A 60,948-nucleotide genomic window follows, 5' to 3' on the forward strand; every position below is an offset into this window, starting at 1 on the left:
TGTTTGTAGTAATGCTTCCTAAGGCACACTTGACTTTATATTCCAGGATGTCTGGCTATAGCTGAGTGACCACACCATCGTGGTTATCCAGGTGATCAAGACCTTTTTTGTATAGTTTTATGGGTAGCTATAAAAGAATAAAAAAGAAAAAGATGGATTTTTTCCCATATGAGAGTATAATATTTCTTTATGTTAAAGCTCACATTATTTTAATTTGGGTATGAAAATGTGTAATATATTTATATGTATGAAGAGAAAAAAATTTAAAAAGTTAAATAACACCAAGAAAAAGTATTTACACAATTTTTATGGACAGATGGAGTTAATATCCTTAGTAAGTGCGGAAGACAAACACATTATCAAAAGGAAGGAGGGATTTTAGGAAAACTCACAAAAGAATAGTGAATTCCAATGAACAGATGAAAGAAAAAGTTTAGTCTCATTAAAAATAAAAGAAATTCAAAAGCAAAATACTATTTTCACTTATAAACTGTCAGAGAAGAGATTTCAAGTAATGAAAATTTCCCTAGAGCTTCAGAAAGAATATTCAGGCATTGTTGATAGAGATGTAAATTGGTTGAAACAATTTGAAGTATACTTTGTCACTCTGTACAAAAAAAACCTTAAAAATATGCATAACTTTTGAATTGGGAAAATAATCATGAACAGGAGCAAATTCTTTTTTTACTTGCAATACTCTTTATAATACTAAAAACATAAACAAATAAACAATAAAACCTGGAAATCACCTAAATTGAGTACATCCATTATATAAACTCCATATATTGGGATGTATAATGAAATGCTGTTCATGCCATTCACATACTATTTACTTTTTAGGCAACTATTTCCGGTATAGTTGTTGTCCTAATAAAATTGTTTCAAGTTATTAGTTGGTTGGGATTTTTTCTCCCTAGTGCCTGCCTTTCCCAGGCTGCCCACAGCTGACCTTTTGAGCCTGTTTCCTTCTGTTCCTCATTGATGTTCTGTTCCTGCCTCTCTTCAGTTTTGTTTTGTTTTTTCCTTTGGCTGAGCCACATGACATGTGGGATTTTAGTTCCCAGACCAGAAATCAAACCCTCGCCCCCTGCCTTGGAAGCTGGAAGTCTGAACCTTTGGACCAGCAGGGAAGCGCCACTTCTCAGTTCTTGAAAGCTAGCCTTGCCTGTGACTGAAGCCTCACCTGTGCTGGGTTCTCTCTGGCTTCATCTCTCTTCTTCATCTGATAACCTCCATGTACCTGGCAACACCTGCATCAAGAGAAAGCCTTCCTGCCTCCCTCAGACACACTAGAGTTTTGAGCTCTGTGTCCCATAAGCACTTTTTCCTAGTTCTGTTATAATATTTGCACTCTTGTAATTTGTCTGTCTACACAGTTGGCTCCCCAAACAGACTACTAGTGCCTAACAGATAAAGCTGGATTTTATTTTTTTCTAAATTCCCAGTGCCTAGAAGGAAATGGTACCCCATTCTAGTATTCTTGCCTGGAGAATCCCAGGATGGAAGAGCCTGGTGGGCTGCCGTCTGTGGGGTCGCACAGAGTCGGACACGACTGAAGTGACTTAGCAGCAGCAGCAGCAGTCCAACTTTAAAAGAACTTAGCAGCAGCAAGTAAGAACTTTCCCAAGTAAGACAGTAGGTGTTGCGAGAGGGCATCAGAGGGCAGACACATGAAACCATAATCACAGAAAACTAGTCAATCTAATCATAGGGACCACAGCCTTGTCTAACTCAATGAAACTAAGCCATGCCATGTGGGGCCACCCAAGATGGGCAGGTCATGGTGGAGAGGTCTGACAGAACGTGGTCCACTGGCAAACCACTTCAGTATTCTTGCCTTGAGAACCCCATGAACAGTATGAAAAAAAGTACTTAGCAAAGCTTATGATTTAAAGAACCACAACTTGAAACAATTTTGAATCATAATCTATAACCAGAGATAGCTGACTGCATTGAAGTTCCACCAAACTGTGTGTGTGAAAGTGTGTGTGTGTGTATGTGTGTGTGTAAGGTATGTATGTGTCTTTGTACAAATAATTTTGAGAGACCATTATATCAAATATGAAGCAGAGAAACATAAGCACAGGACTTCCCAGGTGGTCCAGTGGTTCCGACTCTGAACTCCAGCGCTGGGGCCATGGGTTCTGTCCCTGGTTGGGGACCTAAGACCCTTCATGCTGCACAACAGTACTTTAAATAGAAAAAAAAAGAAACATGACCACATAATTCTTGATTTACAATCCTCAGAAAACAGCCAACACTTCTCAAAGGCGAATGCTTTGTTTCCTCTAAGGAAGGATTATAACTTCTTACAGACTAATTGAAATTTACACAGAAATTCATGATCTTGTGACTTTCTTAGAGTCACAAAACTCCCCCAATACTTTTATATGCATCATGAATACATAACATATTTTACAGATGCATTAATTAGCATTTCAAATCAAGCTTCTAGAAACACAGGGCCCCCAACCTTTCAAAGGTTTCTAATTAGCTTCTGTTTTCTGTTTCATAATGGCGACTTATTACTATCTTGCCAACATGCATACATATTTGTACAGGTCCAGAAAAATAAAAGTATGTTTTTTTGGTGTGACAAACTTGGCTTTGAGTTCGGATTCTGTCTCTTATAATCTGTTACATGAAGCAAGTTACTGCTCTAAACCTCATCAGTTGTTTTGTGTGTGTGTGTATGTCTCTAGATGGGGAAGAAGGTCTAATTGGGGTATAAAACTGAATCATTGTGTCTGGGAATTAAGTGAGTGTGAAACAATATTAGATATTATTTTTTCATTAATCTGAAGTTCCCATTAGAATTGCTCTTTCATTTGCAGGCTTTCTATCACAGATTTGGTCTTCACAGCTAATACATGGAGTAGCAGAAGAACATGACACTTACGTTACAGTTAAGGAAAATAAGGCCCAGAGAAGTCTCCTTCTATGACCCTAGTCACATGGCTAGTAAGCACTGTTTGCAGAACCCTTGTCAAATACTTTGTCAGTTTTACTACTGTGGAACTTTATTAAAATTCCCAGGTGTTTTCTGATTCTGACTAAAGAGCATTCTTTTCTTTCCTTTTCTAACTCTGGGCTTGATTTCCCTCCACCTGCTTTTACTTGTTTGCTCAGATGAGCTGAAGACCATGAATAACATGAAGTAAATGCTTCAATGTGTCCCCAGACTGTTCAGTTGCTTCAGTCGTGTCCGACTCTGTGCGACCCCATAGACGGCAGCCCACCAGACTCCCCCGTCCCTGGGATTCTCCAGGCAAGAACACTGGAGTGGGTTGCCATTTCCTTCTCCAATGCACCAGACTAGGTCACACAAAAAGTTGAATCAACTTCCTAAGAAGTTATGGGTCTGCCACTAACGTGCCATTACTCTACCCATTTTGGTGTTTCTCATGGGCTGCACGCCTGAGAATGAAATACCTGTGACAGCACACTGTACGTGATAAGGTGGGTATGGCATATGAATGTTGAGGATCATCACCTGCAGCACAGCACCTGGCAAGAGCTTTGTAGTCAGCTTGCGGGCATTTTCTCCTCTACTTCCATATATAACTGGAAAAGAATCTAAGGACCCATCTTATTCATAAGAGAAAATAGTTCTAATACAGTATAGTTGATATTTTAGCTGGGATTTGTAGTCTAAAACCCTAGTCCTTGCATTCCACAATATACCCTATTGTTGGGGTCACACAGAGTCGGACACAACTGAAGTGACTTAGCAGCAGCTGTTGTTGCTTAGTCCCTAAGTCATGTCTGATTCTTTGTGACCCCATGGACTATAGCCCGCCAGGTTCCTCTGTCCATGGGATTTCCCAGACAAGAATACTGGAGTGGGTTGCCATTTCCTCCTCTAGGGCATCTTCCCTACACAGAGATCAAACCCACATGCCCTGCATTAGCAGGCTGATTCTTTATCACTGTGCCACCAGGGAAGCCTAGCAAAGGTTAAAAAAGTCTTTCTCCAGCTTCCAGACAAATTTGAAAAGGGTAATAAATCTCTAAAGATAATTGGGCCCATTCCCAAATAAACACACTAAAACAATGTTCACTTTTCAAACCAATATGCATAAGCTCCAAAACAATCTTAAAACTAATCAACTGAAAGGACAGGAGTTTCTGTTACACAAAACAAACCAAGAGACTGAAATTCAGATATTCTAGCTTATATAGATCTTTTTTTTTGTACTTTTATTTTTTAAATTTATATTTAAATTGAAGGATAATTGCTTTACTTATATAGATCTTGATCCAAGTTTTATGTTCATATTAAATATAGACTGTTAGCAAACTGACATTGAAGACTACATGTCAGAACTGACCTACTGGTCTTCAATTTTATTTCGTATCTTTTCTCTACATAAATCTTTGTAGAGCTGAAACACTCATTCTTAGATAAATCCCCACATTTATTTTGGCCTGCTAGCAAAAGTATTATTGGATTTCCCTAAACTTCTGTAACTGCCTCATCCTCTTATAATTTATTACCACTTACTGTCTATAGCAACTGTATAATTCCGACTTTTTTTTAAGTATATATAATACTTATGTATAATGCTTATTGTACAGTATCTATATTTTATTTATATACTCTATTTCCCAGTAGCTATATCATCATCTTGAAGTCAAAGATTATGTCATATGCTTGCTCTTTTTTTTCTCAAAACCCAGCACAAATGCTACAAATAGACATGAAATAAAAATGATGTTTTTTTATTATTTGAGGGAGTTGCCAGAAAGAGAGGGAAGAAAACAATAAAAATGAACTTGATTTTACAAAGGAACTTTTTAAAAAAGTGTTATTTGGGGCCGCCCCAAAATGGGTCTGGTCGCAGCCGGGCCTCCGGGTCGGGATGCGCAGGGGCGACGCAGATGTGGAGGGGTTCTGGCTCACGAGGGAGTGGACCTAGAAACCCTATTTCAACGTTAGTTTCATGAGCTCAGGAACTTTCAGCTGGTTTCTCTTTCAGGATGCCAGAACTCTTCATTCTTGTCTCCAGGGCAGGCCTTCCTCTGAGACCACACACTCTCCAGGGCCCCGCAGGACGGGCTTGGCCACCTTGGATGAACTTGAGGTGGGCCTGGGAGCTTCTTGGGTCGCGGTGGCCGAGTAGAGGGCGGAAATGGAGAGCCTCCAGCGAGGAGAGTCTACTGGCTGGAGAAGCATGAACTAAAGACCCCAGCGGCCTGCAGCCGCTGCTCGCCGCCACCCCCCCAACCCCCCTACCCCCCTACCCCCTACCCCCCCACCCCCTACCCCCCCCTCCACCCCCCAACCCCCCTCCACCCCTCCACCCCTCCACCCCTCCACCCCTCCGCTCCACCCCTTCACCGCTCCACCCCTTCACCGCTCCACCCCTCCACCCTGCCGGTAGATTAAAAATCCTTACATGGGTTCCCAGTGCCCCCATCTCCCTCTCTGAATTAGCATGTCCCCCATCCCAGGGACTTGCCATGCAAGTCTCACGTCTGTGTTCCTGTGTCTTTCCTGTCCCTCCTTTCATCTTGCTCACCCCTTCGCAGACTGTTACGGTCTTCAACACCCAGCGCAGGTTGGATGTTCTCTGATCCTCCCAGGGCTTCCTGGTGGGCACCTCTCCTGAGCCGCTGTGTGCTTTGTCTCCATCTGACACAGCTGACCTTGACTTATTATCCTTCATCTCCACTGCACAGAAGCAGCATGACTGCACAAGCTCCTGTTGACGCTCTCCGTCCTCATTAAGACTATATACTTAATAAGTGAACGATAGACTTATACACCCATATAATATTTCAACTTCATTAATTTTAAAAATTCTTTTCAAGATTCCACATTGTATTTAGTTGCATTGAGCAGCTCCAGCTGCATGCAACGAATTCTGGTAAATTATCTTTTCATTTTTATTCTGTTACAAATATATTCTAATATAATTATATTATATATAAATTATATAATTTATAAATAATTCCTTGTTACAGCTTCTTGGTCTTGTATGTGCTCAGTTGTGTCTGACTGTTTGTGGCACGGTGGACTGTGGCCCACCAGGCTCCTCTGTCCATGGGATTTCCTAGGGAAGAACACTGGAGTGGATTGCTATTACCTCCTCCAGGGGATCTTCCCAACCCGGGGATCAAACCCGCATCTCCAGCATATTCTGCACTGGCAGGCAGGTTCTTTACCTCTGTGACACCTGGGAAGCCCATGGCTTCTTAAATACACCCATCATTGAACAGTGGACATTTAATTTCCAAATACGTGGGGTTTTTAAAGTTAAAAAATATATATAATTTTTCTCATTTTCAAGTCATTTTTGGTTTCATCAAAATAATAGGGAGTGTAGAGAGGCAACTTTTGACAAACACATTGGTTTTTAGTTGACAGCTTATTGATACCATACTACCTAAAGTTATTCCAGATATTTTTGACTCTCATATTTACAAACATATTTCAGTATTTCATAAATTTTATTAAGATTTAGAATAGTTATTAAGCTATAATCTTTTTTGTAAACTGTTAATTAAAAAGGTAAAGGTATGGGAGGTGGGAGGGGGGTTCATGTTTGGGAACTCATGTACACCCATGGTGGATTCATGTCAATGTATGGCAAAACCAATACAGTATTGTAAAGTAAAATAAAGTAAAAATAAAAAATTTTAAAAATTAAAAAAGAAAGAAAGAAAAAGTTCACTTAAAAAAAAAAGGTAAAGGTAATATCTGTTCATGGTAAACAACATATAAACTTTACAGGAGTATATAAAGTGAAAATTAAGAGTCCTCCATTCCCCATTATTCTAGTACCATGTCTCAGCAGCAGGCTACCAAAAACTGTCTCTTATTGTCCTTCCTAAATTCTTAGCATACATATTTGCAGAGATAATAAGCATAATTTGGTGATTGTGTTATACAGCCTATTTTTTTTTCACTGTACATTATAGCATGTTTCCATATCAGTACATATAAATCTACTTTTCAAAATTTTTAATACCTACAAATAACTTACATAACAAATTTATAATAATTAAAAAATATGAGCCTATATTGATATAATCAAACTATGGATTCTTCACATTACTCATTAAATTGTAGTTTTTATTAAGATAATTGTAGATTCACTTCCAGTTATGAAATAATATGCCAAGATTCCTTGTACAAGTTGTCCAGTTACCTGTCATGGTAACATTTTATGAAGAAATAATTTCACAACAAAGATATTGACTTTGATACAATCTACCTAGTAAAGTAATGCTCAAAATTCTCCAAGCCAGGCTTCAACAATATGTGAACCGTGAACTTCCAGATGTTCAAGCTGGTTTTAGAAAAGGCAGAGGAACCAGAGATCAAATTGCCAACATCCGCTGGATCATCGAAAAAGCAAGAGAGTTCCAGAAAATCATCTATTTCTGCTTTGTTGACTATGCCAAAGCCTTTGACTGTGTGGATCACAATAAACTGTGGAAAATTCTGAAAGAGATGGGAATACCAGACCACCTGACCTGCCTCTTGAGAAACCGATATGCAGGTCAGGAAGCAACAGTTAGAACTGGACATGGAACAACAGACTGGTTCCAAATAGGAAAAGGAGTCCGTCAAGGCTGTATATTGTCACCCTGCTTGTTTAACTTCTATGCAGAGTACATCATAAGAAATGCTGGGCTGGAAGAAGCACAAGCTGGAATCAAGATTGCCGGGAGAAATATCAATAACCTCAGATATGCAGATGACACCACCCTTATGGCAGAAAGTGAAGAGGTATTAAAAAGCCTCTTGATGAAAGTGAAAGAGGAGAGTGAAAAAGTTGGCTTAAAGCTCAACATTCAGAAAACGAAGATCATGGCATCTGGTCCCATCACTTCATGGGAAATTGATGGGGAAATAGTGGAAACAGTGTCTCACTTTATTTTGGGGGGCTCCAAAATCACTGCAGATGGTGACTGCAACCATGAAATTAAAAGACGCTTACTCCTTGGAAGGAAAGTTATGACCAACCTAGATAACATATTCAAAAGCAGAGACATTACTTTGCCAACAAAGGTCTGTCTAGTCAAGGCTATGGTTTTTCTAGTAGTCATGTATGGATGTGAGACTTGGACTGTGAAGAAGGCTGAGCGCCGAAGAATTGATGCTTTTGAACTGTGGTGTTGGAGAAGACTCTTGAGAGTCCCTTGGACTGCAAGGAGATCCAACCAGTCCATTCTAAAGGAGATCAGTTCTGGGTGTTCTTTGGAGGGAATGATGTTAAAGTTGAAACTCCAGTACTTTGGCCACCTCATGCGAAGAATTGCCTCATTGGAAAATGCTCTGATGCTGGGAGGGATTGGGGGCAGGAGGAGAAGGGGACGACAGAGGATGAGATGGCTGGATGGCATCACCGACTCGATGGACATGAGTTGAGTAAACTCCAGGAGTTGGTGATGGACAGGGAGGCCTGGCATGCTGCGATTCATGGGGTCGCAAAGAGTCGGACACGACTGAGCAACTGAACTGTACTGAACTTTGTGTGTATGTGTGTGTGTACGAAGGTAGGCATAGATTAAGTTCTATACAGCTTTACCATCTATGTTGACTCAGATATCCACCATCAAAGGCAATATATTAAAAAATTTTAATACCACAAGGATCTTTCACATTGCCCTTTTATAGATACCTCTCCTTAACCCTGGTAAGTACTAATCTGTTCTTTCTATCTTAAAATGTTCTCATTTTTAAAATGTTATATTGAATATAAATGAAATCATATATTAGTATGTTACCTTTTGAGTGTAACTTTTTTGTTGAAATCCCACCTAAGTTGTTGCATCCACCAGTGAGTTTTTCATTCCTTTTTACTGCATAGTGATGTAACTTAGAATCTTAATACTATAAGCAGTGTGCTATCATCAGATGCCACAGGATCTCCTATCACAACTTATTTTAAGAAATCATATCACAGTGACTCTAACCATCAGGAATTATGTTATGAGATTGATATAGGCCATTGCTGTTTTCAGGAGTATAATGGTAACTTCAGGAATATCATCCTGGGTGTGGCTCAGGACAGTCTTTCCAGTAGAAAATATGTAATATTCAAAAAAGATTTCATTTGTTATGTGCTTTATCATTTGGTCAACACGATTTAATCTGAACTTAAGAGACAGAAACAGTCACCTTGGGTTGGAGGAAACCCAGAAGACTTCTGACGTTCTTTTTTACTGGGATATCTTCCAGCTCAACCAGGGCAGAGTGCCTGGTGCTGGTGCATGAAGAACTAAGGTGAAAACCAGCTATCTGAGGAGGGCACCTGGGCGAGCAGTCTTTCATGGACTTACCCTTGTGTTTGGAAGAACTTCCTGTTGAAGAACAGGGAGTATCTTAGTGTACCAAGATAATATCGCCCCTTCAGAGCAGTTAGCAAACTGTGAAGGAAAAGGAAGACTGAGGAAAACTACAGATTTAGGACACATTTAACCTCACAATTGCTGAAACCGCTAAGGTGTTTCAGAAAATGTGAAACAGTATGCTCTCACAAAGCACTGTTCTAAAAAAGGAAACTAGAAAACAATTGTGCAAATTCATAAGAATTCTTACATATAATAGAACTTGTTTCCTTAGTGATGTTAATTCTTGGTAAGGGAATAGGGGCAATATAAGCATAGGAAATCAAGTTAGACGTAGATTTATAGATGGGAAAATGTACATTTGACCTTTTATATATTTTTAATCAATTAAAATGTGGTCTAAGAATCTGTAAATAGGAGTAGAATATTCATGGGCAACTAGGAAAATCTCAATAGCAAATTTCATTGGTTTGCAGATGGCACATATATGTGATTTTGTAAAAATAGATCAGAAAGAACAGGAGAGAAATGGAGAGTAGTTTATTTCTGTGGCAAAGAAAATAACGTCTAGATCCCCAAACTAAGCAATTATTTTCCTATTTCTGCAGAAAGTGCTTATATATCAGTTAGCTGTTAAGATAAATATCTCTTTTTTTTTTTTTTCAATTTAACACACAAGCAAATTTCAGTTTGTGTCCTTGGAATAGATTCCTCACTTTTATGCCCTCTTCTTCTTCTTTTTTGACAGTGCAAAAAGGAATATGGAGAATAATAATGAGAGACCTGAATGAGGCTGAAACATCCTTTAGCGGAACTATTCAGGCCCTGTCAGCATCTCTAACTCAGCGTGTCCACAGCCACTTCCGCTGCTTCTCCATGTTCTCACAGAGAAAATCGGAAACTCAGGGGTTATCTCACTCTCCTTTCTCTCTTCGTCCAGTCATAGCCACGTCAGTTATTAAATTCTCTTCATACCAGTCTCTTTGGTCCCAGTCCACTTCTCTTTCTCACAGTTGCCACAGTCTCGTTTCAGGCTCTCACTGCCTTTTTTTTCTTCCTTCCTTGCATATAATAGAACTTGTTTCCTTAGCGAAGTTAATTCTTGGTAAGGGAATAGGGGGAATATAAGCATAGGAAGTCAAGTTAGACGTAGATGTATAGATGGGAAAATGTACATTTGACCTTTTATGTATTTTTAATCAATTAAAATGTGATCTAAGAATCTGTAAATAGAAGTAGAATATTCATGGGCTACTAGGAAAATCCTTTTAGTGCAGGAACTTCTTGACTGGCATCTCCCACTCCAGTCCTGTGATCTATCCTAGAATGATCTCTTTAAAGCAAATGTTTAATCAGGGGGCACTTCTGCTTCCGCTCCGTCAAAGTTTCTGTATCGTACTCAGGAAAAAAAAATCTAAACTCTTCAGTTCAGCGCACGAAGCTCTTCACAGTCTACCCCCATCTACCATTCCTGTACCTGCACACGTGTTCCACCATCTGGCCTTCAGACATGCTGCTCCTTATCACTCAAATGTTCTTCCAGTCTTTAAAACACAGCTTAAGATCCCTCTTCTAAGTGCGGCTACTCCTGCTCCCATATCAGTCTCATTAAATTTATCTGTCTTACATCCTTATTTTACCTATCTTACTCATTCATTCACTCAACAAACATCTGAGTGCCTACATGTGACAGGTATTATATCATCATTATGTGATGATGATTTATATGTCTCTCTTCCCCACTTGAATGCAAACTCCGTGGATTCTGGGTTCAATTTAAATACAGTATCTAGTGGATAGACGGATGGAGATATTTAAGGATAGCTGACAGTGTTTCTTATAAGCATCACAAATTTTTTATATTAATCATTTTATGTAGAAACATTTCTAAGATATATTCTAACCTCCCTGCATTCTAAAAAAAAAAACTACTGAGACTGCTTGACTCTTCTAAATGACTCCTTATTGCTATTCTTTGAAGTATTTAAGTTTTCCCTCTACATTTTTCTGTTTCCTTCCTTGCTAATATGAAATCATTTGTCACTTAGTACTGTTGTCAATATGCCACCTGAGGCAGCTGCTCTTCTAACACCATTCTGATCTGTTACAAGTTTGGAGGCCACATAGTGAAAATTGCTATAACTGTAACAGAAACAAATTGCTATAACAAAACACAGATTCAGAACGAGGTCCTGAAGACTTTCTTCTGAGAATGGTCATGAATTCTAGGATGGGAGTCATAATGGCAATTATTTTTGCCTGCTAAGATTCCTTTCCTTCATGATTCGTTGAGCTTTAGATAGAAATGGTATTAATGTATGGTATTGTAAAAGGCAAATCACAAGGTCAATTTAATTAAAAATCTGACACGGTCTATGTATTCTTCAGTATATGAAAAGAGCATGAGGTCTGGAGACAGATAAATACAGGCCCAAATCTTTGTTCATTCTTTGGGTGACCTTTGGCTATCTCCCTTAATTTCACCTAAAAGATCTATTACCTGAAAAATAGAGATAAAGTCACCCTTCTTACTGACTTGTTTGCAAATAGAGTAAGATAATAATTTAAATAGTCCACAGTCATGTACATTTAAAAATCTGTTGAAGGTAACGCTCATGCTAAGTGGACTTACCACAGTAAAATAAAAGAATTTTAAAGAAAATAATTTAAGAGTAGTTGCCTATTTGACATTTCCTCTTGCAAAAATGAGCATCTGCAAAATAACATAGGGGTATACTTCAATAATAAATAGAAAGTTGAAGTTTCAGCAAAATGATAGATCATTAAAATTTCACTGGGCAAATCTTATAAACCCTTTAAATGTATGCTATCAGTGCCTCTTACAAGCAATCTTGTGACCTTTGCTAATTTAGGATTATAGTTTTACTCAGGCTCCTGTCAGGAGCTCTCCCTTCTTCTACTCTGAGTGGTTCTTCTTCCCTGACAGACCACCAGGCCATTTTTGGAGAGGGTTTTGTTATTTGGACTCTAAAACTGTGCTGAGCATTCATATCTAATAACTCATTTAATCACACTAGACAGGGTTTTTTTTAATGTTATCTTAATTTTAAAGTGAGGTATAATTGACAAATAACATTATATTAGTTTGAGGTATACAACATGATTTCAATATTTGTATTATTACAAAATGACCACCACAATAAGTCTAGGTACCATCCCTTACCATGCATAGTTACAAAATTTCTTTTTCTTGTGATAACTTTTAAGATTTACTCTCTTAGCAACTTTCAAATATGTAATACAGTACCATTAACTATAGTCACCATGGTATACATCACATCCCTATGATCTATTTATTTTAAAACTGGAAGTTTGCACCTTTTGACCTTCTTCACGCATTTCACCCTCCTTCCTACCCTCCAGATCGTACTGTTCTTACACACAGTTTACAGATAGGAAAACAGGCAGAAGTTTAAGCCGAGTTGTTCAACATGATGGCCACTAGCCGGTGTGGCATGTGAGCATTTAAAGTGTAGCTTGTCTGAATTGAGATGTCAGGGTGAAGTACACATAAGATTTCAAACACTTAACACAAATTAAAAGGGTGTAAGCTATCTCATTAATGTGAGTTTACATTGATGGCATGATGAAATAACATTTTGCATATACTGGCATAAGTGAAATACATTATTAAAGTTGATTTCACTTGTTTCTTTTACTTTCTTTAACATGGCTACTAGAAAATTTTAAATCGCTTATGTGTCTCATATTATGTTTCCGTAGGACAACTCTGGTTTAAGCACATTACGCCAGGTCACCCTGGTAGTGTCAGAGGCAGGGTTAGAAACAAGCGGTCCAGGGGCCTTCCCTGGTGTCCAGTGGGTGGACCGCTGGGCGGTTAAGAAATCCACTTTCAATGCAGGGGATGCAGGTTGGATCCCTGCTCCTCGGGGAACTAGGATCCCACATACTGTGAGGAACTGAACCTGGCCTGCCGCAACTACTGAGCCTGCATGAAGCAACCAAGATCCTTTGGCTGCAACTAAGAACCAACACAGCCAAGTAAACAAATATCAAAAGGAAAAGAAAGACCCACATGCTCAGGTCTGGTCTCAGACCATGAGCTCTGCACTACTGAATAAAGCACTTACTGGAGCTGGGCACTTAAAGTGAAAGTGAATTCGTTCAGTCGTGTGACCCCATGGACTGCAGCCTACCGGGCTCCTCAGTCCATGGAAATTTTCCAGGCAAGAGTACTGGAGTGGAGTGCCATTTCCTTCTCCAGGGGATCTTCCCGACCCAGGGATTGAACCCGGGTCTCCCACACTGCAGGCAGACACTTTACTGTCTGAGCCACCAGGGAAGTCTGGGCACATTGTGGAAGCACAAATTTAGCAAATGCAGTTTCCTTCTATATTCATTAACAACATGTCCCTTTTCCTAAACCTCTGCTTTCTTCTCAACTACTTAATAGATATTACCTGATTTAATTTCTATAGTAAGCCTACTGGTTGTCTGCTATTATTATCCCCATACAGACAAGGATATGGCAGTCTAGAGAAGTTAAGTCCCTTGGCCAAGATCACAAAACCGGTGAGGAGTTAAATTATCTCAGAATACATTCATTAGCAAGGATCATAACATTCAGTGCATCTAAATTGCTTGAGACAACGCTACCGGGCATGCTTTGTGGAACCAGTTCAGTTCAGTTCAGTTGCTCAATCGTGTCCAATTCTTTGTGATGCCATGGACTTCAGCATGCCAGGCCTTCCCGGGCCTACCCAAACTCATGTCCATTGAGTCAGTGATGTCATCCAACCATCTTATCCTCTGTCTTCCCCTTCTCCTCCCGCCTTCAATCTTTCCCAGCAACAGGGTCCTTTCCAATGAGTCAGTTCTTCGCATGAGGTGGCCAAAGTATTGGAGTTTCAGTTTCAACATCAGTTCTTCCGATGAACAGTCAGGACTGATTTCCTTTAGGATGGACAGGTTGGATCTCCTTGCAGTCCAAGGGACTCTCAAGAGTCTTCAACACCACAGTACAAAGCATCAATTTTTTGGCACTCAGCTTTCTTTATAATCCAACTCTCACATCCATACATGACCACTGGAAAAACCAAAGCTTTGATTACATGGCCATTTGTTGGTAAAGTAATGTCTCTGCTTTTTAATCCACTGGAGAAGGAAATGGCAACCCACTCCAATACTCTTGCCTGGAAAATCCCATGGACAGAGGAGCCTGATAGGCTACAGTCTATGGGGTCGCAAAGAGTCGGACATGACTGAGCGACTTCACTTCACTTCACTTCACTTTAGGTTGGTCATAGCTTTTCTTCCAAGGAGCGTCTTTTAATTTCATGGCTACCCTCACCGTCTGCAGTGATTTTGGAGCCCCCAAAAATAAAATCTGACACTGTTTCCACTGTTTTCCCATCTATTTGCCATGAAGTGATGGGGCCAGATGTCATGATCTTAGTTATCTGAATGTTGAGTTTTAAGCCAACCTTTTCACTCTCCTCTTTCACTTTAATCAAGAGGCTCTTTAGTTCTTCTTCACTTTCTGCCATAAGGGTGGTGTCATCTGCATATCTGAGGTTATTGATATTTCTCCCGGCAATCTTGATTCCAGCTTGTGCTTCCTCCAGCCCAGCATTTCTTATGATGTACTCTGCATATAAGTTAAATAGGCAGGGTGACAATATACAGCCTTGATGTACTCCTTTTCCTATTTGGAACCAGTCTATTGTTCCGTGTCCAGTTCTAGCTGTTGCTTCTTGACCTGCATCTAAATTGTTTGAGACAACTGAACAGGGCATGCTCTGTGGAAGGAGTATTTCTAGGTAATTGTTAAGACAATCTGCAGTCAGTCAGGAGGTTGAAATCAAGTTTCAGATCCCTGTAGTCACGAGACATAACCTCAGAAAAATATCAATAAATAACTGCTGCCATATTTCTTCTGTCATAAGTTATACATCATTTCCAATATGAATTAATGCTAACCAATATATTTAAAATTTGTAATGCGATCAATCAAAATATTTCCAATTTGGTATACAAGTTACTTTGTAGTACCTTGTATGCCAGATAGCTAGTACTTGCCATTTTACAGTCAGTGTAATACATTATTTTATACAGGATATTCTGGAACTATTCAGCTTTCAAAATTGGAATTGAAGAAGAAATGAATTTAAGATGCCCTTATTATAAATATTTGAGATAATTCAGAGGGGAGATCACATCAATAATCATTTAACAATTACTAATTGTTTTCTAATTTTCAAAAAATTAATTTTGTGTCTAGTAGTGAAAAAACAACAAGAAAATACCTTGCTTCAGTGGAGCTTATGTTCTAGCCAGGCGAATGGTAGGGGCGATAGATATTACAAATGAATATTCGGGTGGTTAAAGGGGCTATGGAGAAACCCAAAGAAGAATAAAGACATAGAGAATGACAGGAGAGGGGTGGATGGAAATGGGGCTATTTTTAATAGGAGAATCTGGGAAGTTCTTTTTGACGTGCTGACATTTACACAGAGACCTAAATGAAGTGATGAAGCAAGCTTTGCAGTTATTTTGGGGAAGAGAATTCCAGGCAGAGGGGAAGGCAGCTGCAAAGGACCTAAGGAAGGAGCAAAAAGCTAACGTGGCCAAAATGGACTGAACACGGGTAGCCGATGAGGTCAGAGATATGTGAGGTGGGGCAGAGGCAGAGGGCTGGATAGGCCTCAGTAGGGACTTCTAGCTTCATTTTGATTGACACTGAAAGTCACTGGAGGTTTTAGAATGGAAGAGTGAGAAATTCTGCGTCATGCTCTTACTGCTTTATGGAGAATAGATTGTAGGCAGCAAGAATGGAAGTAGGGGCAGGGGCAGTTAAGAGCTTACTACAAATGCCCAGTTCTGGAAGTTTGGTACTTTAGGCTAGGATGGTACCAGTACAGGTGATAAGAAAGGTCAGGTTTGGGTTATTTTTGGAGCTAAGGCTGACAAACCTGATTGGATATGAGATATGGGGAAAAGATAGCAGTTAAACTGGCCTGAATGCAGAGGACTTTCTCTTCATTCATTCATTCGCTCATCCTTTCGTAGGGTCTGAACTCTGCCACTTGTCACCTGCGCCCAAGCCAAAACTCATGTTCATACAAAGTAATCCCTCTTCTTCCCGGATTGTTTTTTGAGTGATGTTGCTGTGGTTTTTTAAAAGATAATTTTTTCCCTTTAAAAAACAAACTACATGTATAAAAAAATATTTTTTAAGGAAATAGAGGGAAAATTATCCTGGTTACATCTCCCTAAATCTACTACTAATGTTTTGTATATTCGTTTCCTAGTACTTTGCAAGATACAATGTATTTTTACATAATGACATTATTGGGCATAATCTATCATCTTATTGCATATTTAGCTTTGCCTTTTGTCTAGATAGTATTCAAAAGTAACATTTATAATGGTTACTATTTCAATCACTATTCTGCTTGTAGCTCCTTCCAATTCTTCCTTATTTATTATAAGCAGCCCTGAAGGAATGTTTCTAATTTTGGATTATAATTTTACACCAAATTTTCAGATTTGGTTTGCTGGGTCAAAAATAATGAATAATTTGCCTAATAACTTAACATTCATTTAAAATATATCTATTAAATATTTGTATAAATAAGACCAAAATTAAACTGAAGTTGGTGAACATAAAAGATTTTTGGAGGCCTAGACATCTAAATTTTCAGTAAAAAATCCCAGAAGAATAATCTTTCTCAATTTTTTTGTTTAATAGGTGAAAAGGCAGCTTTAAACTTCTAGTACTATGGCTTTACCATTTATTTCAAAAGTAACACACTTAAAATGTTTTAGAAATGTTGAAAAATAGAAGTAGGAAAAACACTTTACTCATGTTCCACCTTCAAAGTCACTGATAGACTATTAGTGGATTTTCTTGCAGTCAATTTTTTAATGCTGATTATTTTTATTTTTAAAAAACTTATTGAAAAACAATAATGTTTTTCCTAGAGAAGGAAATGGCAGCCCATTCCAGTATTCTTGCCTGAGAAATACTGTGGGCAGAGGATCCTGGTGGGCTACAGTCTATGGGATCGCAAAGAGTCAGAAATGAGCGACTGTGCATGCTGCAGCGTCATGTCCTGGAATGGAATACAGTCACAGCTTCAGGTTTCCAGGAGACAAAATCATATTGGCTTAATTGAAGAACGTATCCCAGAGAAAGCACAGCATATCAGTTCACAGAATTTAAGCAGGTAGTGGTTGCTAATCCCGATGCCCTGAGAACACTGGTATTTCAGATTTCGTGGCTGGTTCTTTGGAAGGCTGAATTGCTTAATATTTTGATTGTGTCTAACAGAAATCCAAAACCACATCCATGTTACCTAAACATTAAATCCAGAGCAGCCAAAAAAAAAAAAAAAACCATTTGTTTTCCTGCTATAAATACAATTTCACATTCCAGTTTATTCATTTAACATCTTTCCACACAGTTTTCATGCTGCTGCTGCTAAGTCGCTTCAGTCGTGTCCGACTATGTGCGACCCCATAGATGGCAGCCCACCAGGCTCCTCTGCCCCTGGGATTCTCCAGGCAAGAACACTGGAGTGGGTTGCCATTTCCTTCTCCAATGCATGCATGCATGCTAAGTCGCTTCAGTCGTGTCCGACTCTGTGAGACCCCATGGACAGCAGCCCACCAGGCTCCTCCGTCCACAGGATTCTCTAGGCAAGAATACTGGAGTGGGTTGCCATTTCCTTCTCCACACAGTTTTAATAAACATACTTAAATAAAAAACTTTTCTTTCTTTCTTTCTCTTTTTTTTAGCCACCAGGTTTTTGGGATATTAGTCTCCTGACCAGAGATTGAATTTGGGGCCCCAGCAGCAAAAGTTTTGAGTCCTAACCACTGGACCTCCAGGGAATTCCCATCCCAACTGACTTTTTAAATGACTGTCAGTTGGAATGAAATGGAATGGAATTTACTTGGATGTTAATACGATCTGTCTTTGACTATTGCTAACCCACTCATCAGAGTTTAAGCAGGTTAACCCATCAAGCTCAGTGGTTGTTTTAGCCGTTCCTTCCTCAGCAAGCTATTAGCGTCTACTGAACATTTTTCCAAAATAAGAAGGCTATAGAAGTTTCCATGCTAGACTCTCTACAGTTTCCTTAACTATCCACCTATTATATTTAGTGTCTTTAATTCTATCTTGGTGCTACATCTGTTCTTATGTAGCCTTTCCAATTCATATGTTGTTTTCCACTTTTAAATATATTGTAAGTCATCACACACACATTTTAAAGTTATGCATAATCTTCATCATCTTTATTAAAAAAGCAATGTTCACTAAAGAACATTATAAAATGTACAAGGGGAAAAAAAGGAATCCAAGAGCTGTAATCCAAGCAACAATGGTAATTCCTGGCATGATGTGAACAGCCAACTCATCAGAAAAGTCCCTGATGCTGGGAAAGATTGAGAGCAGAAGGAGAAGAAGGCGTCAGAGGATGAGATGGCTGGATGGCATCACCAATGCAATGGGCATGAACTTGGGCAAACTTTGGGAGATGGTGAGGAAGAGGGAGGCCTGGCGTGCTGCAGTCCGTGGGGTCACAAAGAGTCAGACACAAATGGGTGACTGAACAACAATCGTCATCTTCTTTATTAGAAAAGCAATGTTCACTAAAGAACATTATAAAATGTACAAGGGGGAAAAAGGAATCCAAGAGCTGTAATCCAAGCAACAATGGTAATTCCTGGCATACACTGTTCTACATATTTTTTTTCTTTTTGGCCACGCTATGCTGCATGTGGTTTGCCCGACCAGGGATCAAACCAATGCTCCTTTCAGTGGAAACACAGATTCTTAATCACTGGACCACCAGGCAAGTCCCCTCCCCCTGCCTTTTTTTTTAATGTATGTATATATGCCCTTTGCAGTTCACCATAAATCATGTTATTGGTCATCAACAATTGAGAATAACCTAAATTTTCATCTTGAAGGGAAAAATAAAGCTGCCTCCTTGAATGGAAGTTTCATACTGTTGTAAAGTTTTTCTCAAAGGAATGCAGGAAGCCTCACCTGTTCAGTTCAGGAAAGGGAAAAGACAAAGTGAGAGAAGGCTGATGCTGGATGTCAAAGAAAATGGAAAGAGTAAGTCAAGGTCGAAGAGGAAGGACAGGCTTCAGAGGCCCTGGGTCCTCAGCTGCTGTTGCTTCTCATCTTGCATCTGGCCTCCTGCCGGACACCAGCGCCTGCCCTCCACCCCCCACCCTCCTCCTCTGTCCTGCCCTTGAGGAGACACACACTAAGACGTGGTGAGCCTACACTCCCACTCCTGTGCTAACCGCAGGATGCAAATCCCTGTGAGATTCAGGCTGGTACTGAGTGATCCCTTAAGCTCTGATGATCAGCCTTGTTTTAGGGAACTTCCTTGTGTTTGGGAGACATTCTCACTTCAATAAAAGATCAAAGAAATCTCTTGCCACAGGAATACACAGTTTAAATAGTTTACTTATGTTCAATGTTCCATGAAATAATGAAACTATAGAAACTGTATGCTTCATATTTATATTCTACTTTATAAAACATTATCGTTTGTGCTGGTAAAACACGGGTTTTGATGTAATTTAAAATTCAAATCTTACTCCTGACTTTCCTACTTACTAATTGTGGGAACTTCATTAAGTAATTTAATTCTCTAAACTTCAATTTCTTTAGATGAAATGAAGCTAATAGTTCCCAACTGCAAATGTAAGTCTTAAATGAAACGATATATTTTAAATGACTAATAGAATGCCAGCAGACAGTTTTTTTAAAATCTTTATTTCTTCTCACAACTATAATTGTGTCTCATGTGTATTTGTTGCAACTGAATTAAATAGGTTAGCATATATAAACATAAGTATAAATCCTTTGCCAGCATAGGCATCTGAGGATTTTTGCAAGGGAGACAGAAATTGCCGAGGTCCTTCAGTGTCGCAAAATGGTGCTTAGCACTATCACTCACATGTCAGTACCCTAGGTTATGGAGTCTACCTGGGTGCATCTCAAAGGAAAGAAAGGGACTGAGAATTTCAGAGCGGCCAGCAGGACACAGCTCTAGGAATTTTCCCGTGTGTTGCCTGAGACCCTGCACTACTGAATTGACACAGGAGTTTGCATTAGCCATCAACTCTAGGGACTCTAAATATAAACCTGGCTCAGGCAGAGCATTCAAGAAAGAGAAGGGAAATAATTGTCCTGCATCATCCTTAAATGAACTTAGAGTCCAAGAGGGGAGAGAATATGAAGCATTAAAAGTTGCTCAGAATTTTTTTATGATGAATTAGCAATGATGGGTCCCCCTCTAATGATGGGTTAACAGTGAGAATATTATTTCTGGAACAATGTATTTTGAAACTTTTATCTTTACTTTTTATTTTACCTTTTGTCACTAAAAGAAGAGCTTCATGCTCACATTGCCAGCAAAATTCAGGGCACTGCCTGGCTGGTCTTATCTATAGACAGGGGAAGAGAGAAAATGAGGTGATTTCAGAAAGATTATACCGTGTGCCTAAAAATATCCTCCTACCCCTGAAATTCTATTTCAGAAGCTCCTTGTAAAATGCCTAGTACAGTGCTAGCACATATGTATTAATTGGCCAATATGTGACGGCTATGTCTATTACCATATAATATGTATAAAATTATATATTATGTTTATTTTTTTTTGACCATGCTGCAAGCATGCAGGATCTTGATACCCCAACCAGGGGTTGAACCTGTGCCTCTTGCAGTGAAATCTCCAAGTCTTAGCCACTGGACTGCCAGGGAATTCCCTATTTTTATCTTTACAGTTTTGTGTCTTGGAAGAGAAGTACTTTAAGATGTTTAAGGTCACATTATTTTGCTCAGAACCCTCCAGTGGCTTCTCATCTGCTCTAGAATGAAAATTAAAACAAAAAATGTTTTGCAGTCACCTCCTTACCCCCAAGGACCGCTATCACCCGATCTCCAGCTCCGTGCTCGGCCTCACACTCCACCGCGCTGTCCCCTATCGACTCCACAGCTGCCGTGTGAGCCTCACACCTCAGTAGCCAAGGCGCACTCCCACCGCAGGGCTTTTGCATTTGCTCTTCCTGGACTTAAAACTGAGCCTCCCCCATCTCATATCCTGCAAGTTCTTCACTCAACTGTCGTCTTTTCAATGACACCAACCCTTCCTGGCTTTGTTTTTCTCCATAGAATGTGTCATAATCCAAAATAGTGTATGTGTGTTTCTATATAGATTGCTGTCTCCTTCCACTAGTGCATTAAGTTCAACAAGGGCAGATATATATTTTATTGCTGATGCTTAGCCATTGGTAGCTACACAGGTTATGTTTGCCAAAAGAATAAATGAATGAATCATATATAGTGCCGTTTGAAATGCATTATCTAAGAAAATATTTTAGTAAAAGTAAAATCTTGAGAGGAAGCATGAGAATCAGATGGGACATCCAAGGAGGTAAAGAGCACGGACCAGAACAGTCTTAGAAATCAAAAGATAAACTCATCTACCTGATCGTTTTGCAGAAAGTCAAGCCTCTTTGGTGGGCCAGAAACAATACTGCGTTAATCTAGGCAATTGAAGAACACCTAAACCTCATCTCAGAAATTCCACTGTATTAAAACCCTATTATGGACTTCCCTGGTGGTCCCATGGCTAAAGCTCTATGCTCTCAATGTAGGGGGTCTGGGTTCCATCCCTGGTCAGGGAACTAGGTCCCACATGCGGTAATTAAGAGTTTGCATACCACAACTAAAAAAAAAAAATCTTCAGGCCTCAACTAAAGATCTTGGAAGCTGCAACTAAAAAAATAAATAAATAAATAAAAAACCCACAATAAATAAATCAATCACTCTTTTGTGGTCATTTCTCATTCATGTTAATAGATCTCTCCTTTTCCTCTAAGAGCACTAGAGCCGAAAGAGAAAAATTGCCTCAAGGGCCTGGAAGGGAATGACTTAACTAAATATAGCCACATCGTACAGTAAGAAATAAAGACTGTGTAAGTCTGCCAAAATAAGATGCTATCAACAAGGAACACATTCTGTTGTTCCTTATTTCAACCTTGAAATGGGAAAATTTAAGAAACCAAGATTTGCAATTCTCTATTTTCATATAATAATTAGACATTTAAAATGATCTTGTATTTGGACCATCTTTTCCAAGTGTGAACTGGATATTTAAAGGCAGAGGCTACGTGACTCCAGACAAAAATACACTGTATCATATTGGGAGCCATGTATGCCTTCCCAGCTGCTGCAGGAACATTTGTCATGCGGTGACAGCATTCTTCTCACTTCTGATAGCACGCACACCCTCACACCAGTACCCAGGGCCTCTTCAAGTCTCTGTGTCGCTGTGAAGTCAATTTTCAAGAACGCTTTGAGATTAAAACAATGTAAGAAAGGTCTTAAGCTCCCTCCTAATTTTTCAAGGTATTTCAAAGGTAAGTATAGGATCAGTAGAGACATTTCAATGATACACAGATTGGGGCTGGAGGTGTAGTGAAAACAAACACTTCTTCTGCCCTGCACAGGGTCTCATAGCGTTAGGATTAAACACCAGCTTTAGATGCCAACTAAAGCAGAGTTGTCCAAAACGTGCTCTGGAAAACTTTTAATTACAACTTTCTCTTTCTTGGCATAGGTAAGTTAAGAAGCAGTGATGGAGTGAAAGGCTATTTTAAGGATGGTGTTCTTTTTTTACTTAGACATCTTAGGGGAAGAGAAATTAAGTATAAATAGAGAGGGAGTATGTTGGAAGCAGACTATGGGTTACCCCCAGAAGGGAATATGATGTGGGGCATAAGCAAGTAGAAGAAGCCAGATGATTCCAATAATGTGTTGTATGAGCTAATAATACACTTCCATGTATAATCATGAGGCAGACATGAGAACAATGGTCCTCAAACTGTGGTCCCTGGACCAGTGGCATCTCCATCAGCTGGGAACTTGTTTCAGCTGTAGAGTGTCAGTCCCACCCCAGACCTACTGAATCAGAAACCCTGCAGGTAGAGCCAAACAAGTTTACCCAGCCCCTCAAGGAGTCTGCTACACACTAAAGCTTGAGAACCACTGAACTAGTGAAGCTGGGCCCTGTGCAGGAGTTTTGCAACGTTAAAGAGCTTCAGCATCATCACCTGGTGATAGATCACAGCCTCTAACTCCATGCTCAGACTAGGCTTTTCATCAGTCCTTGTGGGCTTGTGAAAGAAAGGAAAAGAGGGAAGGGAGGACTATATTCATACATCTCAAAGAAGCAGAACTTAGCCATTGCCATCATTCATCTCTCATGTCTTGGATTTTGTTATACTCAAGCAAATTTGCAAAGAGATATAAACTACTATGTACAACAAGTAACAAGGACATATTGTATAGCACAGGGAAATAGAGCGTTATTTTACAATGACTCTAAATGGAGTATAAACTATATAAATATGAACCATATTGTACACTTGAAACTAATGAAATATAACAACTATACCTCAATTTGGAAAAAAACAAATTTACAGAAAAATTAATCTCCAACACCATTTAAACTGTATGAAGTGGGTATGCATAACATTTTACTGAGTTGAAATCCGTGTATATGCGTTATTTTTGCAATATGATTTTAATTTTTTATTTATGCTTTTACCTTTATCTATGAAGGATATGAGGCTACCGCTTCATTTTCACTTGGTTTATGTACACACTCCCATCTATCAGTTTAGCCAACATGCTTTTCATTTTTATACTTTATAATCTTTCTGTGTGTTTCCTTCTCAGTGGCTTAAAAATAGAAAATAACTAACTCGATTTTTATGACAAACAGTGGCAAGAGCATTTGAATCTCCTGCAGAAAACAGCACTGAGTGCTACCATGTGCTAAATTCAATTCAAATAACAAAGAAAAAAAGAGTCAGTCCCAATTCTGTAGAGACAACCGTCACATGAAGTAATTTAAGGAAATTAGTAAGAAGCACCACGGTACTTAAGTGATTAGAGAATACACAGCAAAGAAGTGATCAGAATAGGAAGGCTCCCTCAAGAAAATTAAGTTTTGGATCAGCATTGAGAGGAAGTGATAGATATGGATTGGCAGAGAGTAGGATAGTCATTCCAGGTTTTCAGAATGGCCTTTCCAAAGGCTCAGAGAGAGGAACTAGCAAGTCATATGCTGGGTGCTATTTGCCAATTAACTTGGCTCAAGAAGAAGGTCATGTTAGGGAATAACAAAAGTTGAGGTTGGAGAGTTGACAGTAAGCCCAGAATGCTAAACTGAGAGATACGGTAACTAGTAAACAGGGACTCTTGATAGATTTATAATGAGGCAGTGATGTGATAAAAACAATTAAAAAAAAAGTTGACATCGGAAATGCATGCTGATGTAGAAGCAAAATCCACAGGTTTATATTGTTGGCAATATAAGTCATTTAGAGCAGGAATTGTTGTGAATAAGACAAACTTATTTGCACTATTATATCACTCTCCTTTTGTTTCTACACTTAATCTGCTTTATAACTCCCCTATTCCCTCAGCATCACTATGTAAAATAATTCTCATGTAAGTCAGATAGGACTTAGCAACCAAACAACAAAAACTTGGGCTGGAAAAAAATCTCTAACACACCAAATTTCTATCATGCAAAAGTAGCTCAGGTTTTTTGGAACCAATGCTGACACTGTATTTCTGAACTACATTTCTGAACCTCCGCTTGCTTTCAACTGTGCAGGCTCTACCACTTTACATTAATCAAACCGGTGAAGTCACTGCTTGCTACATCCTTTGTGTACAATGTCAGTTTTATTTAAGACTTGAGTTTCGCCATCTTTAACTGAAGCAGCAACAAAGCTGGAAATAGCTCTTAAAAATCTTGATATTTTAGAAATGTCAAAGATATTAAATAGGAGGGAAAATGTGATGCTATCCAGTCCAGTACTAATCCTGAGCTTTCTTTTTCTTTTTGATAGTCTAGACGCATAAGAAGGCATCTATAATTGAGCTCTAATTGTTCACTCTGGGGTCCATCTATAGCAAGGATACCATGGTGAATTTAAATCAAGAGCAGATTTGAGGAATAATAAATCAGTGTAGGAACTTTGCCAAGACTTCACAACCTGGAGGTGATGATCTCAAAGAGAAACTTTTCCAAACCAGTTTAGGACTCTAACAGCTAGGGAGAACAAAGTATTTAAAAATCAGAACTCATGGTCTTCATTCAATACATGTTAAGGGTCAGCACTAACTTTTGGCCAAAAGTATACAGAAATGAGATTTTGTTTTGGGAAAGTAAGCCACTAGGATGGTGAGAAAAGAAGTGTAAGGATTTCCTACTTGATATAAACCAAAAAAAATCACTGGGTAGCCTCCTGGCCAGCAGACGCCATCATTCTTGTATTTTCTTCTCTCTTCTCACTATTTCAGTTCCTCTTGTGTGCCTGTGGGCCCATCAAATACGATGGAGTCATAAAATATGTATGTTGACCTTGAAAAGCAAACCATACATGCTCAGAAAGGAGAAAGGGAGAAAAAGAGAGAGAGAAGAAAGGGAAAGAGGGGGAGAGGATTGAGAGTGTGACAGTTTGATTAGTACGGAGAAGCCTCCTTAATTGGGAACTGGGAACATGCTCTTCCCTGACTTCTTTTTCTACAATTCTGAGTGTGATTATGAAGCTACACTTCAGCGTGCTTTAGCATTTACAGATTCGTTTGTCACATGACACGACCCTCATATACGTTACTGTTCACCTGTAGGAAGAGGGACTGCTTCTAAGAGTGGTAGAAAATGGGCTCAGCTGAGCTTAAAGAACAAGCTTTTGCAGTACATTTGGGGGATTTTTTTACCCTAGGAAACACTTGACTATTCGTGGTATTTCTGTTATTATTTTTAAATTTATTTTATTATTTCTTATTTCTATTATATTAATATACATTCTTCTATACCTAATTTGTTGAGAATTTTATTGTGAAAGGATGTTGAATTTTGGTAAATTCTTTTTCTGCATATTTTGAGGTGACCAGCATCTCTTTTTTGATGCTTCCTATGTACCAGGTGCAGATCTAGGCACTGGAGACACCTCGTTTGAAATCCCAGCTCTGATATTTACTTGCTGTGTGGCCTTGGACAAGTTTCTCAATTTCTCTGAACCTCAGTTTCCTCAAAGGTAAAATATATCTCCTAGGACTGTCCAGTTCAGTTCAGTTCAGTTGCTCAGTCATGTCCGACTCTTTGCGACCCCATGAATTGCAGCACGCAAGGCCTCCCTGTCCATCACCAACTCCCGGAGTTCACTCAGACTCACGTCCATCGAGTCAGTGATGCCATCCAGACATCTCATCCTCTGTCGTCCCCTTCTCCTCCTGCCCCCAATCCCTCCCAGCATCACAGTCTTTTTCAATGAGTCAACTCTTCACATGAGGTGGCCAAAGTATTGGAGTTTCAGCTTCAGCATCAGTCCTTCCAATGAACACCCAGGGCTGATCTCCTTCAGAATGGACTGGTTGGATCTCCTTGCAGTCCAAGGGGCTCTCAAGAGTCTTCTCCAACACCACAGTTCAAAAAGCATCAATTCTTCGGTGCTCAGCTTTCTTCACAGTCCAACTCTCACATCCATACATGACCACAGGAAAAATCATAGCCTTGACTAGATGGACCTTAGTCGGCAAAGTAATATCTCTGCTTTTGAATATGCTATCTAGGTTGGTCATAACTTTCCCTCCAAGGAGTAAGCATCTTTTAATTTCATGGCTGTAATCACTAGGAGTGAATAAACGCACAGTGCTTGTAACCATGCCTGGCACTGTAACCAACTGTGAGTATTCTTTTTACTGTTAATTCACACAGACATGTGTAATGTAAAAGATGAAAATCAATACCCCATCCCACTCTGCATACATAACCAGTGTTAATAGTCTGGCTAGTATGTGTCCTATTTCTATATGCATATATAAAATTTACACCTGAATTAGGTGTGTTAATTCTCTTACATGAGTGGGATCATTCTGGTCTTGAACTTGTTTGTTCACTTACCTATGTTTATTTCATAATCAGAAAGAAATGGATATTCACAATATATCACATAGAGTTAAATACAGGGACTTTCCTGGCAATACAGATGTTAGGACTCCATCCATGCTTCCAATGCAGGGGGGGGCAGGTTCAATTCCTGGCCGGGGAACTAAGATGCCACAGTTAAGTGGCCAATTGTTTTTTTTTTACTTAAACAAAATTAAATACACTATACATAAATTAACTCCCTTCCTACATACCTGGGCTTCCCTGGTGACTCAGACTGTAAAGAGTCTGCCTGCAATGCAGGAGACCCAGGTTCAATTCCTGGGTTGGGAATATTCTCTGGAGAAGGGAATGGCAACCCACTCCAGTATTCTTGCTTGGAAAATCCCAGAGGCAAGAGGAGTCTGACAGGCTCAAGTCCATGGGTCACAAAGAGTCAGACATGACTGAGTGACTAACACTTCACTTTCCGCACACATACTCATAATAAAATATGGATAGGATAGTGACTTCTAGGCTGCCATGAACCAAGCTGGATATTTTCCTCTTAGAGAGGATAAATGTGTAGTAAAGAATAGGGGCCTTAGGTAAGCTGGTAAATCTGTTTATTCATAGTCATTGAGGTCAGCCTTTCTTCTTTAAAAGTAATCTAAGAAATCTTGATATATGATATATTAAATCTGAGACTAATGCCAGATCCATCCAAACCAAAATAAGTCCATAGGAACAGAGAACAGTTCTGAGGGCTGGGATTAGGTAGGATCAGTGAGGAATGCGAGTGAATAGCATAATGTGATTAGCAGCTTCTTCTTCACTCGCTAACTTGTGTCGGACTCTTTGTGACCCCATGAACTGCAGCACGCCAGGCTTCCCTGTCCTTCACTATCTCCCGGAATTTTTTCAAACACATGTCCACTGAGTTGATGATACCATCCAACCATCTCATTCTTTGTTGCCCCCTTCTCCTCCTGTCCTCAATCTTTCCCAGCATCAGAGTCTTTTACGAGTTGCTTCTTTGCATCAGGTGGCCAAAGTATTGGAGCTTCAGCTTCAGCATCAGTCCTTCCAATGAATATTTAAGGTTGATTTCCTTTAGGATTGACAGGTTTGATCTCCTTGCAGTCCAAGGGACTCTCAAGTATTCTCCAGCACCATAATTCAGAAGTGTCAGTTCTTCGGCACTCAACCTTCTTTATGGAACAACTCTCATACCCACACGACTACTGAAAAAACCATAGCTTTGACTAGATGGACCTTTGTTGGCAAAGTGATGTCTTTGTTTTTTAATATTCTGTGTAGGTTTGTTATACCTTTCCTTCCAAGGAGCAAGCATCTTTTAATTTTGTGTTTGCAGTCACCATCCCCAATGATTTTGGAGCACAATAAAATAAAACATGTCACTGTTTCCATTTTTTCCATGAAGTGATGGGATGCTATGATCTTAGATTTCTGAATGTTGAGTTTTAAGCCAGCCTTTTCACTCTTCTCTTTTATTCTCACCAAGAGGCTCTTTAGTTCCTCTTTGCTTTCTGCCATTAGAGTGGTATCATCTGCATATCTCAGACAGCTTATTCTTAGAAAGTGTTTTAATCAGATAACTAAAACACTGAACACACAATTGGGAAGAAACAGCATATCTGAGGATTCATTCAGGCATCAACAGTGAGCAACTGGTACTCAGAAACAGCAGGCATATTCAGAGGTAAAAAAAAAAAAATTATAGTGTCTTAGAAATTTCTCATTAGGTGTCCCTTTCTTCCAGTTTCTCTTATTTCATTTTGAAGATGGAAGGTTAGATCCTTTAAAGTGGCAGGGGAGAGACATACTCAGATTACTTTAGAATATGACACAGATGTCAACTCACCAGCCATTCCAATCAAGCCTGTGATGAAAGCAGTCCTGTTGGAGAACCTCCCATTAGCTCAGCTTCCTCCTCAGCGACCTACAGCCCAGAGTGAGGATACTGCGGGGCCCACTGGCACACTGACAGGAGTGACTGCATTCCCCCAGGCACGTGTGTGCCTTTGGCTCTGGTCTCATTAGTTATGGCCACAGGAGCAAGTAGGTTCTTGACATGCAGAGCATAAACCGTATTAACTTTATAGGAGAGGCAAAGAAAGGCTTTTAGAAATATTTAGCAGGCCCTTACTGAGGATTTCATGCCCCAGCCTTCTCTATACTTCACTCCTTACCTGCCATGAACATATCTAGGACTTTATCCTAAGCACACATGAAAAAAAAATTAAAAAAATAGAAAACTGAATGTCAAGCAATAATGGATTGATTCATAAATTATGGAGATAACATAATGGCATACCAAATAGCTATTAAAAATAGCTGCTGCTGCTGCTGCTGATACTAAGTTGCTTCAGTCATGTCCGACTCTGTGCGACCCCATAGACGGCAGCCCACCAGGCTCCCCCATCCCTGGGACTCTCCAGGCAAGAACACTGGAGTGGGTTGCCATTTCCTTCTCCAATGCATGAAAGTGAAAAGTGAAAGTGAAGTCGCTCAGTCGTGTCTGACTCTGTGCGACCCCATAGACAACAGCCCACCAGGCTCCTCCGTCCATGGGATTTTCCAGGCAAGAGTACTGGAGTGGGGTGCCATTGCTTTCTCCACTATTTTAAGAGATTTGATGAATGATTACCATATGTCAAGCATGTGCCAAATGGTAGGTAATATTACTATCTCTACTTTGCAGATTAAAAACCTGACTCAAATATATTTGTTGACAGAAAAACCTTTATAGTATACTACTTGGTAAACATAGAAAGTTATGAAACAGTATAATAAGATATATAGAATTTTGATGAATTTTTTTTCTCATATATTTTCTATTTTTTTCCTCAGAATTTATATTATTTATGTATCTGAGATATAATAGCAGGGTAACATTTTTTTTTAATAAAAAATTTAAAGTTAATTTTCAATACTTGAGATAATTCAAAAATAAATATATTTCCATTCCTTTATTTAGTATTCCTTCCTTACCCTTAATCAAAAAAAATTTTTTTAATCTGGAGAAGGGGCAAATAAAGTTGGTTTCCTTAGTAATAGCAGCTAAAGCTTCCAAACATTCTTTTTGTTCTTCCCATTACTTTCTTTTAAAACTGTTTGGATTTCCTGAGTAATAGATATGCATACTAATTATCGGTCCAATTTTATTCCATGGTTTTTTCAAAATGATGACTGTGAAAATGGCCTGATTCAAAGTTTAAACCAACAATTTTAACAGCTTAAACAAACAATTAAGTGGGTCACCATCTCCTCCTAGAATCTGCAGAGCCTTTCCAACACTACAGTTTAAGTTCAAGGGCCAATGTCTTATTGTACAAATGTCAGGAAGAGTTCTCATTTTAAATGTAAGAATTGTGTTTAGAGGATTCTTCAACTTTCTATTTATATTAAAAAAATTAAATACAAGTAATGCATTTTTAAAAATATGCAAACAGGACAGAAAGACATAATATTCTTTGTCTTTACTTTGGTTCTTCTTCACTGAAGGGATCGCTATTACCAAGTTTCCTGTGTATTATTCTAAAGTGTGTTTAATACATTTAACAGCACATATATGATATATGCTTTTTTAAAGGAGATACTCTCTTTTTAATATGTTTGCCCAGATGGGCTCATACTATATTACTGGTTTGTAACATCTTTTCTCCACTTTAGTTTAAATGCAACAGAGTATTCAATTGTATAAATATGGTGGTAGTTCAGCCACTAAGTCATGTCAAACTCTTGTGACCCCATGGACTTTAGCCTGCCAAGCTTCTCTGTCCATGGAATTTCCCAGGCAACAATACTGGAGTGGGTTGCCATTTCCTTCTCCAGGGGAATCTTCCTGACCCAGGGATTGACCCTATGTCTCCTGCATTGCAGGCAGATTCTTTACCACTGAGCCACCAGAAAAGCCCTGTATAAATGTACCATTATGTAAATAATTAGTCTCTTTCTGATGATTTAGGATTTTTCTTTTAGAAGTAATTCTGGAATGAGCAAAACAGTGATCAAAAAAGAACATCTAAATGTTTAATTCTGTTTACATAAAGCACAAAATCAGGTGAAATTAATCTATGTTGAGTCCTCACTTGGTGAAGGGAGTGAGAGAGGTTTCTAGGGTACTTATCTGTTTTTTTATTTGGATGCTGGTTATCCTGGTTATTTGGGTACAAATGTATTCCTTTTGTAAAATTTCACTGACGTTGACTAAGCTTTAAAGTACAGTTTTCAGTGTACTAGTTGTACTTCAATAAGAAATTGAAGAGAGTTGTTAGTGCAATTGCTGTTTGTAAGACTTAAACACTGGTTCTTCTGGCAGCACACTGAATACTTAGGTTACTTTCATTGAGTTTTAATTCTGTACTTTTGCATGTTTAAATGACTAAATATATGTTACAAATAAATGAATGATATATGTGACCTTATACCCTCTTCTCCAGAGTACTGCTCTAGCATCACAGTCTCAATAGCACAGCTATGTGGGGGAAACCCAAATCCCTGTGTTTGGCCTCTTGCTATCATCTGATCATGGTTCCCATTTGTCCAATAACCTGTAAGACATTTCCACTTAGAATTCCACCCCCAAATTAGCACATATTAAGAAGCTAAGAATCATGCCTCTATCCTACCAGTCTACCTCTGAAAATCAATTCTCATCTTAACCCCTTTTTATTCTTTTTTTAAAATCAACTGCTGTGTTCTACTACCCAGCCTAAAATCCCAGGCTTTGGCTCTTCCACTTCCATCAACAGTTATGTCTGATGAATCAATCCAGATTGTCAGCTCTGCCTTGGACCCAGGCCTTGCAATCTTCATACCCTTTCCATTTTCACTTAAATCTACTTTCTCATGACCAAGATATGCTAGTGGCTTTCTAATCTTGTTTCAGTGGTATCTGATTTTCCTTCTTCACTTCAAAGAGTTACATACTGATGTTGGTTTCATTGGACTGATATTTCATGATATCGTTCCCTTGCTTTTCCATGGGGATGGTCTTGATCCCCGTCTCCTGTACAATGTCATGAAACTCCGTCCATAGTTCATCAGGCACTCTGTCAGATCTAGTCCCTTAAATCTATTTCTCACTTCCATTGTATAATCATAAGGGATTTGATTTAGGTCATACCTGAATGGTCTAGTGGTTTTCCCTACTTTCTTCAATTTAAGTCTGAATTTGGCAATAAGGAGCTCATGATCTGAGCCACAGTCACCTCCCGGTCTTGTTTGTGCTGACTGTATAGAGTGTCTCCATCTTTGGCTGCAAAGAATATAATCAATCTGATTTCGGTGTTGACCATCTGGTGATGTCCATGTGTAGTCTTCTCTTGTGCTGTTGGAAGGTGTTTGCTATGACCAGTGCGTTCTCTTGGCAAAACTCTATTAGCCTTTGCCCTGCTTCATTCTGTATTCTAAGGCCAAATTTGCCTGTTACTCCAGGTGTTTCTTGACTTCCTACTTTAGCATTCCAGTCCCCTATAATGAAAAGGACATCTTTTTTGGGTGTTAGTTCTAGAAAGTCTTGTAGGTCTTCATAGAACCGTTCAACTTCAGCTTCTTCAGCGTTACTGGTTGGGGCATAGGCTTGGATTACCGTAATATTGAATGGTTTGCCTTGGAGACAGAGATCATTCTGTTGTTTTTGAGATTGCATCCAAGTACTGCATTTCAGACTCTTTGGTTGTCATGATGGCTACTCCATTTCTTCTAAGGGATTCCTGCCCACAGTAGTAGATATAATGGTCATCAGAGTTAAATTCACCGATCAAGTCCGTTTTAATTCTCTGATTCCTAGAATGTCAACGTTCACTATTGCCATCTCCTGTTTGACCACTTCCAATTTGCCTTGATTCATGGACCTAACATTCCAGGTTCCTATGCAATATTGCTCTTTACAGCATCGGACCTTGCTTTTATCACCAGTCACATCCACAAATGGGTGTTGCTTTTGCTTTGGCTCCATCCCTTCATTCTTTCTGGAGTTATTTCTCCACTGATCTCCTGTAGCATATTGGGTACCTACTGACCTGTGGAGTTCCTCTTTCAGTATCTTATCATTTTGTCTTTACATACTGTTCATGGGGTTCTCAAGGCAAGAATATTAAAGTGGTTTGCCATTCCCTTCTCCAGTGGACCACATACTGTCAGACCTCTTCATCATGAACCGTCCGTCTTGGGTCGCCCCACACGGCATGGCTTAGTTTCATTGAGTTAGACAAGGCTGTGGACCATGTGATCAGATTGGCTAGTTTTCTGTGATTATGCAAAAAAGCAAAATGGCTGTCTGAGGAGGCCTTACAAATAGCTGTGAAAAGAGAAGCAAAAAGCAAAGGAGAAAAGGAAAGATACACCCATTTGAAATCAGAGTTCCAAAGAATAGCAAGGAGAGATAAGAAAGACTTCCTCAGCGATCAATGCAAAGAAATACAGGAAAACAACAGAATGGGAAAGACTAGAGATCTCTTCAGGAAAATTAGGGATACCAAGGGAACATTTTATGCAAAGATGGGCTCGATAAAGGACAGAAATGGTATGGACCTAACTGAAGCAGAAGATATTGAGAAGAGGTGGCAAGAACACACAGAAGAACTATACAAAAAAATCTTCACAAGCCAGATAATCACGATGGTGTGATCACTCATCTAGAGCCAGACATCCTGGAATGTGAAGTCAAGTGGGCCTTAGAAAGCATCACTACGAACAAAGCTAGTGGAGCTGATAGAATCCCAGTTGAGCTATTTCAAATCCTGAAAGAGGATGCTGTGAAAGTGCTGTACTCAATATGCCAGCAAGTTTGGAAAACTCAGCAGTGGCCACAGGACTGGAAAAGGTCAGTTTTCATTCCAATCCCAAAGAAAGGCAATGCCAAAGAATGCTCAAACTACCACACAATTACACTCATCTTACATGCTAGTAAAGTAATGCTCAAAATTCTCCAAGCCAGGCTTCAGCAATATGTGAACCGTGAACTTCCAGATGTTCAAGCTGGTTTTAGAAAAGGCAGAGGAACCAGAGATCAAATTGCCAACATCCACTGAATCATGGAAAAAGGACAAGAGTTCCAGAAAAACATCTATTTCTGCTTTATTAACTATGCCAAAGCCATTGACTGTGTGGATCGTGACAAACTGTGGAAAATTCTGAAAGAGATGGGAATACCAGACCACCTGACCTCCCTCTTGAGAAACCGATATGTAGGTCAGGAAGCAACAGTTAGAACTGGACATGGAACAGACTGGTTCCAAATAGGAAAAGGAGTCCGTCAAGGCTGTATATTGTCACCCTGCTTATTTAACTTATATGCAGAGTACATCAGGAGAAATGCTGGGCTGGAAGAAGCACAAGCTGGAATCAAGATTGCCAGGAGAAATATCAATAACCTCAGATATACAGATGATACCACCCTTATGGCAGAAAGTGAAGAGGAACTAAAAAGCCTCTTGATGAAAGTGAAAGAGGAGAGTGAAAAAGCTGGCTTAAAGCTCAACATTCAGAAAACGAAGATCGTGGCATCTGGTCGTATCACTTCATGGTAAATAGATGGGGAAACAGTGGAAACAGTGTCACTTTATTTGGGGGGGCTCCAAAATCACTGCAGATGGTGACTGTAGCCATGAAATTAAAAGATGCTTACTCCTTGGAAGGAAAGTTATGACCAATCTAGATAGCAGATTCAAAAGCAGAGATATTACTTTGCCAACAAAGGTCCGTCCAGTGAAGGCTATGGTTTTTCCAGTGGTCATGTATGGATGTGAGAGTTGGACTGTGAAGAAACCTGAGCACCGAAGAATTGATGCTTTTGAACTGTGGTGGTGAAGACTCTTGAGAGTCCTTTGGACTGCAAGGAGATCCAGCCAGTTCATCCTAATGACCAGTCCTGGGTGTTCATTGGAAGGACTGATGCTGAGGCTGAAACTCCAATACTTTGGCCACCTCACGTGAAGAGTTGACTCATTGGAAAAGATTGTGATGCTGGGAGGGATTGGAGGCAGGAGGAGAAGGGGACGACAGAGGATAAGATGGCTAGATGGCATCACCGACTCGATGCACTTGAGTTTGGGTTAACTCTAGGAGTTGGTGATGGACAGGGAGGCCTGGCGTGCTGCGATTCATGGGGTCGCAAAGAGTCAACACGACTGAGCGACTGAACTGAACTGAACTGATCCTTATCAACCTATCCTTTTATCTTTTTCTTCTTTCTTTTTACTTACCTTTTCAGCTGCTGAAATTCTTTGTTATGTTCCAAACATGCCAGACGAGTTCCAAATTTATTATTTTTACATTTGCTGTCTTCTCAATTTCTGGAGCAAATGGCCTCCACAACTGGGTATTGCAAAAGTGTGGAGAATTCTGACTCAACACTAAGCAAAAGAGAGAGAACCCTCACTTGATTGAGATTAAAATCCTCTATGGGATGTTGAGCTTGATACCGAGTTGAATTATATAGGAAAATAAAGTTACATTTCTAGGACACTTTAGTTTGTGGGCTGACTTCTGTTGCAACAGAAATAATGAATTTCATAGTATTTTAGGTAAAGATGTACATTATTATTTTCTATACTCATTCGGTTCAGAATGTAACTTATCAACTGAACAATGAATTCACTAGTTAACCCACAAGATGCTTAATTGCTAACGATCCATCCTAATTTTGTTCATATCCCTAAAATAAGGATTAGGCAGGTGTATATTTGAAAGGTTACTTCATAAGTAATTCCATGAATTGCTCTAAGTACAGGAAAATAAACTCCTTAAATCATGACAAGTTTTATTTACTCATGCCACTAGAGACTCATGGAAATACAAATCTAAATCTATTCCAGGCAAAAGATTAACAAAGCAAGAGGCTTATCAAATGGATTGAAGACATAAAATAGCCTTTTCTTTGCCTGGCATCAGCTAACTCTATTGCAGGGATATAAGCATGCTGATATTGATATTGTTATTCTGTCAAATAACTGCTCATTGGTATAATTATTACTCTGTATACTACACTATGGATTCCAGTTGCAAAGTACTGGAATTACTCTGTTGGCAAAGTAACGTCTGCCTTTTAATATGCTGCCTAGGTTGGTCATAGATTTTCTTCCAAGGAGCAAGCGTCTTTTAATTTCATGGCTGCAGTCATCATCTGCAATGATTTTGGAGCCCAAAAAAATAGTTTGCCACTGTTTACACTGTTTCCCCATCTATTTGCCATGAAGTGATGGGACCGGACGCCATGATCTTCATTGTCTGAATGTTGAGTTTTAAGCCAACTTTTTCACTCTTCTCTTTCACTTTCATCAAGAGGCTCTTTAGTTCCTCTTCACTTTCTGACATAAGGGTGATGCCATCTGCGTATCTGAGATTATTGATATTTCCCCCAGCAATGTTGATTCTAGCTTGTACTTCATTCAGCCTGGCATTTCTCATGATGTACTCTGCATATAAGTTAAATAAGCAGGGTGACAATATACAGCCTTGATGGACTCCTTTTCCTATTTGGAACCAGTCTGTTGTTCCATGTCCAGTTCTAACTGTTGCTTCCTGACCTGCATACAGATTTCTCAGGAGGCAGGTCAGGTGGTCTGGTGTTCCCATCTCTTTTAAGAATTTTCCAGTTTGTCGTGATCCACACAGTCAAAGGCTTTGGCATAGTCAATTGTTTTTCTGGAACTCTCTTTTTTGATGATCCAACAGATATTGCTAATTTGATCTCTGGTTCCTCTGTCATTTATATTAATACTTGCTAATCCTTATTCACTTTTCTATTATTGAATCTTTCCTCATTGGTTTATAGTATTAAAAACTAAAACACTTTTCTTAATACCAAGCCCTGTTTAGTCAAGACAAGGCAAATCTAAAAACTTCTGCTAACATAAATTATATTCCATACCTTTGGAGTGGAGTTAAGCTTTAAGTACTGCTACAGAAAAGAATCATGAAAAACTAACAGTGTCCTTTAGTAGTTGAAAATCTCAGGAAGATGGACCACATTTAGAGATTCTTGTCTTAATTCCTGACCTTGAAGTCTCTACTTAGATGATGATCTGGTCTATATTACAAATCCTGTCTCTAGGTTTGGATTACCTCAGACCTATTTGTGATGATTTAAAAGAATGTTAAGTTTTTGTTTTCTTTCCTTCAATAGTGGAAGAATATTCTCAAATACAAAATACAAAAAGCTGAAGATTCTTGTGCACTGGGCTGCCACGAACAGTGGGCAGATTGTGCACTGCACGAATCCAAGAACACCATTCACATTGTAACCTATGCAAATACTGCCATCAGTGTAAGACTTGTGCCTCTACAGGAATAAGGCAGCCTTGTTGGTATAGCATCATTAAGAAGGTCAATACACAAGTGTGGACTAAGTACAAGTGACAATGTTGACTCTTTCTTAGTGTAACTCTTTCCTAGTTTTCCATTCCAATCGCTTTTCTCTATTATGAACTTTCTGAGGCATTTTTTTAAAATGTGTGATTTAAAAACAAGGACCTACCATATAGCACAGGGAACTGTATTCAGTATCTTGTAATAACTTACAATGGAAAGGGATCTGGAAAATATAAACACATATAAAACTTTGCTATATACCTGAAACTAACACAACATTGTAAATTAACTATACTTCAATTTTAAAACCAGTTTAAAAAAAAAAAAGGGAATTCAGGGGAAAATTTTTAAATGAATAGTATAACTTTGTCACCGAAGCTCTCTTAAATCCAGAGAGAGGTAAGGAACCAAGATAGCAAAGAAGTATGTCTTAAAAAAACACAAACCAAGGATGTGGTTATTAGCATGTGGAATTCACTAAAATCAGATAGGAAGTCTGCTGAGTTTTTGAGAAATTATTACTGCCTAATAAATTCATGAACCTAAAAGTATGATTTATTTTTTAAAGAATGGTATTGCTTTTTTTGAAGTACGATATTTATTTAAGGTTGTGGTTGGCTCCAAGGAACAGACTCAACCCATGCTAACTCAAGAAAGATTTCTGTTTACAACTCTATCTTCTGGGTATCAAAATCAAGAAATGAAGTACAGACAGGACTCACAGGTTTCAGAAGGAGAAATCAAGTTCTGTTAACAGCAGATTAAAAGATAAGGCTCTAGGAATTCCCTGGGGGTCCAGTGGTTGACTCAGTGCTTTCATTGCCATGGGCCCATGTTCGATCCCTGGTCAGGGATCCCATAGGCCATGTGGTAGGGCCAAAGAAAGAGAAAACAAAGATACAGTTCTGTAAAAATATAAAGTATCTATAAAAGAAAAGTGCCATAAACCAAACTGAAAGACAAGAGATTGAATGGGAGAAGATATTTATAAGAATGCAATAACTGTTGCTGGCAGTGAAAGTCTATACAGCATTTTTGGACTATTTCAGTCACGTTATATAAAATAGATTTCTCCCAGCAATCTTCACTCCAGAAATCCATCCTGCAGGCATACACATGTCAACAAAGGTGGGGGATACAATGTTCATTGCAGCATTGCTTTTAGTAATAAAACAGAGCAGACAACTACAAGTCCACTAGAAGTAGTTATATAAATTGCAGTACATCTCTACTATGGGATGCAAAGCACTGGTTAAAAAGGAAATGAGGGAGAAAAGTTGGCAAGAGGTTGGGAGAAAGGGAGGTATCCTAATCATTAAATGTGTGGTCTTCAGAGTAAGAGAAACTGAGTTTAAACCCTAGACTGGCTATCTATTATGACCTTTGCCAAGTGCTTCAGCTTTCTTCATTTTTAAAGTGGTGATACCATTGGCATCTACTTCACGGAGATAACACTGCAAACAACCAACAAAAGACAATAGCCAATGAGGTTTTCTTTGTAAAAGTGATACGGAGCTACTGCAAGGTGCTTAAACCAGTACTGCAGTTAAGGGAAGCAAACCCCACTGACAGACACACAGGCGTGTAGCAGACACTTGAAAAAAAAAGGAACATGAACACTGAGAATCAGCGACTTGAAAGAAAAAATATCCTTTATGCAACTAAATCAAGCTCTGATCCTGGGGAACATCCTGAAGCACATATTCAACTCACATTTATTAAGCAGCTACTATGTGCTAAGTGTTGGATAAGGAAGGGAATATACTTACCTGAAGGATCAAAGGTTATATATCTTGCAAGATCATGCAGAATTAGGACTCTTTCAGGAACCTATCCCATATCATCTGGAGTAACTGTCCTGCTACTTATACTGTACTGCCAGTTTATGTTGTTGACTTGCCAGTGTCCCTCAACGCTGTAAATTCCTCAAAGGCAGGGGACCTTACCTTTTCTTCATGTCTCTCAAGTCTACAGTGTGAGTGTCTGATATGTTAGTTAGTGTTAATGTTAGTCGTTCTGCCGTGTCCAACCCTTTGTGATCCTATGGACTGTAGCCTACCAGGCTCCTCGGTTCATGGGATTTTCCAGGCAAGCATACTGGAGTGGGTTGCTATTTCTTTCTCCTGGGGATCTTCTCGACCCAGGGATCGAACCCAGGTCTCCTGCATTGTAGGCAGATGCTTTACCATCTGAGCCACCAGGGAAGCCGGGGTCAAATAAGTATTGCTTTAGTTAAGTGAACTGAAGAACAAATGCAAGAATGAATGAATGAAATGTTCTCCCTCTCCATCTTTTTCTGCTTGTCCCTAGGACTTATCTAACATTGTGTAATTTTTACTTATTTTTATTTATTGTCTCTCTCTACTGCTGGAATATAAGCACCATGAGAGAGGGATCTTTGACTTACTTCACTAATGCCTCCCAAGTGCTACAACAGTGTCTTGATTAGGCTTCCCTGGTGGCTCAGACAGTAAAGTGTCTGCCTACAATGTGGGAGACCCGGGTTTGATCCCTGGATCAGGAAGATCCTCTGGAGAAGGAAATGGCAACCCACTCCAGTACTCTTGCCTGAAAAATCCCATAGATGGAGAAGCCTGGTAGGCTAGTCTATGGGGTCGCCAAGAGTCGGACACGACTGAGTGACTTCACTTTCTATCTTGTTTTAAAGACTGCCAAGGGGAGAATTTCTGAAAGTTTACTTGATAACCTCTCCAAAGTCACCTTATGACAGCCCTCCTTGAAATTAACTGAATCCTTGAGACATACACCTAGTATTGATTATTCTGGATCAACCAGAGCATATTTAGTCATAATCCTTATAAGAGTGTTTAGCAAGAATTTACTGATCATTCTTTTTCTTCATGAGTGTGTACGCTAGCTCTTCTTCATGGGGAGAGAAAAACTAGTGAGTCAGTGGCAACCTCCCAGCATGCCTATTTTTGGTAGTAAGCTGCTGCTACCCTAACCTGATGCAGCCAATCTCTTCAAATCTCTGGCCCATAGGAGTGAACAGATTCTTGATTCTTTGCCTCCCACAATGCATCCAAGGGACATCCAAGTTAACCCCCCACTGCTGGACAAAGCTGATGGGACTAGAAATGGGTTTGTAGCCCAAGGAAATGAATCCCAAGGTCATCCAGAGTACTTTCCTGATATCCTGATGAGAGATTAAGATGCCAGTCATGTACATCCCTGGACATTCAGTTCTAGGAAGGCCTTCAACACTCATTTCTGTGATTTTCCTGAATAAAATGATATACTTCAATTATACCAAAGGCTGGTTCCTAAAAGATATTCTTTTCTTTGTTTATAGCATCTGGTACATTTTATTTTGTCTAATCAAAATAAAACATTTAACTTCATTTATGAAAACAAACTTAGTATGTTTAAAACATTTAAACTGCAAACAGTTCATATGGTCAGTTCAATGGAAGCTCGGACAGGCAAAGTACAATAAACAGAATGAAATATCACACACATGCCTCTGTATAAATCAATATGAAAGGATATCTAAGATATTTCAAATGGAAAAAGCAAGTTACAAAATAAAAAGCACAATGAGCATTCTCTGTTAAACACCTCCTCCAAGCTATTTAGATAGTATTATTATTTTTGCATATATGTTGTTTTTGTAATATAAAAACAGCAAACTTAATGATAATTTCAAACACATTTATTTTCTAAATCACTTTGAGGTTGATTTGTGTCATATAATTTCAACAAACGCAAGGTTTACAGAAAAACTGTGGTAAACAATGTAACTGTCTCCAGGAAAAGTCGTATTTACAAATTGAAGAAAAACTATTTAATTAAATGTAGCTTTTAGAAAAACATTATGCATTACCACCATAAAAAAAAAGATATTCCTAAGAATAGCTCTAGTATCCAGTGAAATCTGAAGAGGTAAACAAAAAATTTTTTTCAGTCATATTCAGAAAATCTAATGTGTTGACTTGCTTGTTGAGTCTTTTCGAGTCTAATCTTTTCGGCTTTGGTGATTAACTACAGAGAAAAAAATCAGAAATTAGAAGGAACTGGATACCTAAAAACAGAAAGATAATTATGACTAGAAAAATCTCACAACTATTAGCTTGAATAAAATATTTTAAAAAGGGGAAGAGGAAAACAAATGAGATAATTAAGCTCAGGTCAAATCAGTTACAGAGAGAACTACCTAAGTTAGAGCTTATTAAATGTAGATATTAAATCTTTGAATTATCTAAGATCCTTGCATTTTAGTTCTAGACTACTAAAATTATTTTCAATTAAAAATAACCAATAATTTGGTTATTATTTGATTAATAAATAACCATAATTCCACCAACGTGGACCTACTATTCAGCACAGGGAATGCTCCTCAGTATTCTGTAATAACCTAAATGGGAAAAGGATCTGAAAAAGAACACATGTATATGTGTAGTAACTGAATCACTTTGCTATACACCTGAAACTAATACAACACTGTTAATCACCAATGTGTCAATATAAAATTAAAAAAAATTTTTTTGACATTTTAGGAGGGTCGAAGACCAATCTTTGTTTCATCATATCCCTTGGGGTTTGAGTATTAAGACACTTTGCTTACAAATTTGAGAAATATTCTAAATAAGGATCTGCTATTAAAAGTACTTATTATTACACTCTTACATAAATAATCAAAAATTTTAAAGAAGGCAAATGAAGTTATGCAGAATAAAGAAGACCATTTAAAGTGCCCCAAAGCGGAGCAGTGTGAAGAGGCGAGAGCGACCCCTGGATCGACTTAAAGCCTGCGCCCCAACTGCATCCCCGTGTCCAGCGCCTACGTCCCACCGCCGCAGCCACCATGCCCAAGAGAAAGGCTGAAGGGGATGCTAAAGGAGATAAAGCCAAGGTGAAGGACGAACCACAGAGAAGATCTGCAAGGTTATCTGCTAAACCTGCTCCTCCAAAGCCAGAGCCCAAGCCTAAAAAGGCCCCTGCAAAGAAGGGAGAGAAGGTACCCAAAGGGAAAAAGGGGAAAGCCGATGCTGGCAAGGACGGGAATAACCCTGCAGGAGATGCCAAAACAGACCAGGCACAGAAAGCTGAAGGTGCTGGAGATGCCAAGTGAAGTGTGTGCATTTTTGATAACTGTGTACTTCTGGTGACTGTACAGTTTGAAATACTATTTTTTATCAAGTTTTATAAAAATGCAGAATTTTGTTTTACTTTTTTTTTTTTTTTTAAGCTATGTTGTTAGCACACGGAACACTTCATTGTTGTTTTTTGGGGGAAGGGCACATCACTAACAGAATGTCTCAGAAGCTGAATTGACATGGGGGGAAAATACCTTTCCCGTCTAGTTTTGAGAGACTTCCTCTTGGTTCCCAGGAAGGAGGGATTCCTTGATGTTGACACACATTAGCCACCTTGGCACAAACGCCTTGTGGTGTGGGAAAACTAAAATTTAGTTTTTATGTCCTCTTCTCCCTCTCCACCTCAGCACAGACTTGACTCCACTAAACCCAGAGACCTGTTGGAACCTGAACCCCGTGCCCCCCCAAAATTGATGACGAGTATGTCAGGCAATCTGGACTTTCTAGTGTCACCGTTGAGATGGTGTCCTTCAAAAGAGCAGCAGTTCCTTTTTTTAGGCTGCGGCTCCTTAGAGTGATACTTCTGCCATTTTCATTTCCATTTCCTGAAAGTCAGGGTCGGCTTGTGAAAAGTTGTTAAACAACATGCTAAATGTGAAATGTCAACCCTCACTCTAAACTTTCCCTGTTCAGAGCATCACATGAAGATTTCATTGGGTTTTTATAGTGGCTTTCTGATTTTGGTAGTCCATTGAAAAAGGGAGTTTGAAAGTTGTATACTGTTAACGATTGTCTGCCCATGTCCTGCCTGAAATACCATGATTGTTTATGAAAAGTATCTTTAATAAAGCTGGATACAGTTAAAAAAATAAATAAATAAATGAAGTGCCCAAAAGCTTTCTTGATAGAAAAACTAAAGTAGCATATTTAGCTTTGGAGGAAATGAAAATCTTATTCTCTTATAAACACAGATTCTAATGACTATTCATTAAAATAGTTTTTTTAAGCTGGTGATAAGTGGTCATTGGCAGGAAGTCACCATTATTTATTTTTCATTTTTTTAATTGTGGTAAGTTTTTAGGAAGTCACTTTCAGATTAAACTAAAAGTAAACTGATCAGTGGAGTCAAAACTTAAGTGTTTAAAACTCACAACCATATGCTTTTCGCAAATTTTATGAATTCTATCTTTTATCTATTTAATAGCTGACCTGTCAGTACTTTATAAAGGAAAGACGAGTTCGGTAAAAACAAGAAAAAATTCAAATGTGCTTTGCAAGCTAAAGAAAAATGAGAAAAGCCTCACTGTGTCTCCAATACCTGTTATCTAATGTTACTAAAATGCTTAATGTGATAAGGGTACACTAGAAAGATTTGGTGGAGGTAGAATGAATGAGACCCCTTATGGCAGGTCTTTCCTTCATCTTACTGACCTTTTGTTACAGGTCTTAATTTATCTGCACTTGATTTTTATGTCAAAATATCATACATAGAAAACAAAGTATCTCTTTATCAATTGTCTTTTAATTCTTTACAAACTGAATAGAGCTTAGAAAACTGTCCCCAGTAGCCCTCTCCTCTACAAAGTGAAAAGAATAACCAGGATTTTCTATTAGTATTTTTCTTTCACTCAAGTATACTACTGTAGAAATGGTAGAATGGCATGTCAGTGAGGCATTTACACTATACTTTTGACTGTTAATATTTTCTAAAACACTTATTTTCCATTACTAACACGCTTGCTTGCTTCCTGTATCCCAGCTACACTGGCCTCCTAGTCTGACAATCTCCCTTCAAGACCTCTGTGCTTTCTGCTGCCTCAGAGTGTCAAGCGGAGCGCCTAAATTCTCCTGGCTTGTCTGCTCACTTCCCTAAGGTCTGCACTACGGTCACCTCTGTAGAGAACTTCCCAAGGAACCTCATCTGATGTACCTCATTATACTTTTGAGTTTTCTGCACAGCACTGGTCATCATCTGACATATATTAACTCTAAGCCTCATGAAAAAAGGAGACCTTGTTACTCATGGCTAGACACTCAGTTCTTAAACAGTGGCTAACACAAACCAATACCAAAAATGTTAATTAAATGAATTAACAAAGTAGTAAACGAATAACCTTCTCTCTTCTGAAGAGCTAGGTCGTGTGGAAACTTTTTTCATTTTATGAAATGAGCAAACTAGTACTTTCACTGCTTTAGCTAGAATTCTATACTCTCAAATGTCTGCCTAACATACAAATCATGCTAAAAGCCTGATCCTATTCATTAACACATGAGAACTCTTCAACTCAATGAGAGAACTGCTCACTGGTTTCAACCCAATTTACAACATTCTCTGTCAGTGTGTATTTCCTTGTCTCAAATTTAATGTATATAGATGGAGTCTTTCTTAAATACGAAACTGCTTTTTTTCTAGTTTTAAAAATATACACAATTTAAATGATATTTTACACCAATTAGAAGGAAAAATATTATTTAACAAAGTGATTTCATTTCAATTGTGAGTTCTGGATTAATGATTTTAACATTTAAGTTAATCAAAGCTTAAGCAGGCTTTGAAATTAACACCTCATAGACCTGAAAGAGTCCTTAAAGAGGAAGGAGGCCTCTCTATCTCAACAAATTCAGTCTGCATTCATGGAAAGAGAATTAACAAAGATCAGTAGAAAACCTCCTCCCAAGTCATTTTAAATTCCAATGAATCCTAGGAGATGCAAGACTGATGAAAAAAACTTGATTTTCCAATTATAAAAAAAAGAATTTTATAAATAGGAACAATTAACAAACTTGGAACATAGGAAGTATGATTTTTCATAAAATAATGCACATACATCTTTTTGGATTTTACTGATTTTTACAGTACACATTTAGAAATTGATAATTATTATATGCCCTATTTTGCTCTAAGCACTTTAAGATGTACTAACTTTCACACGTATAATATTTTTAAAAAGAATAAACAGCTTACTAGCAACAATAAACATCTGATAAATTCTTAAAAGTAAAATTACTGAGAGACTTGCTTTAAATTATTTTTTTCTATAAATTATTTAATGTACTAATTTAAGCTTGTTTATTTCCCCTGTCAGCTATTCTAGAGAAAGAGGAATAAAGCTTACCATTGCTATTGGGAATGATATGCATAGTTTCTCAATCTTATCTGTAGAGACTCATATCTCTAAAAACTACACTCTAAATACACTGTGCTTTCTACCATTAAGACAATCTTTAAATAATCATTTACCACCAAGTTATAAAAGAAAACGGCCAGAAATTTAAATTGCTAAGTATGAACTGGTTTACCTTCTCAGTGCCTCTTTTCTTTTCACGAGGTTGATTAAGTTTGGCCTGCCTATCTACCAAAATCTTCTGCCAATACCTCTGTTCATGGTCACCTTTAAACAAACAAACACAAAAATGCTTATCACTGAACATGAGGATATAAATGAAGAAACACATCCATAGCTTTGTATTTTCAGTAGAACCAGAATAGTTGTCTGAGTTATTTAATGCCTTTTTTGCACATATTAGTGTAAAGAAACCTCCCCCAGTTTCATTTGCCAAACTTGGAAATTATAAAACAGTCACCCTAAAATAAGCATTGTTAAAATAAAAAAAAAAAGAGGAGGTTCTATAAAGTTTTACCAGAAAGAATCTCTAGTTTCCAGCAGTGTTTCTTTTTAATTTCCGAATGTGCAGTTACTACTGCTTGAGCATCCTGAGGAGTTTTAAATCTAGCATGGCATTCTGTATCTCCTTCCAGCAAATCAACATAAACAACTTCTGAGATTGCTCCCAAAGTATCCTGCATTAGAATTTAGAAGGGCTTAAAATAAATAATAAAAACATTTCATTATAATTCTAAAATTATTCCAGTGTAGGATCTATTATAAAATTGAGCCATATATCATTTCAAATTAGGGGTAACTAATTCATTCCAGTTAGCTTCTAAGATATATACAAATGGAGAATTCCTTGGCAGTCTAGTGGTTAGGACTCTTCACTCTCACTTCCAAGGGTACAGGCTCAACTCCTGGTCTGGGAGCTAAGATCCCATAAGCTAATAAGAAAGACACCCAAAACAGACCCCAAACCAAAAACCAAACCACCACCAAAAAGAAGACCTCAAAGCAAATGCTCTTAGAAATGGACTTGGACAAAGCTGAGGACCAATTTAACATCAACTCTAACAACTTTTTTTCATTTAACAGTATCTTTAAAATTGTACTAGATGGGAATGTGGCATAAGGAAAAAAGATCTATAGTACAGAATGTACAAATACTTTCCTCTAACCCTCAAATTTAGAAGAAGGGTTCCATGTCTGGGTGTAGTTAGAGAGTAAAATGAAAAACAAAACTGAAATGGCATTAAGTAAGAAGTTGTGTTTCCACTTACCTGGATAAAATCACTTAGAACTTAAAATATATGCAAACTTTTTATAACCACTTGTGAAAAATGTTTCAAGGAGCACAGAAAGATGTTTGGTTCTCAAGTTGTCTATGGGAATACAGATAGGGCCGGAGTTTTTACTCTGGTAAAACATCTAAGCAACCTCTTAAGAGTCACGTAGCAATGAGAAGTTTTACCTATAAGGCCTGCTGTGAGGGCAAATTAACAAGATTCCTGCATTCCCAAGTCATTTTTTTTTTCACAGCAGGTTCTACAGTGTAAGCAAGGTAATTATGCAGGAATGTTACACTAATTCTTAATTCATCAACTTCCATTCATAAAGCTAAAGTAACTGAAGGTTCCCAACTGAAAGAAAGAAAAAAAAAGCAAGCCCTACCTACCTCAACCCCTTGAGTTTAAACCTAAAATTTCAAGATGCAACTAATTTAGACTATTTATTTATTAAAAGAAATATTTATTTGGCCACACCTCTTGGCTCGTGGGATCTTAGTTCCCCAACCAGGGACTGAACCCAAGTCTTTCACAGTGAGAACTTGGAACTACTAACTACTGGACCACCAGAGGATTCCCTATATTACATTTTGATGTTGAATTTTAAAATTCTGAATTACAGAAAGAACTCAGCAATACCTGGAAATATTACTTCATAAGAAAAGTGCCTTAGTTAATAATAAAGAATAAGTTGTAAAAATCCATGCTTATATATTAATACAAGCCAGGTACTAAGTCTTAATTTATCCAACACTTAAAACACTGCCTATCACAAAATAGACACTTTATAGGCAAATTCAATTTAAAAACTGAAAACTGGAGAGAAATATACTTGCCAATTCTTCCCATTTCTCTATCTAGTTAATGAGTATTTAATTTAAACACAAAGAAGGAAATATAAAGTATTAAGTGATGAAATTTGAATGTGTTTACTGGTAGTAGTGAGAGTTTTGTAACTGATATATTTACTAAATATCCATTATAATGTCAGGCTAATCTCCAGATTTAAAACCCTTCTTAGAATGACAAATTACCCTGGCTATCACATGGGCAATTCACAGACAGCAGTAAGAATCATAGCTCAGTTTTTGTTCCAGCAAAATGTAAGTAATAACCTGGTTAATAGCATTTATTTTATGATTTTGGTGATCAAAAATGAAGAATTTGTAATTGACATAATTATCATTTAGATAATAAAATCTCTGATAAATATAATTAAACCTATTCCAGTTATTCAAAATAACAAACTTTGAGTAATTTTTCTTTGAAAACTGGGGCCATCTGACTAACCACCGCAGCATTTACATCTTCAATTTTTTAATCCTTTTTATTGCAAAGTCTATTTTGCTAACAAATTTTGAAGTGCAAGCTAGTATATCAATTTGGGATTGACCAAATTCCTCATCAATACTGTAGTGAGAGTCTAGATTTACGTGTTAGTGACAGATACAGGATTTTAAGGGATAGGGTTTCAGATAAACAGTGCTTACAGATGGTTACAATGAGCAACTTTAATGGTTACAGAAGTTAAAAAATGTTTACTGGTAACAGTCTATGGGAAACCAAAACAACATACCATATGGTGCTGACCTCAGCTAAGAATTATAAATATACTTGCTATGTTACAGAACACATTACTTAGATTAAAAAGAAAGTGTTTCACTTAAATGGATGGCAAAATTTAAAAGTAAATAGGGTACTCCCACTAAAAAGAGTATGGGAATAACAAATATTGCCATGCTAGTACAAAATGCTGTAGGGGATAAACTCTATAAAATGAAAAAAGAAGACGAGAACTGCAGGGATAGGAACTTAAAGTGTAAACTATAAATTCTGGAGATTGTCAAAATACTTTACACTTTCCTGTAATTGTTTCAAAAATTTTAAAATAATCGGTGTGGACTGAAAATACCAAAAAAACTTTTAGGAATAAAATTTTTAAAGGCTCTTCTTGCCATAAACAACAATCCTGCATTTTTTTCAGGAGAAAATTTCAATTCTCAAGAGGATTCATTAACAGACAAAAATTAAGTCTATGGTAAGTGAAGAATATGTACACTATCCCTTTTGTTTCAAAATAGTTCCGATTTTTTTTTAAGTCACAAAATCTTTTAGGAATTTATTGAAAACTAAAAGCTCTAGTGAAAACAAATTACAAATTCTCTAGTTTGCTCCAAATAAGAAAACAGCAAATAGTTACAGTTTTATTTTAGAAACAATCACAAACCAACTTTAATGTTAGTTCAATCTTTATGAAAGTTTTATCCCTAAGTATTGCTCCAAAATCTAGTTTCTCTGGATTTTTTCTGAAAAACAGAAAAGGTCCCCTGAGAAAACAAATATTGGGAAAAAGCATTTAACTTAATCTCCTCTTTTGCTATAATAACTACAGTAGGATTTCATCCTTTTCCTATATACAACCATTAGGGCACCAATAAAAAGCAGCACAAATTGCTATTTTCCTATAAAGGATTAAACTAAATTCACTATAAATTTGATTCAGTGAGGAATTTCAGGTATCAGAATTTGCTTCAAGTCAGACTTAAAGGGTTATTATGGAATCAAACCCAATAAGCAGTTTACCACGAGAACAAATTCTAATTTAATTTGCCTTATTTTCCATATTCAAAACACTTTCACATGGGGGTTTTTAAGAAGAAAGAGAAACAACTATCATGGGGATTCAAAAGCATCACCTTGACTTGTTTCCTGCCAGGTAAAGGCTCGGTGCTAATGATCTTCACAATCACACCACTCACAAACTGTGGTCCTGCTGCATTAACTTTCTCCTGAGGACCACACTCTTCACTGTTTGCTATTGACGCGAAAAGAAAAAGACCAGAAAAATATCTCTTAATTTAATAATTTAACGCGTATAGGCCTGCTCTAGAGTATCAGTAATGGTCTCCCAGCTTTATTTAAGTAATTTAAACTTACTCATAAGGTCATTATGTTGTAAGTTATACTATTTATTACAGATTACCATAAAGTAAAATACAGAAACTCTTATTACTGTAAATGCAAACTTTTAGCATTAGAACACTTTTAAAATCTTAAAGAAAAAATGTCCCCTTTCACTGAACCAATAACAAATTGTTTTACTCAATAAAGAAATAAACAGGTATAGGTACACCGTTACAATTCAAATGTGGAAATTTATATTTTCAACTTATGGGAATTTAAAATATAAATATCAAAGATCATCTTTGTTTCTACAAAGGCGATGAACTACAGACTAGGCACTCATCACTAATTTTGATTACTAATGAAAACTGTATAGAGAAAATTTATGTGATTAAAAAAGATTCAGTTTAAAATGAGCCCTTCAAATATTTTTAGGTTAAGGATAAATCATATCTGGACAACTTGAGAAATCAGTAATTGCTTTAATAACAACCACTATATAATTGAGTTTCAAAAGCTAAAGTTTATCCTACAATAACTCAGTGTGTTTTAGTATAAGTACAATATAATGTTACAAAAACTATCATATTGATGCTTACTTTTTTCATTTTTCATTCCGGAATTAGTAGGTACTCCATTTGTTTCCATTTCTGATTGTGATTTTATCTGGGATATTGTTTTTTTTAAAGAAGCCATGCTGGCTTTTTGCAGAGCTAAATACTCTTTCTTCAAATCCAACCATTCTGTTCTGTAGTGAAAATAATTGTACTTTTAAACAGTGACAACAGATCATTATATAAAAAGTAAGTCTCAAAATACAGACATTCAGTGACTTACAACCACTCCTTCTCCCAATCTTTCTTTAAACACAGTTAAATTATTTCCTGAGTTCTAAGTCTATCTGGCAAACAAGAAAAGGGGAGTTCCCTCTGTCCCAACATGCAGATTAAATGTTTTATATTTGCTGATTCAATTCTTGAGTATTTTTCAAATATGTGACTGACAAAAATAAAAGCACTGAGTCAACTAACTAGTAACATTTACTAGAAAAGTCAGTTAACTCTGGGTGAAAAATTAAAATTTTAAGATTTGTTAAACTGCTTCCAATTTGAAAGGTAACATTCCTCAGTATTTACTGGAGTCAAAGGAATTTCTAAGAAAAAAAAAACACCCCATGGAAGCAATTTATTTATTTACATACATTTAACGTGTAGAGGTTTCTTCAAACAGCTAGAGCCCCTCCAGATAGAAACACAATGCCTCTCCTGGCTCTGCAGGAGCACTCATTGTTACCCTAATCTGTGCCATCAAACAAGCAGATAGGGGATTTTTTTTTTTTTAAAGAGGAGAATATCTGTGGTAATGGTTTTAGCTGTTAACATTGACATCTGTATACTTCAAAAAAAAAAAAAAAATCCAGACCCACCCAGGACCATACATTCCCTGAGAGCTGATACATTAGAATAACAAAGAGCTCTTGTAATGATTCTCTGAGATAAAAAGGGAAAAGGAATTCAGGGGTTAAGAATAGTATAAATAGAAGTACCCAAAGTCCTTGCCTTTTAACCCTCCAAGAGGAAAACTGGAGTCTTTGGAAACTGTAATCCAGGAAAGTTAAGAAAGAAACTCTCTTTTAAAAGGTATGCCATTTCTTCTACTTATCTTCCACCTCTTGAGAAGATGGACTCCCTTTAACTTTAACATGGTAGTACTTTCTGTGATTTTTGAAATAGTAAGTGCTTCCATGTTTTAGTAGAAGTGAATCCAAATTACGCCACTGCATACAAGATGGCAACTTTTATATAATTTATCGAAGCTAAAAGGGGATCCCCTCTGCTTTAACATGGGGGTACCTGCTGTGTAAAGCAAAAGTAAGTGCTTCCATGTTTCAGTGGAGGTGTCTCCAAGTCAATACTTTAAAAGGACTTATGATCTGGCATTTTACCAAACTGTAGAAACTGGCTATTAATGAAGCTCTGAAAGTAATGAAAATGTAGCAAGTAGTCCTTTTAACGGTGAAATTGTTATTTCCACTTTGCTTAATGTAAGTTTGTCAGGCATTTATTCTGTTCCCAGATTATTTTCTAAATGTACTTTACAGGTTAAGAAAATTCATGTTTTTATTTTTCCCAAGACTGGGCTCCCCACCACTTAAACGTGGATGTACTTGCTTTGTACCTAAAAAAGTAAGTGCTTCCATGTTTTAGTGATGGTAAGTCTTCTTTTTTCATTTTATCTTCAAGAAAATGCAAGGAGTACTTAATTACACTGCTTGTCTTTGGTATATTCAAGATATACCTTTAAATCTATTAAGGAATACCCTCTACTTTAACATGGAGGCACTTGCTGTGACTTCATAAAAAAATAAGTGCTTCCATGTTTTAGTGCGGTGGTTCCTTTTTAAACCTCAACATTTCGCAACTTCTGTGCAGATCATGGCTTCAGGCCATTACTGTTGCTAATATGCAACTCTGTTCAATTCAAATTGGAATTGCACTTTAGCAATGGTGATGGAGTGTGTCATTTGCCAACAATATAATTTGTACCGGTGACTTACTTTGATAGTACTCGTAATGGAATAACCTCTTCTCCCATTTTATGCCTCTCTTTATGTTTTTTCTTATGCTTTCTTTTTGCTTTCAGTAGGGATCCGTCCTTTATATCTCCAGTATCCTTTTCCTCTTCCGTAGAGACTTCTAATTCTAAATTAACAAGAAATAAAGACATGAGTTAAGAAGAAAACTTTCCTTATCTAATCCTAAACATAAAGTCAGAAATACCTTTGCTTTCTTTACAAACTTCTGGAGCTTCTTTTTTAACGTTGTCTTTCTGAGACACTTTCTTAACCTTCGCTTTGGGAGTGAGGCAGTCTGCATCTTCAGAGCCGCTTCTTTTCCTCTTCCCTGCTTTGACTAAAGGTAAGCTGGATCCTTCGGTTTTTTCTCGTTTTTTCTTTTTCTTTGTGGGTTGCTTTTGGGGTTCAGTAACCTCTACTTCCGAGCTCTCAGATGTGGTCCTTGATCTTTTCTTACAGACACTTTCGTTGCTTGCATCCATATTTGACTCCTTGGTCTGGATATTGTCGTCTTTCTTTGTTCGGCCTTTCTTCTTCTTTTTCTTTTTTTTTTCTTCTGTAACAATGTTATTTTAATTACTTATTTTTACTTCATCTATGTTTAATAAAGTATTTAGTAATAACTCACCAGTTACTGTGAGAGCAGGAATGGGCTTGTTTTTCACTGTCTTGGGAAATACACCAGGTTTTCTTGGTGCTTCCTCTGGTGGGTTATTAAGAAACTGAAATGAAATAAGCAAAATTTTGTTACTGTTTAAAACACTTAGTAATTTTCTTTCTCTTTCTTTTAGGTTGTGGACCTACCTCAATAGCTTTTGCAGCTTGTTCTTTTGTTTCAAATTCCACGAAGGCAAATCCCTTTGGGTCCCCAGTAGACTTATAATGTGGTATACTTATATAAACAACACTGCCACATTTCCCAAATACTCTCTCAATCCAGCTGTGGTTAACATTTTTGGGAAGCAGTTCCTATGATAAATTAGTAATAATAAATAAAGTGTTAAAAACTTAACTGAAAATAAAGCTTTATTTAAATTGAATACTACAATGTTTCTGTTGAGACAACAGTTTCGAGCTTTTCCTGAAAAATGGCTTACCACATACACAGTCCGCTCATCCTCATCCTTTGGTCTTTCACCCAGTGGCTTTTTCCTCCTGATTCTGGTGCCTTCTAAATCCAGCTTTAAAACAGTACATAAAGTCAATACTAATTAACAGTATCATGTGACACGTAATATATGTAACGATTCTTACCTCTACAACAGCAGAACTTTTTAGTGCTCTGGCTATTAACTTTCCGTCCGTGGTCAATTTTTTCATTTTGTTGAATGACACAAGAAGTGATATATCAACATCTAATGAAAACATAAGTTTAAAAAAGATTCAAAAACGTTTTCAACTGTGTATATTGTACATTATATGCAGCATATATGGATTAGAAATAGATACAGCTCTTAAAACTGGCATAATACACTGAAGGAAACTTACATCCATCTCTAGATTTTTCTATCTGCTCTCGAAGAAATCTATCCTTGTGGAGATTTGCATCTCCAAACCAGAAGTCCACTTGCTTCACAATATCTGCAAGCACCTGTTTGACTCTAGACCGTTTCTTTTTCTCTACTTCTTTTTTCTTTTCTATGCTTTCTTCCATTGCCTTTTCTTTATTTCCACTTTCAGTTTCCATTTCTGTCAAATAGGAAGAAAAGGTAAATATTAAGTATAATTAGTGACCAAAAAATACTTAATTTAGCTTTTATCTGAAGGGAAATGGGCTCAAATATCTCTACCAGGGAAACAATTTCACTATTAGCTGCGGAAACATAGATTTTGCCTGTTTCTTATAAAATTTATCTCTTAACGTTAACAGCATTTTTTTCATACGTTCTAGTACAGAATGATATACTGACATGTTCATTTCACAACCTCCAATGAGAGAAAAACACTTTATTTTTAAAAATGTTCTTTACTTGCTGACAAGACTGCAAAGTTCTGGACAAACAACTATCTCCCTGTCTTCTCTACTGCACTTAAAACCTTACTAATTTGTTTATTATCCTAAAGAATTATTTCTTGGTTTTGCTCACTGGTACATTCCCATTTCTTGGTATATAGTAATACAAAAATCTGTTGAATGGTGTCATCTTAGTTGATACACTAAACTTAAATACACACAAAAATGAGTAAGCAAAGAACTAACAGGAGGCCTGGGGTGATACTAAGACAAATGGCAAGTTTCATCTGTCTTCTCTGGTGTACTGGGGTCGGAGATGCTATTAGTTGGTATGCATGCAGGCCTTGAGGCTGTGACCAGCATGATAGAATAGATTGGTGGGCTTTTGGGTATCAAGGTGACCAAAACACCATACTAATCTTAGAGAAGGGCAGGGGGGGGAGCAGTGTATGTGGGTTAATTGCTGTATTTTGGGAAGACTGGGACTAGGTCTCCAGATGAGATGAAGATTCTGCCCCTACTCTATCTTCTGTCTTATATCCTTTAAAGCTCAGTAAACAGTTATTAGATTAAAGCCTATTTGTGTCTCCTGAGTCTGACTGTCAGCTATAATCTGAAAGTGCAGCAGGGATGCTGCAGATAGAAACAGAATTTATTCCAAAGTGACATTCAGGAGGAGGGTACGAAGCCATGAATGCATTTCACTTCAAACCTCCAACTAAATGTGCATTCTCATCAAAGGAAGAGTATTTTGGCATTTTAAAAACAGGCTTCTGTTGATCGGGTAACTACTAATTTCTAAAACATAGGTAATTATTTAGATGATGCTAGCCTAACTCATAAAATGGAAGTACATGCCAAAATTAATCATTAGAAAAATAATCAGGTGCTGCATAACCATTTATTTCTCATCTCCCACTCTCACTTCAACCCATCCTGTCAGGCTTTCCTTTCCATCATTCTAATGAAACTGAAAACTAGGATCCCCACTGTCTACCAGGCCTCTCAGGAGCATTTACAGTTGCTAACTCCCTCACTGAAAACATTTTCCTCATTTGGCCTCCATGAGTTGTCTTCTCCATTTCCTTTTCTGGACCCTCTGACTCTGCTCTGCCTTTCCATGATGCCCTTCAGTCCTGGGCTCCCTTAATCTACACACATGACCTTCCAGAGGGCCTCTGGCATTAAGCTCCATGGCTCTCTATGCTGATGTTTCACAAACCTGTCTTCTCCACTCGTGACTTACCCCATTACCTCCCCATTCCAACACGCAAATACCCACCTGACCTCTTCACTTATTCATCTGAAGCATATCTCAAGCTTAAACTGAACTCTCAAATTTTAGCAAACCACGTTTTTTGCCTTGTTTTTCCCATCTCAGAAAATACCAGTGAAAATTGCTGAGAGGGCACAAACACTGAAATCCTTAATTTCTTCCTCACACCCCACAGCCAATTCATTAGCATTTCTGTTAGCTCTAGCTTTTCAAAATTCATATGACTCCTCATTTCTTCATCACAACCACCTGTTTCAAGCTATCATGGGTATCTTGCCTGCAGTTTAAACACATCCTCACATTTACTTGCTTCTACTCCTCTTCCATTATCAATTCTCCAGATAGCAGCCAGAGTGATCATTTAAATATATAAATAAAATGTCAATTTCTTGAACAAAATCCTCCAAAGGTTTCTTATCCCAGTCAGAATAAAATAAAAAATCCTTATTGTGGCCTATAAGTCCTATTAGATCTGGCCTGGGGATTTCGCTCTAACTTCATTACAACCTCAACACACCATCGTTCTGTTCCTTGAACAGTCTAATGCATTCCCATTCTTTTGCTCCTGCTGTTTCCCAGGTTTCCTGTCACACCTGCAGGGATTACTTCCTTGTTCACCCAGGCCTCTGCAAATGTCACTTTCTCAAAGAGGCTTTCTCTTTCACCAAATCTAAAATATCCCTTCCCTGCCAACCATAACCCTACCCTCCCTCACTCACCACTTTCTATACTTATATGCTCTTATTCCTACCTGGAATTATAATTTTATTGCCTGCTTCATTACAATTTAAACACTACGAAGGCAGAGACTTCAGCTTGATCACAACCTTGGCATTTATTGTATAGTTAAGTAATATAACTAACAGCATCTAATAAATTGTCAAGTATTGAGCATTTCAAGTTATTTTGTAAGGCGGTAGAATTATAAACAAAATACAAATGTAGGCTATGATCGTCACTACAGAATTCACTACTAACTCTTTCATCTGAAAAATCTATAAAGGGCAGATTACCACTTCTCCTGGTGGCTCAGAGGTTAAAGCATCTGCCTGGAATGCGGGAGACCTGGGTTCGATCCCTGGGTCGGGAAGATCCCCTGGAGAAGGAAATGGCAACCCACTCCAGCACTCTTGCCTGGAGAATCGCATGGAGGGAGGACCCTGATAAGCTACAGTCCAAGGGGTTGCAAAGAGTCGGACAAGACTGAGCGACTTCACACACACCACTTCTCCATTTGTTTTCATCGTCAAAGCCACCGTCTAAGGAGATAGTGGGCAAAACTGCATAAGCACAAAAAGCCACAAATCTCCCAGAAATCAGACTTTTCCCAGCATTCTCTTCTCAGCCCTGATACTCTCCTTCCTTTCTCATATATAAATATATATATATATATATTTTGTGGCCTGGAGAATTAAGTTCAGAAAATCTTGCCCCATGTGAATAACACTCTGCAATTTTCAATCTTAAAAATCTGTAGAGAATCAAATATACCTTCATTTTCGAGTACAGATATGGATTAAACAGGAAATAAGCTATGGTACAAGTTCTCTTCCCTACACATTGGTTGCAGAAGATCAGGAAGTTACATGATAGTCATAGTTTACTTTTTCAATGTCCTATGATAACAAATAGGTATACTGTCATTCCATACATTCCAAATCAAAGTTCTTATCTTTCTTAGCAATGTCTGTTCTGCTGTTCTTCTCACCACCCTCATTTTATTTAAGGTTGACATATTCTACTTAGTTAACCAGTCGAGCTATTTACTAGCTGTATGGATTTGGGGCAAGTTAACTCAACTTTCTACGATCTACAAAGTGGAATAAAATTTATACTGACATACTAGGGTTATTTTAAAAATTAATCAAAATGGATAAAGCACTTTCCATTGCTGCTATACAGCACACAGTCAACAATATCTAACTGTTATTTATTATCATTTTATCATTTACCGATCTGTCATTAACCCCTATCAATGTAACCTTTGGAATGGCTCTTATCTTCATCCAGTGTTTTCCACAACTACTGTTATAATAACATGGAAATAGTTTATAAATTGTTTGAGAAGTCCTCCATCCTTCACAGAAGCTGTGTAACTTGTCTAAACACAGGTCTAATTTTGTGACTCTAATGCTAAAACTTTCAACAATAATAATTCTTTAGCATCTTTTGGTAACACAGCATATATTTTTAAAAAATTGTTAAATGAATCAACTAGTTTCATAGGGTTTAAACAAAGAATAAAAGTTACTGTGTAACACCAGTTACTTTACACACCTTGTTTTAAATCCTCATAATCCCTCTAGGTTATTTCTCTTAACTTTTTACAAAGGCTCAAAGGTTAAGTGACCTGGCTAAAGCTAGCTAGGTAAGTAAGCTCAGGTATGTTTAACTTTCACACTGCCTACGTTTTAGTAGAACCTCTTGCAACCTCTTACCATGTAGTCTATGTTTTGACTCAGAAATCCTTTTTTTAAATTGTTTTTTTTTTTTTACAATGTTGTGTTGGTTTCTGCTGTACAACAACGCGAATCAGCCATCTGTGTGTTCGTGCTAAGTCGCTTCAGCAGTGTCTGAGTCTTTGTGATCCCATGGACTGCAGCCATCCAGGCTCTCTGTCCAAGGAATTCTCCAGGCAAGAATACTGGAGTGGGTTGCCATGCCCTCCTCCAGGGGATCTTCCTGACTCAGGGATCTAACATTGCATCTTACATCGCCTGCAATGGGAGGCAAGATTTTTTTAACAGTAGCGCCACCATCAGTCATAAACATACATATATCCCCTCACTCTTGAGCCTCCCTCCCCTTTCTCCATCCCACTCCTCTAGGTCATCACAGAGCACCAGACTGGGCTCCCTGTGTCATACAGCAACTTCTCACCAGCTATCCATTTTACACACGGTAGTGTGTATCTGTTGATGCTACCTTCTCCATTCATTCACTCTCTCCCTCCCCACCCCAGCTGTGTCCACAAGTCCATCTCTCCTGGCTCAGAAATTCTTACCCTGAAATCCATGGAATTTGGGATGGATTTCAAAAATTACTGTAAATCCCACGAAATTTTCAAAGGTAAATTTTAAAGAAAGGTGAAGCCATGACTTTTCTACATTTATAAAATGAACATGTCAATCATTTTAAGTAATTAACCAGGGAACTAGTTAAGTGCTAAAAACCAGTTCAAAGGTGAACTCAAAAACTAGACAAGCACAAACACAAGCAAGCAAAAATATTGAAATGAACTTGTTAACAGATGTAACACTAATCAGGGCAATAACTCTTAAGACTTATTTCAATTATAACTTACATAATTGTAACATAGCTCAATGACAATGAAAAGCAGAGGTAAGCTGGAAAAGTAAGCTAGACACCTCTTTTTTTTTGGCTATTTCAACGTCTTTCACAATTTTTCTTTAAAAGGTTATAGAAAATATTTAGAGATGTATATGTATTTTCCTGGGAGGCTCATCCATATCTTTTAAATCACGTTTTAAAAGGAAATGGTGTGTCAAAAAGGTTAAGAACTATAGTTCTAGTCACATCTTACTATCCAGCGTTGCCTACTTTCTTGTCTCTGTGCCTCTGCTTTAAAAGCTTCTCATCTTCCTTGTCTTATCAAGTCCTATTCAATTTTCAAGGCCCAGGTTAAACGGCATCTTACTCTTTCTAGCTTTCTGCTAGCACATTTCCCCTAAACAACCGCCTCATCTGTTTCCCTTTTAAGTATGTCTATTAACGCACTCAATAATACACTGTATTTTTTCTTCCTTCCATAACTGGATGTTCAGCTCTCTGAATGATAGAGACAAAAGTTCTGAAAAAGGAAATGACTTAATTTAAAAATACAAGTCCACATTCGCTATCTTTGGCCACCAAAACTCGAATCTGAGAAGAAAAGCAATTCCCCTTTTGACTACTGCCCCTTTAGGTACCCGTCCTTCCTCAAGGAAGCCGTCAAACGCGGGACTACCCCAAACCTCCCAAAACCGGACGGCAAGCGCCCCCAATCACTAGAAAACTGGAACTGCAAGGGCTGCCGAAGGAGTCTTGCGCGTGCGCACAGAGAACCAGGACACTAGGGCAATCTAACTGATGGGTTGGTGGGAGGGGGCGGGATGAGAAGGACCAGAGATGACAGAAAAGACCGACATAGAAAAAGACTGAGAGTAATTTAGATCTCACCCAACCTGGGCTTCCCTAGAGGCCACTTAGAACTTACTCTGTCCAATTCCCAAAATACAGGGCCAGAGACTGCGTTCTTCAGTCCTTCGCGTCCCCCGAACCTTATAGTCGTGGTTATTTTAGCGTCACATGAGCGACAATTCTTCCGAACGCCTTGGAAAAGATGGGCCCGGAGGTTGTGCGACCGTCGTTTACGTCACAGGCGTAGGCCCGCTCAGCGTGGGGGCGGGACATCGGAGAACGCAGTCGCCACAGAGGCTAGCAGCCAAAGAGGAAGTTGATTGGCAGTTTGAAAACGGCCGTTCTGGTCCGGAGCCGTGGTGGGCGGGCTAAATAGTGGGGTTTGATCTGGTGCGGTCGCGAGTCGATGATGTCACGGCTTTTCGCGGGAGAAGTTCGAAAGTGGGTTTTGTGCAATGAGCAAGTTAAAAGAGCTGTTTCCCCTCGGGAGTTTCTGGGGATTGAGGGTAGATAGGCTGGAGTTTTGAGATCGAGGTGCTGTCACTGATTTTGATGCGACGGGCGAAGGAGTTTGCTCCGCCAGACGGGGTTCGGTAACGAAACTGTGTGGAGATAAGGTTGGTTCACGGCTTGGCTCAGCAACCTGTAAATAATTAGTGCTTCGTCTTTACCACCTTCCCCCAACTCCTGCTGGGCAGTTCCGGTATCCGTGTGAGAACCCGGGATGGTTTTGCTGTTTATTTTTAGGACTGACAAAGGGTCACGTCTTCATTGTCATCTGGTTACACACGATAGTGATAATTAGAACGTTGGCAAATGAAATGTGAGCATCTTTTGGTTGTCTGGACTGGACCGTTTCTTAAAAGGCTATTGGGCTCGTGATTCTTAAATTTTTAAATCTGTGAACCACTTAGGGATTCGAAAGATCCTGATTGTTCCAAAAGAAAAGGACCAAAAACATCTCATCGTACTTAGCAAGAGCAGGTCATATTTTAGTGATAACACCGAATTTTATACATAAATCTAAAAAACAGCA

The 60,948-nt window shown here is 38.2% G+C and overlaps 1 protein-coding gene and 1 pseudogene across 3 annotated transcripts; one reads left to right on the top strand and one right to left on the bottom strand.

The window, feature by feature from the left end:
* Positions 1 to 41,317: 41,317 nt before the first annotated feature.
* Positions 41,318 to 60,108, bottom strand: LARP7 (La ribonucleoprotein 7, transcriptional regulator). 3 transcript variants are annotated; one of them, XM_068975439.1, is made up of 13 exons: positions 59,989 to 60,108; positions 54,031 to 54,231; positions 53,797 to 53,897; positions 53,640 to 53,723; positions 53,347 to 53,511; positions 53,171 to 53,264; positions 52,748 to 53,095; positions 52,525 to 52,669; positions 50,567 to 50,715; positions 49,760 to 49,878; positions 46,307 to 46,466; positions 45,965 to 46,056; positions 41,318 to 41,609 (listed from the first exon to the last, which is right to left on the bottom strand). In XM_068975439.1, the coding sequence occupies exons 2-13, from the start codon at positions 54,227 to 54,229 to the stop codon at positions 41,529 to 41,531; spliced, it is 1,737 nt and encodes a 578-aa protein (XP_068831540.1). In that variant the 5' UTR covers positions 54,230 to 54,231; positions 59,989 to 60,108; the 3' UTR covers positions 41,318 to 41,528. The 3 variants fall into 3 exon arrangements, with proteins under 3 accessions (XP_068831540.1, XP_068831539.1, XP_068831541.1); XM_068975438.1 differs by having other exon boundaries at positions 52,748 to 53,098; XM_068975440.1 differs by lacking the exons at positions 41,318 to 41,609; positions 45,965 to 46,056 and having other exon boundaries at positions 46,410 to 46,487; positions 52,748 to 53,098.
* Positions 42,350 to 43,146, top strand: LOC138082145 (non-histone chromosomal protein HMG-17 pseudogene; annotated as a pseudogene).
* Positions 60,109 to 60,948: the final 840 nt, after the last annotated feature.

The sequence above is a fragment of the Capricornis sumatraensis genome, chromosome 7, assembly GCF_032405125.1.
Source record: "Capricornis sumatraensis isolate serow.1 chromosome 7, serow.2, whole genome shotgun sequence".
Classification (NCBI taxonomy): domain Eukaryota; kingdom Metazoa; phylum Chordata; class Mammalia; order Artiodactyla; family Bovidae; genus Capricornis; species Capricornis sumatraensis.

What these genes read in the sequence shown, in the direction of transcription:
- LARP7 (XM_068975438.1), bottom strand. Translation starts at nt 54,229, where the DNA reads ATGGAAACTGAAAGTGGAAATAAAGAAAAGGCAATGGAAGAAAGCATA. An exon ending in AAAGTTCTGCTGTTGTAGAG is followed by an intron (nt 53,724 to 53,796) that starts GTAAGAATCGTT and finishes ACTGTTTTAAAG; the next exon opens with CTGGATTTAGAAGGCACCAG. An exon ending in GAAACTAGAGATTCTTTCTG is followed by an intron (nt 46,057 to 46,306) that starts GTAAAACTTTAT and finishes GTTTGTTTAAAG; the next exon opens with GTGACCATGAACAGAGGTAT.